This window comes from Electrona antarctica (assembly GCF_951216825.1).
Source record: "Electrona antarctica genome assembly, chromosome: 8".
In the NCBI taxonomy this organism is placed as follows: domain Eukaryota; kingdom Metazoa; phylum Chordata; class Actinopteri; order Myctophiformes; family Myctophidae; genus Electrona; species Electrona antarctica.
Genome location: NC_136789.1, coordinates 41,856,237 through 41,909,654, shown reverse-complemented (window position 1 = coordinate 41,909,654; position 53,418 = coordinate 41,856,237). Strand labels below are relative to the sequence as shown.

The 53,418-nt window shown below is 40.8% G+C and overlaps 3 protein-coding genes and 1 long non-coding RNA gene across 6 annotated transcripts; 3 read left to right on the top strand and 1 right to left on the bottom strand.

Moving 5' to 3' along the window:
• Nucleotides 1–10,582: 10,582 nt before the first annotated feature.
• LOC306927622 lies at nt 10,583–12,044 on the top strand. The gene is made up of 3 exons (XR_013790550.1): nt 10,583–11,485; nt 11,602–11,690; nt 11,796–12,044. It is a non-coding gene; the product is annotated as an uncharacterized lncRNA (long non-coding RNA).
• Nucleotides 12,045–16,097: 4,053 nt separating this feature from the next.
• Nucleotides 16,098–26,793, bottom strand: mks1 (MKS transition zone complex subunit 1). Of its 2 annotated transcripts, XM_079507827.1 has the most exons (19): nt 26,727–26,776; nt 26,473–26,578; nt 25,906–26,027; nt 25,401–25,453; nt 24,742–24,909; nt 24,378–24,478; nt 23,810–23,938; nt 23,550–23,654; nt 22,220–22,328; nt 21,583–21,639; nt 21,109–21,151; nt 20,870–20,932; nt 20,687–20,757; nt 20,359–20,428; nt 18,503–18,610; nt 17,875–18,005; nt 17,399–17,481; nt 16,924–17,021; nt 16,098–16,439 (listed from the first exon to the last, which is right to left on the bottom strand). In XM_079507827.1, exons 2-19 carry the CDS (start codon nt 26,547–26,549, stop codon nt 16,336–16,338), a joined length of 1,692 nt encoding a protein of 563 aa, XP_079363953.1. In that variant the 5' UTR covers nt 26,550–26,578; nt 26,727–26,776; the 3' UTR covers nt 16,098–16,335. The 2 variants fall into 2 exon arrangements, with proteins under 2 accessions (XP_079363953.1, XP_079363952.1); XM_079507826.1 differs by having other exon boundaries at nt 26,473–26,793.
• A 497-nt stretch (nt 26,794–27,290) lies between these two features.
• styxl1 (serine/threonine/tyrosine interacting-like 1) lies at nt 27,291–30,491 on the top strand (the record flags this gene model as incomplete). The annotated part of the gene is made up of 8 exons (XM_079509053.1): nt 27,291–27,393; nt 27,512–27,573; nt 27,698–27,797; nt 28,017–28,150; nt 29,085–29,230; nt 29,363–29,460; nt 29,611–29,723; nt 30,360–30,491. The coding sequence occupies 8 exons, from the start codon at nt 27,291–27,293 to the stop codon at nt 30,489–30,491; spliced, it is 888 nt and encodes a 295-aa protein (XP_079365179.1).
• A 498-nt stretch (nt 30,492–30,989) lies between these two features.
• On the top strand, nt 30,990–45,025 carry LOC306927982 (transmembrane protein 120A-A-like). Of its 2 annotated transcripts, none has more exons than XM_079507894.1 (12): nt 30,990–31,165; nt 35,323–35,441; nt 35,938–36,069; nt 36,367–36,426; nt 36,525–36,620; nt 37,226–37,315; nt 38,104–38,169; nt 39,126–39,187; nt 39,815–39,907; nt 40,956–41,020; nt 41,465–41,533; nt 43,045–45,025. In XM_079507894.1, the coding sequence occupies exons 1-12, from the start codon at nt 31,088–31,090 to the stop codon at nt 43,156–43,158; spliced, it is 1,044 nt and encodes a 347-aa protein (XP_079364020.1). In that variant the 5' UTR covers nt 30,990–31,087; the 3' UTR covers nt 43,159–45,025. The 2 variants fall into 2 exon arrangements, with proteins under 2 accessions (XP_079364020.1, XP_079364019.1); XM_079507893.1 differs by having other exon boundaries at nt 39,812–39,907.
• The last annotated feature ends 8,393 nt before the right edge of the window (nt 45,026–53,418 follow it).

Below are 53,418 nucleotides of genomic sequence, written 5' to 3'. Positions count from 1 at the left end.
TTCTAAACAGAATCCTCTGTCTCTCCCATCAGTTTGTTTGTAAGAACTACAAGTGCATTCTATTGTCATGGCAATGTGACACAGTAGATGACTGTGGGGACCGGTCAGACGAACCTGCAGATTGTTGTGAGTAAAGACTGAACAATGACCATGTGTCTACACACACACGCACAGTCGCACGTGCACACGCACACACTGACTAACTAACTAACTAACTGCATTTATATTATAAATGCAGTTACATTATATATATACATATATATATATATATATATATATACATTTTTTGTTAGTGCCCTCAGTGCCCTGAATGTCCAATAAGACGAAAGGACTTCACCAAAGTCAGCTCAGTGGCCTTGTGTTTAGAGTGTCCACCCTGAGACTAGGAGGTCGGGGCTCAATCCCACTGGGTCCCAGACTCTAAAAATGGGACCCAGTGCTTCCCTGCTTGACACTCTGCATCAAGGGTTAGATTGGGGGTAAGTCCCTGCGAACATACTAAGGTCATGTCCAGGGGGTGTACTTGTACATCAAGCTGCCTCACGCTACAGAAACAGGAGATAGGCTCCTGCCCTATGGGCCTCATGGCTCGGCAAGGCTACTTACTACTACTTACTTACTTCACCGAACCAGCTGTTACACTGAAGTTCATTTAGTTTTTTATGTTTCTCCTCAGCTCCCCAGGCTAAACCAACAGACAACACAACAGGTAAGACTGACCGTCCGTCCGTCTGTACGACTGACCGGCCGGCCGGTCGGCCAGTTGGCTAGCCGACCGACTGATTGACAGTCTGTCTGTCTGTCTGTCTGTCTGTCTGTCTGTCTGTCTGTCTGTCTGTCTGTCTGTCTGTCTGTCTGTCTGTCTGTCTGTCTGTCTGTCTGTCTGTCTGCCTGCCTGCCTGCCTGCCTGCCTGCCTGCCTGCCTGCCTGCCTGCCTGCCTGACAGCATTAAATCACTTTAGTTACTAGTTACTTAGACTTTGATTATTATTACAAAACATGCAGTAAACACTTCAACCCTATATACATTTTGGCCGATTGCAAGCTCACAATGCATAGTGGTGCGACGCATTGTGAGCTTGAAGATCTGCTATTTTCAATATTTTTTATACATTTGAAATCTTGAAATGGGACATTCTGCATAATGAGTAATTTCTACTTTTGGTACTTTTAAGTACATTTTGATGCCAATACTTTTGTACTTTCACTCAAATACATTTTGAATTCCGGACTTTTAGGCTACTTAACAGTAGTTCTACATTGCAGTATTGATACTTTTATTTAAGTAAAACAGTCAAGTAATGTTTCCACCACTGCCCACGTCAACACTGGTCATATCTGAACCAGCTAAATATGTACATATTTTGTAATTAAAGTGAATGAAAAAGGTGAGTCAGTAAATCCAGCAGCTTCACTGTGTCACTGGTGTGTTTGACAAAGGGAGGCAACAATCACAACATGTTAAAATTTTTGATTAAAATGTCCATGTTTGTATGGTTATCTATGTATATAAATGTTACACTTGTGAAAGAGAGAGAGTGCATGTGTATGTGTGTGTGTGTGTGTGTGTGTGTGTGTGTGTGTGTGTGTGTGTGTGCGTGCGTGCGTGCGTGCACGCGTGCCTGCGGTCACTCACTTTAGTGGGTCACTTTAGTGAGTGACCGCCTGCCTGCCTGCCTGCCTGCCTGTGTGCCTTCCTACCTGCGTGCCTGTCTGTCATTTGGAATGAGATAGTCTTGCTTTGGGGTTCAAGTATTTTTTTTAAACAAACTATAATGTAATATCTTACTTTATCCAGAGGCCTTCCTCATCTCAGCCAACGGCAACAAACTGATGAGGATCAGCTGGAACGGCTCCAGCTCCACAGTGCTCAAACAGGTGTAAACCATTGGACATAACAACACATCCTATGTAATATAATACTATACAATATTCTACACACACTGCTTTGCTGGAATGTATTCCAGTCTGAGACTAACACAACTGCTGTGGTGTGACAGGACTTGAAGGATGCATGGTCTCTGGACTTTGACTATCAGCAGCAGAAGATCTACTGGATAGAGTTGAAACAACTGAAACCCCAGCACACCATGATCAGTGTCATGCACATCAATGGCAGTGACTTCCAGGTCAGTGTGACAATGACAACTATGAGGATGAATGACGGATACTTGTTGTATTTATACTAGTAGTACTCAGAGTACTTATAATAGCCAGTTGGGCCGTAGCGAGTTTCTCGTAATATATTACTTTAATATTAGTATTTAACCTAGTAACGAGTAGGCCTACTGTAAGGTATTACTTAACCAAACGGGTTAGGGCGCGCAAGTAATTCCCTGTATCAACTTAAGTGACTTCTCCCCAAAACTTTATTTCTCCATCTTGAATGACCAGTCTAATATTATTATTTCATTTTGGCTATGTGCAATAACTGCAAGCCAATAAACCAATCAATAGCAATGTCAGTATTTGTCTTAATTTCTAATTCATTCATTTAGTTGCCAATAAGTTAACTGTGAGCCACTTTTTTAAGACCTATTGTCTTATTGCTATAAAAATGAATGCTTAAAACAAATGCTAACATGCTTCTGACGAACACACACACACCCTCCCCATGCAGCACAAACTTTGACAAGTAACTATCATAATGTAAGAATGAAGTCATGGTGAATGCATGCATGGTTCATTGACAGGTCATTCACAACACGTCGACCATCACAGCAGGGGGTCTGGCTGTTGATTGGGTGGGAGGAAACCTCTACTGGTGTGACCCTGAGCATGACACCATAGAGGTGTCCAGACTAAACGGGTTGTACCCAACAGTCCTGGTCAACACTGACCTGGACGAGCCAGGCTCCATAGCTGTGGATGTACGCTACGGGTAAGAACACTGTGGGTGACATCATGAACCACACGCTGAATTTATCAACCTGTGAATAGGGCTGTCACGTTTACACTTTTAAGTGGACGATGTCATACAAATAATTGCTATTAACAATTTAATTGTGTTTTTGGCGTTGAACATTAAAACATATGAATCAAAATGACATTCCAGATTGCCTTTTAGGCTTCATAATCAAAACTTGCACAGGGCAGATTATGACAATAAATATACAAAGAAATTACTGACATATTTAATGTATACTTTACCAGTAAGACGCCTCAGGGCGAGAAGCAACCTCGCCCTAAAGGGCGAGGTCGCATGTACGCATCCACCTGGGTGACAGCAGACGGCGATTTGGCATGGGGGCTAAGATCTTAATTTTCGGGCCTTTTCGCCAGCTGCCGGGTGCGGCTGCACTAATAACTTTTGGGCAGGCCCGTCTAGAGTTTAAATGGACACGTATCAGTCAAAAGGGAGACATCGAAGAGGATGGATGGGGAAGGATTAACATATGCACGCACGCAACCACGCACGCACGCACACTATCTATCTATCTATCTATCTATCTATCTATCTATCTATCTATCTATCTATCTATCTATCTATCTATCTATCTATCTATCTCTATCTATCTATCTATCTATCTATCTATCTATCTCTTATTGTATGCCCACTATAATATACACAATTACACATATTATATATTTACACATATTATGTGTAAAGTTGTGAATAGTGACCCTGACACTGCAGTGTCTCCATGACAGATACTTGTACTGGTCAGACAGTGGTGACAACAACCCCCACATAGGGAGGATGGAGATGGACGGCACCAACAGGACAGTCATCTTGAAGGAGATGATCTCCAAACCCAACAGCCTGACGTTAGACTACATCAATGATCACATATACTGGACCAACGATGAGACATACATTGAGTTTGCCAACCTTGATGGAACCAACAGACAGACAGGTGCTCAACACACACACACACACACGCACGCACGCACGCACGCACACACACACACTCTCGCACGCACGTACACACACACTCGTACACACACACACACACGCACACATGCGCACACATGCGCACACACACGCACACACACACACACACACACACACACACACACACACACACACACACACACACACACACACACACACACACACACACACACATTAAAGCAGTATTTGTAATACTTTATTCATGCATTTTATAACAGTCTAACCCTTTTTATTTGGGGTTCTGTGTGTCTGTAGTTGTGATGAGTCAGGACAACCTCATCATGGCTATTACTGTGTTTGAGGATCACATCTACTGGACAGACCTGATGACCAGATCCATCTACAGAGCCAACAAGACTCATGGTATCGACAACACCACAATCATCAGCAACCAGAACCTTCCATTAGGCATCCACATCTACCACCCCTCTAGACAACCTGAGGGTCTGTACCACCTGCTGTACTCTCATTATTACTCTTCATAATGTTTTAGGACTTTTATTGGTTCTGTATAATACCTGTTGTATTATTTGATATGTTTTGAAAAGAGTCCTATTCTGATAATGCCAAAAATAGGCAAGCATAATTGTCGCATTATATGTGGACATATTTTTATGTACCCCCCACAACATAAAAAATAGATACAATAATACATACCGTAAGTACATGAATAAAAAAGTTAAATAAATAAATAAATGATTGAATAATTAAATAAATGTGACAAGAGCAGATGTACAATTTCACAATGCATTGCAGCGGGATGTGTTGTGAACTTGTAGAACAGCTGATTTCATTATGAATACAGGTGTTCCTTATTTTTTTTTTCATACACAAATCTGTGTGTCTCTTTAGATTTATCAAGCACTGTTGTAACATATAGGTGTGTGTTCTCATATTCCTTACATGTGTTGCATGTTTTCTCCACCCTGCAGTGTCTGGTCATCCGTGTCAGACCAACAATGGAGGCTGCAGTCACCTGTGTCTGCTCTCACCTGGAGGAGGCTACAAGTGTTCCTGTCCCACCGACTCCTACTTGTCAGCTGACAACAAGCAGTGCATGTCCAACTGCACTGCCAGCCAGGTGATTCATCTCAGCTTCACTTCTGTTACGATGTCTGACTTTATATGTCTTCGATACATTACTGATTATTATGGACCTAAACCTCTGTCTCCCCCTTCAGTTTGTTTGTCAGAAAGACACGTGCATTCCATTGTCGTGGAGATGTGACTGTGAGGACGAACACGCTGACTGCCGTGAGTAGAGACTGAACCATTACCTCAGTAGTCATGCTTTATTATCACTGTTTACACTGAATACAATTAATCATTCTATGTATTCTAAAAACACTGATAAATGCTTTATCACAATAATAACACAGTATGAATGCATTATAATCTGCTTATAATGCAGTATTATTAAAGCTATAATTACAAATAACAATAATCACAGACAGACAGACAGACAGACAGACAGACAGACAGACAACATCCATCGACCTTCAATAACACTTAGTTCCAACAGAGATTTCCAAACTTCATTTCCAGAGTAACATTAGAGTGAAACTAATTAATTCCTTATTTTTCTCCTCAGCTCTCCAAATTAAACCAACTCACAACTCAACAGGTGAACAAAATTGAAACAGATTTTTATATTGGATTATTATTATTATTATTATTATTATTATTAAGTTATTGTAATGGATGTAATACGTTTTTACTGCTTATTACTCTCTGTACAGAGTCCGAAGCTGTCAGGTTGGTGGGAGGAACCAGTAACTGTACTGGTATACTGGAGATGAAACACCAGGGAGAGTGGAGACCAGTGTTGGCTTGGTTTGACTGGAACAGGATGTCATCATCTGTAGTGTGTAGACAGTTGGATTGTGGATCTGCTGTTTCAACAGAATTTACTTCTAGTTCTACACGTCAACCTGGATGGGTGATTCCATCTTCCTGTGTTGGCTCTGAGTCTTCACTGATGGAGTGTGGACCAGTAAAGTCCTATAATTCCACTCTTACACTGAAGCTCAACTGTTCAGGTAAAAGGAATAAACTGTATATGCATCAACAATGTAAAGTTGTGTTATCATCAACATGCTATTTAAAATATGCTATTCCTCTTCATGTGAAGTCTACAATGAAATAATACAGAGCAATTTACATGTGTGATCGGAATACGCAAAGTAAGCATGAACTGTAGTCAACAAACAAGTTAAATAATCACACAAATGCAGAAACAAGTGTATCTTTTAGTGCCTAAAAGATAATAGGAAACATTTCACTGCTTGTAAGTTAGTTCCAGAGCAACCTTCAAAAGGTTTTCAAAAAAGGGTTTCACTGAAAAACGCTGGCAGTTAGGGAAGAATTAATTAATACCTGACAAGGGAGTGTTAAAGCAGGTGGAAAGAGACTGTTTCGCTTCAGGTTCACTGCCTTTGCATCGGTTGCCTAGCAACAGAGACCTATAAGTGGCCGTCGGCCGTACAGCACAGAGACTAAGTTGAATGCAATATAAAACTTAAAAACTTGCCTAACTCGTTCTATGCAGGCAATGACTTTTAATGACGTAAACACAAAAATAAAACAGCACCACTCGTGACGTCTTGTGGCAGCCAAATGGACTGTTTGTTTAAGGATGTACAATGTTTGTTTAAGGATGTGAAGCGCCCCTCTAGTCGCAAGCCCACAATTATTTAAAGTATAATGATTCCGTGCTCAATAATGCAGAGATGGGACACGATTAATAAAACTTTCTTCTAAATACTCCCCCCCCCCCCCCCCCTCTGACTATCTCTCTCTCCAGAGTCTGTGAGGTTGGTGAATGGTCCTAGTGTGTGTTCAGGCAGAGTGGAGGTGAAGTCTAATGAGTCTTGGGTCTCAGTGTGTGAAGGTGACTTTGACCAGCAGGATGCAAAGGTGGTCTGTAGGGAGCTTGGTTGTGGAGCTCCTTCAGTCGTCCAGGGGGCGCTCTATGGAGAAGTGAACACTCCAATGTGGGCCAAGGAGTTCCAGTGTGAAGGCACTGAGTCTGTTCTTCTGGACTGTGGAACCTCAAACTCCACTAATAACACCTGTTCGCCTGACAAGACGGTTGGACTCATCTGCTCAGGTAAAAACAAGCTACACCCTGCAATCATTTTTGAGGGGCGCTAGCCCCTCCTATAGCTAGCTTTCTGTGTCTGTGCATGTGTGCCATGGAATTGAGGCTAAATGTGAGGACAGAAAAGTGAGGACGTCAATTGTGATTGGCATGTGATGATGTATGATGATAAGAGCACCCCTCACTTCACGCCACGGTGTGTGATCTTTCATGTTTATTATAAAGTAATATTACTGTTTAAATGTTTACTCACTTGTCTCTTTACAGTGGTTGATGATGTCAGGTTGGTGGGAGGAAGCAGTGACTGTTCTGGTATACTGGAAATAAAACACCAGGGAGAGTGGAGATCAGTGGACGGTGGGTTTCACTGGAACCTGAAGTCCTCATCTGTAGTATGTAGACACCTTGGCTGTGGCTCTGCCGTTTCAACAGAAAGGAGTTCTGGTTTCACACAACAACCTGTATGGAGGATTACACCTTACTGTGTTGGGTCTGAGTCTTCACTGAGCGACTGTGTCATAATGGAGAATCATGTCACACGGAAAGGTTTGATTACAGGCAAACCCACTGTGAACTGTTCAGGTAACACAATGACAGCAGTCCTGCAGTCTCTCATTTCATCTGTGTGCGTGTATGTATGTGTGCGTGTGTGTTTATGCGCGTGTGCATGCTTATGTGTGTAGGGACTAGTAAAGGCCTTTAGACTCATGAGCTACTGGGGATGATCTCGTGATGATGATGATGATGATGATGATGATGATGATTAGTTATTTGTGTTTTGATTTATTGATTATATATGACCATATTAATTACTTATTTTAGACTGTGTAGGGTTTCAGTAAAACAACGTTAGCTTTCCTCTGATGTGATTAGATTCAATTTGCATCCATAATGCATTCATACATTCTCTTGTAGATCACTAACATCATTTTATAATCTCTCTCTCTCTCTCTCGCTCTCTCTCTCCAGAGTCTGTGAGGTTGGTGAATGGTCCTACTTTGTGTTCAGGCAGAGTGGAGGTGAAGTCTAATGAGTCGTGGGCCTCAGTGTGTGAAGGTGACTTTGACCAGCAGGATGCAGAGGTGGTCTGTAGGGAGATTGGCTGCGGAGCTTCTTCGGCCCTCAAGGGGGCGCTCTATGGAGAAGTCAAGGCTCCAATGTGGGCCAAAGAGTTCCATTGTGAAGGCAAGGAGTCTGTTCTCCTGGACTGTAGAGCCTCAAACTCATCCAGAAACACCTGCTCATCGGACAAGTCTGTTGAACTAACCTGCTCAGGTAAAAGACAAACTATAGGTCTAGCTTTTAATTTGGATAATCATTTCATAATGAGAGTAATAACTTTCCTTTTTTTCATTGAGCGTTGCTGACCACTCCAACAAGTGACTTTTTGTGCATATTAATTCCACCCCCAATTTCCATTCTAGTCAGTGAAAAATAAATGACTATGTCATGTACTTGATAGTGGGTGCAGCAGATCAACTCATCAACTGCACAGCTCACTTCACACTTTTGAGGGGCGCTAGCCCATGCTATGCCCAGCTTTGTGGGTCTGTGTGAACACTAACATTGGCTGAGTATTGGCTGATCACCCCATAGCGATGATTTGATTGGCTGAGCAAAGTACATATTGAAGATAAAAGTGAGGGCAGAAAAGTGAAGACGCCAAAAGTGATTGGCCGGAATTACATTTGTGATGATTTGGTTGGTTGAGCACGGAATGTGATGTGAGATGATGTATGAAGATATAAGAGCGCCTTTTCGTGTGAAGTGAGGACAGCACAAGTGACTAGCCTTGAGGACTTGAGATTTTTTTTAAAGGCCCACATGGGTGTGATTTTTATTTATTTATTTATTGCATTTACTCTCTGGCTCTACAGAGTCTGATGATGTAAGGTTGGTGAGAGGAACCAGTAACTGTGCTGGTATACTGGAGATGAAACATCAGAGAGAGTGGAGACCAGTGGACGGTTGGTCTGACTGGAACCTGCAGTCCTCATCTGTAGTGTGTCGACACCTTGGCTGTGGCTCTGCCGTTTCAACAGAGAGGAGTTCTGGTGTTACACATCAACCTGCATGGAGGATTACACCTTACTGTGTTGGGTCTGAGTCTTCTCTGAGTGACTGTGGAAAAAAGATGTCTTCCACTTCCTTGTACGTACTGGAGGTGAACTGTTCAGGTAACAAACTACTTCAACTACAGTAATGTCTGACAAAACCATAGGAAACACTGGCCCTGATCAATTCAACCATTCAGAGCCATTACTTGCAGTTTGTGAAAATAACACGTGTGGAATGTTCTGATGGGGCATTATGCACATAATGTCTCTGGGCTTGTTATTACTTTCATATTTCTTGTTTTATTATGCCTTTATCGCCAGTGACTTGAAATGTCTCTCTCTCTCTCTCTCTCTCTCTCTCTCTCTCTCTCTCTCTCTCTCTCTCTCTCCCCAGAGTCTGTGAGGTTGGTGAATGGGACTACTTTGTGTTCAGGCAGAGTGGAGGTGAAGTCTAATGAGTCCTGGGTCTCAGTGTGTGAAGGTAACTTTGACCAGCAGGATGCAGAGGTGGTCTGTAGGGATCTTGGCTGTGGGGCTCCTTCAGTCCTCCAGGGGGGGCTCTATGGAGAAGCCAATGTTTCAATGTGGAACAAAGACTTCCAGTGTAAAGGCAACGAGTCTGTTCTCCTGGACTGTGGAACTTCAAACTCAACTAGAAACACAAGCTCACCTTACAAGTCTGTTGGACTCACCTGCTCAGGTAAAAGACAAGCTAAGCTTTTGGTTTGGAACTTTGGGTTATTATTTCATGAATAAATAAATATGAATCTTTACTGTTTACTCTCTGGTCTCTGTACAGAGTCTGACGATGTCAGGTTGGTGAGGGGAACCAGTAAGTGTATTGGAATACTGGAGATGAAACACCAGGGAGAGTGGAGACCAGTGGATGGTCGGTCTGACTGGAACCTGAAGTCATCATCTGTAGTGTGTCGACAGCTGGAGTGTGGCTCTGCTGTATCAAGAGAAAGGACTTCAGCTTCTACACATGAACCTGTATGGTGGATTTCAGCTTCCTGTGTTGGGTCTGAGTCTTCACTGAGGGAGTGTGGAACAAAGATGTCTGGCAATTCCACTGCCAGACTGGAGATTATCTGTTCAGGTAAAACAATGACCCTAACAATGACACATTTGCATCTATCTGTCAGTACAATATATTATAATGAAACAGGTCATACAGTCAAATCTACTGTATTACCAATTTCAGCAAATCACCTCTGTCTTGTTCCAGATCTGCTGTTTAAGCCAATCATCACCTTTGTACGCTCCCTTTCTGAAAGCCAGCAGCAGGGGCTGCATGTGATCAGCTGCTCCACCCAGCCAGCTCTCAATCACTCTGCATCCAACACAACACACAACATCACTGCATCCAACACAACATCACTGGATACAACACAGAACACAACACCACTGGATACAACACAACACACAACACCACTGTATTCAACACAACACACACCACTGGATACAACACACACCACTGGATACAATACAACACAACACACACCACTGGATACAACACAAGACACATCACTGGATACAACACAACACACGTCTTTGGATCCAACACAACACACAACACCACTGGATACAACACAACACACATCACTGGATACAACACAACACACGTCTTTGGATCCAACACAACACACAAGATCTCTGGATACAGCACAACACACAACATCAGTGCGTACCTTAGTACACTCCATTTCTGAAAGCCATCAGCAGGGGCTGCAGGTGACGGAGGGTTCCAGCTTCAGCATCAGATGCTCCATCCGGCCACAATACCCAGGAGGCTTCTTCCACCTCACCTTCACTGGATCCAACACAACACACAACTACACCCAGCCAGCTGACAACCACTCTGTATCCAACACCACACACAACGTCACTGCATCCAACACAACATCACTAGATACAACACAACACACAGAATCACTGGATACAACACAACACACAACATCTCTGGATACAACACAACACACAGTATCACTGGATACAACACAACACACAACATCTCTGGATACAACACAACACACAACATCTCTGGATACAACACAACACACAACACCACTAGACACAACACAAAACACAGCATCGCTGGATACAACACAACACACAACATCTGTGGATACAACACAACAAACAACATCTCTGGATACAACACAGCACATAACATCTCTGGATACAACACAACACAACACACAACATCTCTGGATACAACACAACACACAACATCACTGAATGCAACACACAACATCGCCGGATGCAGCGAAACTCAGAACAATACCCAGACAGCTGTCAATCAATCTGCCACATTCCTGTTTCCTGCAGCAAACCACACCCACCAGGGAAGTTATAGCTGCGTTTATCACATCCACGTTTTCTCTCACAACTTCTCCTCTAAGAGCGAGGTCCTCTCTATCACTGTCAGAGGTAACATAAAATGTCGTCTTTTCAAGTCACAATTTGAAACTCAATCAAGCAAACTTTGAGCTGTTCTTTTGCATGATGTTTGATGCTCTAACATATTTTATATATTTCCCTCACAGCTTCTCATCTGACATCTAACATTCTCAAATGTACAGTCATGGTGCTGCTCTTGATAGTGATAATTGCTGTGCTCTATCGTCTCTGGAAGGTAATTTTACTTCTTTATTCAACATAACACTGCAATGTAAATGTCAGACATTTTTAATTTAAGAGAGCCGGTTAATTAAAGCCAGGCACTGCTGTGTTTCTCCAGGTCATCAGAAGGTGTCGTGCGGGAGCGCAGGACATTGGCGTGGTTTATTATAATGTAAGACGGGAGAGCGTTGAGATAGTTTATTATAACGAATTTGCTCGTTCCGATGTTGAAGCCGGACTGAGTGAGGAGCCAGAATACCACCAGTATGATGATGTGGGTGTACGAGGAGGTGCTGAAGCTGCACCCATTGAGGAGACAGAATACCACCAGTATGATGATGTGGGTGTACGAGGAGGTGCTGAAGCTGCACCCAGTGAGGAGCCAGAATACCACCAGTATGATGATGTGGGTGTACGAGGAGGTGCTGAAGCTGCACCCAGTGAAGAGACAGAATACCACCAGTATGATGATGTGGGTGTACGAGGAGGTGCTGAAGCTGCACCCAGTGAAGAGACAGAATACAACCAGTATGATGATGTGGGTGTACGAGGAGGTGCTGAAGCTGCACCCAGTGAGGAGCCAGAATACCACCAGTATGATGATGTGGGTGTACGAGGAGGTGCTGAAGCTGCACCCAGTGAGGAGCCAGAATACCACCAGTATGATGATGTGGGTGTACGAGGAGGTGCTGAAGCTGCACCCATTGAGGAGCCAGAATACCACCAGTATGATGATGTGGGTGTACGAGGAGGTGCTGAAGCTGCACCCAGTGAGGAGCCAGAATACCACCAGTATGATGATGTGGGTGTACGAGGAGGTGCTGAAGCTGCACCCAGTGAGGAGCCAGAATACCACCAGTATGATGATGTGGGTGTACGAGGAGGTGCTGAAGCTGCACCCAGTGAGGAGCCAGAATACCACCAGTATGATGATGTGGGTGTACGAGGAGGTGCTGAAGCTGCACCCAGTGAGGAGCCAGAATACCACCAGTATGATGATGTGGGTGAACGAGGAGGTGCTGAAGCTGCACCCAGTGAGGAGACAGAATACCACCAGTATGATGATGTGGGTGAACGAGGAGGTGCTGAAGGGGCAGGAAGAGGCAGGACACCTCCTGTTTATGAGGTGGATTTCTAATGGCTAATTCATGCTCAGTTAGAATTTTGAAAGCAGAACGTGAACAAGGACGTGGATGGTATAGTCTCGTGCGTCCTCCCAACCAATCAGAGAACGGAACATTTTATGAAGTGCTACCTTTCTTTCTTTCTTTCTTTCTTTCTACACCGCCGGTGGAGGTCATCCACGACACATTCTTTGTCGTTTAGACGTTACATTCGTAGCACGACATGCCGACAAGTGCATGAATTGGCCTTAATGAGTTCATGTCACATCCATATACCTGTCCATCACCTCAGTCATGGTCTCTTCTGTCTGTGCCATTATAACGATCAATAATTTGTTATCGCCCTCATTATGTTTAATCAAGTCATTATAGCCATCATTAGTTATCACCCTCATTAAAACATGTAACCCGGTTTCCTGGGCAAGTGTTGATTTTTTTTAGCATTGAGCTAATAGCCACCTGCTTGCTGGGTGTAAATTCAATCTTGACCGTCGGGTCAAAATTCGTGTCAGATCCTGTGTCTAGGTACCGTGAGACGTGACCTTAGGTGTGATGTGTGATCTAAATCTCGATTTCAACAGAAAAGCAGGGGGACGAAATACGACCACCACACTTGTATAAGTTATATTGTATTAACATACTACCATACAGATTGTGTAAGTCAGACTCATATTGTACTGACATACTCTATCATACAGATTGGACAAAATTACACTTTATTTGTTAAAAAAGTGACATAGTGCCGCTTTAAGGTTATATTATCAATTACAATCTCAGTGTTTTGCCAATCATTTGGGGGCCCACTTGTTATATCCTCCTTACTGCATTAAAGAGAGATATTGATAATAGTGTGTCCACCCTCATTATGTTCATCAATTAATTATAGCTATCAGTAATTAGTCATCAATAAATGGATGTATGGATCCTACTGTAAACAATGTGTCATATCTTAACTAGTCATTGAGGTCATAGATTGTCACAGTGAATCATTAGTCTATTGATCTCTGTATGGATCTGGTTGGGTTGTAACGATTGTTTCTCTTGGAACAATAGCATTTGGAGTTTTCTTAAAATATGATGAATATACGTAGAGTTTTTACTTTACACGTCTTACTTGTATAATTATGCTTTATGCTATTTTCTTTTGAGCATCTGAGGATCTGTTAATAATAAGGTTGCATTATCATTTTATCCTTAATTACAATCGTAATCAGTGGTGCGATCTTTTCTGTTTTTGTTCATATTATTTTTAAGCTTGTTATGAGCAGTAACCCCTTAGTGTATATAGCAACATAGATTAGTTTTTTTATGATTTATGATCTCTTAGCCTTAGCGCATATAACCTTTTTCTTATTTCCATGTCATTCCTTATCTCTCTTGTGTTCTGTACTATGTAACGTAATGCGTTTATTGTTCTTGTATTGATGTTGAAGTGAAAGTCGGTATTGGTCCATAATATAATGGATATCCATCAAACCATTCAAATCATTATGGATGAACCTATAGGTTCCATCCAGCCATTCAACCATTCGACCTGAATTTTTCTTAACACGTTCACGTTCCATACTTTGTTATGTTTGATTATTAATATTTGTTATCTTATGAAGAAAAAAAATCAACAAAGATTAAACTATTGAGTACAATGAAGTGTTTCCCTCTCCTACATGTCTGTGTGTGTGTGTGTAGTGCAAGAAGTTGGTTACCATGAACACAAACAAATCAGGTTGTTTTTTTAAAGGGTCATAGTGTTAACGCTACCTAAGGCCTGATGTACGTACTGCTAAATCACTTTGTTATTCTGACTGTTGCAGACGTCCAACTGACTGGTTGTTGAAGACCTGCACGACCTCTTTGCACTGTAGATGAAAAGCTCCTTTAGCCCTGTGACTCTCAACTGGGACCCCCAGTTTGATATGCATTACACCACAGATCCACATTTGACATTATCTTTTTTAATATCTAGGATACTCAGTGATTAACTCAGTTACAGATTAATAAGGGTCCATGTGGACCGCTGGTGGTCCCCAGACCTGACATTGAGAACCAGTTATTTAGTCTCTGTCAGCATTATTACATTTGGCTTTTTTAACGTGTCCCTCACCAGTGCCGGCATGATATGCCTTGGCTGATTCACCCTAAAGTACTGTATCTCATTAATGTAAATGTAAAGCTGGGTGCACTTCCTTTAGTAAAATGTGGGTTTAATCTCTGCTGATTAGAAAAGAAAGCTAGGATAACATAACATACACAAACACAATAAACCTATATTCATACAATAAATGGTGTAGCCCAGTGATACTCAAACTCAGGCCCGCGGGCCACTTCTGGCACGCCAATCGATCAATAAAAAAAATAATATCCTACTATTACATGAATAATCATCCAGGAGGGCAAAACTACGTGCAGTCTTTCAATGCTGCGGAACCATCAGACTCAAGCTGATGCCGAGAACCGGCACATTAACCCAAAATAGATGGATGCTTTTGCTTTCATATACATTTGACCCTCTCATGCAAATTCAATACCACCATGTTTAACTTTCCAGAAAACAGTGTCAGTGTCGACAATATAAGGCGCCAATGAAAGACAGAAGTTATCATTAATGTTGTCATTTTATCAACCGGGCCCCGGGCTGGCCACGTAGCCTATACTGTACTGTACTGTACTGTACTGTACTCCCACTGCGCATGGCTGTGTTTTGTGTTGTATTGTTGTGTTGGATGAATGTTGTATGTGAAAGTATGTAATAATATGGAAGTGTTTTTGATGATGATATGTTTAAGACCCCAGGAAGAGTAGCTGCTGTGGCTCAAGAGGTAGAGCAGGTCGTCCAATGATCCATGGGTCGGCGGTTCGAATCCCGGCTCCTCCTGTCTACATGTCGAAGTGTCCTTGGGCAAGACACTGAACCCCAAATTGCTCCCGATGTGCTGGTTGGTACCTTGCATGGCTTCCGCAGCAATCGGTGTATGAATGTGTGTGTGAATGGGTGAATGTAATGCACAATCTATGTAAAGCGCCTTGGATAAAGGCGCTATATAAATGCACCATTTACTCACAGTAAAGGTGGCCTTACACTAGCCGATAATCGGGAATTTTTGACGCTCGGGGGGTGCCCGACCGCTCAAAGCGCGATCGGGATCGGCCCGATCAACATCAAGAATGTTTGATATTTGCTCTGCTCCGCTCCGATTATCCTGTAGCGTGTGGTGCTATCAGATTTCAGATTGAAAAAAATCGGCTTGTGTAAGGCCACCTTTAGCTAATGGGGATCTAATAAATAAATCAAATCAAAATTAAAAAATATATATACTTTACTATTTAATCAGTAGAAAATACCACATTGAGACTAAAGTCTATTTTAAGTGTGAACTGTAAACACACAATTATACATTGAAACAATGCTATTATTAAAGGGCCATTTCAACACTTTTCAACCTTCCTCTGTATGCCTAATATATGTCTTGTTAACAAATAATCAAATATTACTCCATTTATGCTCAACATGTTCAACAAGGAGCATGCCAAAGTAGTCTAGGCAGTGGAAGTGTTGTGAAGTTGGGAGGTGGTGTTGATGAGGTCACTGGGCAGACGATCTCTGGCCTCCAGCATCCGACCCCTGGCTCTGTTAAAGGCCTCTGAGAGAAGAACATACTGTTATCACCTTTAAGTTCAGAAAGACAAACAAACAGTACTGTGACGGCCTGGAATCAACTGGCCAGATTGGCTGACAGGCTGTATTACCCGGCTTGAATCAATGCTCTATTCATCACAGCTTTCAGTGGTCTGTTATTTAATAACGTACCAAAATTGGCTTTTTGTGAGATTGTACTGAAGGCTGTGATTATACTCAACCACGTAGACCCTATATGGTTGACTGGGGTCCCTCAGGGCTTTATACTAGTGTATCTTCTGTTTGTTTCTCTACATAAAATATTTTTGCTGAAAATAGCCCAGATCTACAAGCTCTCGACTCATCACAATGCGACGCGCTGAGACGAGCTTGTAGATCTTCTATGTTCTGCAAAGGTTTTCCCCTAAATACGGACGCTGGGGTTTAAGTGGTTAGAGTACAGTACTCGAGTAAATATACTTAGTTACTTTCCACCACTGGTTCCTTACCCATGATGTTATAGACAGCTCCTTGTTGGCTGAAGCCTCCTAGCTGGTCCAGAACGGTCTGTCTCCTTCTCTTCAGTGTACTGGCATCAACAAACGCCCTACAGCACGCGCACACGCACACGCACACGCACACGCACACGCACACACACAATTTTTGTTTTACTTAAGTAACCGTAACAATATCACAATGTAGAAATACTCTCTTGCAAGTAAAATGAACGTTACTTGAGCAAAGGTATTGGATCAAAATATACTCAAAACTACTCATTATGCAGATGTCCCATTTCACTTGCTTCTTTTTTGTATTCTTCAAAATGTGTCAATATGTACACATTCCATTTGTATACTCCCAGAGTTATAGACCCATAAGGGTCCATTTGGTTCCTAACATAAATGAGGAAGCCCTGGATACCAGGTTGAGAACTCTGGGCCACATTAATGTCGATAATATGGTTGTGTGTTGGCTACCACTCACCTGGCATGCTGGATACAGTACAGAGTAAATGTCACACTGCCTGTGCTTTGAGTACGAAAACCAAAACGACTCAGCCTGTCTCCCTGGAAGAACACAAACACACTTGTGTTTAAAAAACAACAACCCCAATTCCACTGCAGCACTCCAGTAACTGTGTATACTGATAAGACAGGGATATGTACAAAACACAAGTATTTTTATCTGAATAGGAACAGGTGCAATGTGGCCCAAGCAGGGGAAAAAACATATTGCTTATGTTAAAAAATGTCAAAATGTTGGATATACAATAATGGCTATATATAATAATATGCAATAATGGCTATATAATAATAGATATACAAATATTGTGTACATTAAAGTAATGGCATATTGCTGTGTCAGGCTAGTACACAATATGTAGTTATTACTAATGTAGCACAATATCTATGTTTTTATGTAACAGAGTCACAAAAAGGTTAGTGGAAATGTGAGCTTACCTTGAAGGTACCAGGTACTCGGACGTAGCTGTGGTCCTCCAGCTCAGGAGAACCTCCAATGAAGAAGCGTCTCAGCTCTGATACCGTCCCTCCAATAGGTCTCCATGTCTGGCACGTCACTGTGTGGTTGCCTGAGGAGCAGCCAAGTACGCACGCCACAAACACACGTACGCCAAACACACAAGTGTGTGAAATACACACCAAGAGAGAGCATGTCTTGACTTTAAAATAAATCATTAAAAAAAACCATATATATTCTCACTAATATGTATAAATGTCCAGTGAAGAAAAGTAACCGCTCAGTAACTTTAACCACTTAAGCCCTATTTTATACTGTCTTATGGCTCATAGTTGTGTGGTGAAAATAGCCGATCAATATGCTTGCTGTGATTGATTGAAAATTGTATTCACAGTTTGTAGAACGGGTACAGTTCAAGAGAAAGTACAGGTCAATACAAAAACAGCTACTGCGAGGATATAACCAGGAAAAGCACTAAGACTTGTTTACATCAGGGTCCTCTTGAGCGTGTAGGTTGGCTATTTTCGACACACGACACCATCGTACAACAAAGTATAAAATAGGGTTTAAGTGATTAATCAGACTGATTGTTTGATGTGTGTTATGTACCGGGTGTTTCAGGGAAGACCAGGTATCCGTAGCCCTCCAAGCGGCAGCGCTGCCAGGAGTCCACAGAAAGAACCTTGAAATACAACACGGGCCACTGAGGAAGACACTCTGTGGCCACCAGGACATTGTGTCAGTGCAAATATATGCTACACAAATGATACTATACAGAGTAGACTACGGCATTGGGTCTAAAACGTTTTAATTTCAAGGGTCCCATAACTCGGAGAGTTTTAGTTAAATATGAAATTAATATTGTCATTATAATATTGTATATTATTCACCATGATGCACTGACCTAACCGAGACCAATTCTGGTACTTGCTAATGCATCCCATGTTTATAATGTTTTATAAACAAAACATACTTATAATGCAATTACAAAATGATATGATATGATACCTTATGTCAATATCATGTTAAAAACAAGTCCTCCTTCGAGCCGGAATTGAACCAGCGACCTAAGGATGTCCATTATTCAGCTACAGTCCTCCGCTCTACCAGCTGAGCTATCGAAGGGGTGAAACAAAAACGAGCTGCTCTACATTGTTTACTGAGCCCCACGTGATGGAAGACGTGGACAATGCAAGGCCTTGCCGTTGGTTAGCTATGTGCCAGTAGTGAGAATAACTGATAGTGATGTCACAATGGTTTGTAACATTCTTTGTTCCTGTGAAATAACAATTTCATAGGTCATTGGTCTTTTACAATATCATGCTTAAGTCCTCCGTTGTGCCGGAAGTGATCCAGTAACGGAAGGATGTATGTTTTTTGTTTTTTACTACAGTCCTCCGCTCTGCCAGATGAGCTATCGAAGTGTTGATAAAACTACCTTGTGTGGCCGTGAGCAATTTGGAATACCGGAAAGCCAAAACAGCTCACCATTTGCTATATATTACAGAGGTAACTGTTCTTTTACAATGTTAGACTTAAAATCTGTCTTCCTTCGAGACGGAATTGAACCAGGGACCTAAGGATGTCTGTTATTCATCTACAGTCCTCCGCTCTACCAGCTGAGCCTGAGGTATCGAAGGCTTGAAAGATGGTTATTACTGAGCTCCACATGATGGCAGAATTGGACAATTGAAGGACTGCAGAAATGATGTGTCATGTCTGTCTTGCCATTAGCAATGTGCCAGTAGTGAGATTAACTGACAGGAAAAGTTAGTATGTCAGAAAGGTCACAATTTGTGACATTCTTTGTTCTTTCACAATAACATGCTTAAAACATGTCCTCCTTCGAGACGGAATTGAACCAGATGTCTATTACTCTACAGTCCTCCGCTCTAGCACTCTAGCAGCTGAGCTATCGAAGGGTTGATATAAGATTTTGACTGATACATTCTTGACTGAGCACTACATGATGGCAGACTCATTAAAGATGCAAGGCCTGCAGCAATGAACTATCGTGTGTGTGGATGTGTGAGCTATGTGCCACTACCTGCTGTATTTGGAATAAATTAAAGCCAATTGATCTCACCATTTGCTTTATCTTCCATGGGTCATTGTTCTTTCACAATATTGTGTTTAAAATTAAATCAAGCCCTCCTTGAGTCCTTTGAGCCGGAATTGAACCAGCAAACTAAGGATGTTTGTTATTTAACTACAGTCCTCCGCTCTACTGTCTGAGATATCAAAGGGTTGACGTATAGCTTGTTGCTCTATATTGTTTTAATGAGCACCACATGATAGCATTCAAGGCCTGTAGCAATGGACTATCTTGTGTGGCCGTGAGCTCTGTGACACTACCTGCCTTTGGAATCACTGAAAAACAATTGAGCTGAGCAGTTGCTTCAGACCCTACATTGAGAGGCAGTGTTAATAAACCACTTATAGCTCCAGAAACATTATGAACTGACCTTCACTTTCATTTTCTTTTCTGTGGAACGCCTCAAAACTGAAGGGGAAACTGAAGTGGGCTATGTCATCCTGTAGGAACACACAGCAAATGGGCATTAACCACGTAACGCCTTGTTTCCACTGAACTCTGTGTGATGTCCGGAATTCCATTTGATATACAAAATATATGTGTTTACGGATAGACCAGAATGATATTTTTTAAATTAATGTTAAGTGCATTTGAGTACCTTGAAAAGCTCTCTGTAAATACAAATGTTATAATTAACACAGTTGAACTGCATTGAAAAAAATAGCTTGTATCAGATTATCTTTGTATCTTCTACTTACTTTGCCAGAGCACTTGGTGCGACATGTCTGTGTGACGCCCGAGAGCGACTGGAACGGCAAGCTGGACCAATCTGAAGCAGTGCAGAGGTTCATCATATACATGTCAGTGAACTGCAGACAACATGACATTGTCAACATGCAGCTATTAACAAACATTCCACAACGACATGTACTGTAGCTTACTGTTGGGTAACTCCATAAAGAAATGGATATATAAGTTGTCATATTCGAAGCCCTTGGCTGAGACTGGGAAGAGAGAAAGAGATGCATAGAGTAAATGTAAACAGCATAAATGTTATAACGTATATGTCCACCAATCATGTCACCAGGAATTAATCAATGTATGTGGTCCATCGGTTGGTCCAAAAAAACAAACAAAACATCAACAAAATAATTCCTTGAGGTTTTATTCCACAACTCACCTATCTCTCCATTCACCAGCAGACGTAGAACACCAGGGGGAGGCTACAAGGAGGACAAAATACTTCATAACAAAGCAAAAGAGGTAACATAAATACTAGGTTTAACCTTTGTCCACATAATACAGCTGAATACTACGATGCTGTAATTAAAACCACTTAAACACACATTTCCAAAAATGAACCGAAACCTTTCAAACTTTTTTGTATTGTTTTTTCAGTCTACAAGCTCACAAAATTGAGAACTTCAAAAATCTGCTAAGATTGAAAAAGATCTGAATGTTTCTGAATGTTTTCACCTATGATGACATTCCAACAATGGATGCCAGGGTTAAAGTGGTAAGGGAATGATAGTGTAAAATACCACTGATCATTCTGATGATGTGTAAAAATGTAATTTGTTTGTGTATGATATACTGTATGTGTGTTGGACATTACATACAAGTTACAACACAAAGGTTTATGAAACCACTTTACCATTTCAAACTCCTGTCCAACGAGGCTGTTAAGATATTCTTTGTGCCGCACATACAGCTGTGAACAGGAAAAAACGTGTTAAAACTCCGGGGATACCTACAATAATGGTAAAGCACACCATCTCGTGTAATACTGCTTAAATAGCCGTCCACCAGTGACATCATCGATGGGGAATCCAAGCTAATAGAAACTGCAGGCTTTCTAGTCCTGTAAAATTGCAATGCGAAAATGGAAGCCATCGTTCTCACGATAATAAAAATCTAAACATTTTTGTAAATAATTATTGTTTAAAAAAAAATCTGCCTAACGATGATGTCACTGGTGGACGGGTTTCTGAACTGCCCACAGCCCTCCCATGAGACACAGACTGAGTAGAAAAAGATGGTGCCATTTTATCATGATTATTAGCGAGGACCTATTATATGAAGATAGGTTGAAAAGTGGTGAAGTGGTCCTTCAAGAATTAGAACTCAAGTCAGTGTGCTCACCGCACAGGCAAAAGTCAAATTCATGTATGAACAACCAAATAACCATGTGTTATTTGGGACAATTTCTGAAAGGAGGGGGTCTTCTTTTCTTTGTATAATGACGATACCTTTCAGAAAAAGGGATTGAAAATGGAAGCCAGAGCACTCACGTCTTTGTAAATGTGATGTTCCCTCTGCTTCTCCTCTACGTTCATGGCTGTTGACACATTCTCCACAGTGAGGCGCCATACCTCTTTCTTCTCCCCCTCTGTCTCAATCCTACACCAGAGACAAGCTAATGGTCAGGCAATACAATGTAGTGATGCCTAGATTACGTATAAATATGTCATTATGAAACTATATATTATGAATGAATATAGGAGCAAATATAAATGAGCCAATACATGGTGAAATAATAAATTTTCCAAAAGACTAATTCATTTACTGGTATTTTTCACAAAAGGCTGTTTCCTATGACTTTTCGCTTTTTCCATTTCATGGCAACAATTAATTTCTTAAAATCATGTTCCATTTCATAATGATGCTTTTCATGGAGGTGCAGTGGTCTGATAATCAAAATGATAAGGGCTGGGCCTATTCACTGACTATCTAGTCTCTCAAGACCAACAGTTGATTCACACCATTTTCAAATGATTCTGCCCATTAAATAATTTACAATATCTGACTGACAGTCCCATATATTGACTATAATGTCCAAATCGATAGTCTACCCATACTGAAAGAATGCTTATTAGTTTCCGTGATAATTCCGCCACTATAGAGGGTATGCGCGTGACATCATCATCAAACCAGGAAGTTATGCAGGAATGCCTACTGAGTGGCAAAAACTACTTTCTGGCCTTGACAGCCCTACATCCAAACAGAAAAGTCCTATCTGATTGCATTAAACGACATTAAACAATGTTAAACTCACTTTGCATGTTGCTTTGCCACTCGATGTGCCATTCACTTTAAGCATGCGCATACCCTCTATAGCAGTTTTGGCAGTTCTGACTTCTGAGCTATCGTTCTTCACGAAATTTGGCAATATGGTAGAGGCAACTGAAGCTCACATTCATTCGTCAAAAGACCTCTGATGGGGAAATTGTTATGATTTGCGGGATACTTATAGCTGCTTGCAGCTACATTTATACTTGTATCCATGCTGAGAGTAAATGACAGGCACATGAATTGGGCAATGGTGTGGATAGGCATGCTGAACCCCTCATAGTGCCTCATATTAGTGCAATCATCAGACCAGGTAGGACGAATGCAGAAGTCTCTTTGCACTCTTCTTTTAATTCTCTGTTTTCACAGTCAACTTTCCTATTTAGACTTTTACCTTTTATCTAGTGTTAAAAACACGAACAATACACTTCTCTCTGAAGACACCTTGAACAATATCACAATATTGGTATAATAGCGATACCGTATGTTGCTCTGCCCTATGTCACAGCATTTGTAACTTTGATGATGAAGTGGCAAGAGTTGTTGACTTGCCGGTAGGGATCTTTGTCTTTATTGAAGTCCGGTTTGATGATGACCACTCCGTTTCCATCCGCTCTTATGGTTACCAGCAAACACTCACTCTCCTTCTGGCCCAGTCTGACAAAACACATGCACATCATCAGAACCAGCAATGGACCTCATATCATCTATCACAACTTTTGAATTCTGCTAATGAATATAATCCTAGAAATCTACTACTGTACAACATCTCAGTAGATGTTGTTTGGTCATGTTAACATAGTCTTACTGACTTTGTAGGGGGATTCAGGTCTGCCATGATGTGCATGGTTTGCATGGCACTGTTGACAACATGGCTCCGCTTCACAAACTCCTCTGTAGGTTCCCAGTTAATCATCTTAGATTTGGGGACGCTGGAATCTCTGGAACATGCAGCACATCACCGAGATGAACAAACTGAGACCTTACACTCATCCCATCTTTGGAAAACAGCTCCTCAATACATTAAGTCAGTGGTTCCCAACCTTTTCTGGGTTGGGGCCCACCCATCTGACCACTTAAGACTGCAGCCGCATGTATATTATATATAATAATAATATAATATATATATCTTTTTTTATATTCATGTTATATTAACATTATAATCTTAATGTTTTGCCAATGATTTGGAGGCTCACTTGCAATATCATCACGACCTACAGGTTGGGAATCACTGCATTAAGGATAACAGGGAGCATTCATAAAAGTTATTGTGCTGGTAGGCGCTGAGACGGCCAGAGTGTTGTCCTTTTTCATAAAGTATGGGTGCATTTGGTTCTATTTGGAATTACAGACACGTTGAGAACCAGGCAGAGAACCTACACAGTGCGTCTGTCCGCCTGCCTCCTGTGTCTGATGCTGGCCATCCTCTCAGCCAGGAACGTGGGCGTGAACTTGGCTGTGGTCACCAAATCCTGGGTGAGCTGCATTCAGGATGGGGAATAAAACAACAGCTTGTCAAACAAACAATGGATGAAGTTCTTGTTATGGCTGCATATCAGGGCTGTCGGGCATGAACCGCTTATCTCCATATTTTAACTGATTGAGTTTTTCCATAAAGTAACGCTCTACTTGACCTGATCTCGTAGAAATAAATATTTCGGACATTCCACCCAACAGACGATATGTACGGTTCTGTATATCGCCCAGCCCTGGTTGTTGCTACGATGAAACGCTGTTCTCCTACCAGCTGGTTGAATGGGAGACAGTTGGTGTACGGGTCATGGTCAGTGTAGGTGAAGATCCTGTGGTTCCTTCTGCCCCTGTTCCTGTTCAGGGCCTTGATGTCTGTGTGGTACTGTTTCTCCAGAGGAGTCTGACACACTGCCTCGCTCTGATACACATCCATCTCATACTACATACACACAGAGAGAGAGAATGAGAGATCTTAAATTATAGCATCATCAAGATTTGCCAGTCTCTTTCAATGAACATAGAACAGTGCTCCTCAACTTTCATATAGAAAAGCGTGATCGAATCGTTACCTGGTGAAACGTAATCGAATTGAATAGTGAGGGCAGTGCCAATGCACACCTCTACTATCTACTCTAGAAAGCATACGTTGTGGTCAAGTAAAAAACAAGCCTAAGTAACAAAAGCATGAAAACAAATGCTAACAGTAATGTAAAGGTCCCCACACACCGAGCGCGTTTTTTTGATTTTTAGCTGCGTTTCTCCATCGGTTTTCCGAAAAACTCGGCCGGTGTGCAACCATGCATGGTTGTCATAACCGCATGGTTGTCATAATTCGGTCAGGTGCAACGGGCTACGGTGGAGTCTGAAGGGGTGATTGAGGTGGGGACCCTCCCTGGAACCCCCTCAAGGACCCTTGTAGTTAACTTGTACCTGACTGAAGAGTTTCTCCTGCCAGCTCACCACCAGCTCCTCTTCATTGTCACCTGGTGGAAAAACAGACAAGCATCAGCGTCACTGTAGTAAAGTAACCCACACAAACTGCTGCAACTATCGATTTCTTCCGAGCAATTATTCTATCGATTATTTGTTTGATGAATCGAATAGCCAGGAATCGTACCGGGTAGTTTAATTCATGTTTTTTTTTATATATAAACAAAATGCATTAACCACTTAAGTGTTATTTTATACTACTAAAATGGTGAAAATAACCGATAAACTATCTCACAATGTGTTGCATGGCGTCACGTTGTGAGCTTGTCTATTTGAATATTATTGTATAATAATATATAATAATAATGAGCAATGACACCCAAAATATGGATTGATCATTAAATATTAAATATCAATACTTTATTCTAACTATTGCAGCCCTAATCTGAAATAAAGCATTAAAGATAACAGAATAACAGAAATTCTGTCAATTTGCGTACGTTACCTGCTGGGGCTTGTTGGTTGAGCGTGTCCAGTTCAATGGCTGGTCTGTCCTGCTGGGACAGGACCTGCTGTTGAAGGTGTTGGGACAGAGCTGCTGTCGAGGTAATTCTCTCTATACGCACTCTGAGAGAGCAACACACAAACACACATTTTCTATCATGTTGTGCTTTATAAATACATAAGAGAAGCAGCTGTATGTGTGTTTCCATACACTCACTCACAGCAACAGACTGTGCACTTACTATATCTATTATCTATTTAGTGGTGATTCTGCAAAATATGCATTAAACATTCACTATCCAGAATACCATATATACTGTATTTATTTATTTAATTGAATATCTGTCTCGAGATATTATCCATAGACATGTTAACAGTGTAAACTGCCCATTGGTATTTTACTATTTCCCCCATAAAATGATGAGAATCAATCTAGGCTGAGACTGAGTGTGATCGAGTGTTGTTGATATCGTTTCTATAGCAACCCCGCAGCCACAGTAAGTTACCCTATTAGAGCTATGGACCAGAGCTACCCTAAACCCCAACCAACTGTTTTAACATGACTTACTTGATCCTCATGTTTTTGACATGGTCCCTGGAGCGGTACACAGCCTCTCCTGTGTCCGTGTTCCATCCATCTGTCATGTCTGTCTGGATAAATCTGACGATTATGTCTTACACACAGGAGATAAGAACCAGTTTAATTAAAGTTGTTACCTAACGTCCAGTCTGCTTAATCATGTCAACAGAAGACAGAACATATCTAGGTATCGATGCAGGAACAACAAAAAGTAAAAAACAGACAAAGTTTTAAGAAGGTACCCAATAGATTAGATCACAATCCATAAAGGTTTAAATCGTTTATACCGCTTCTGTGATTAGCCAGCTAGCTGCTAATAACAAATAACAATAGCACTTCCGCTTCCGGATTTCAAAATAAAACGCCTGCCAAAAACTGCACAAGCAGGTAATTTCGTAATTTTACTTTTTAAAAGCACCAAAGCGCCAACTCGCTGCTCGGACCCATATTATTCACACACATTCATTCCGTTTTAAGATGGGAGGACTATTATTACCATATTATTACGCAATACGCACACGCAGCTTTCTTCCTCCCTGCGATATCGTGTGCCTTTAATAATTAGAGGCAAAACATTACCACATGCCACGTTGCTAAGCAACAGTCCAAAACAAAAGTAGTTCTATGGCTCTATGCTGACCTGGCTCTGACTGAATTTGTTTACCATACTTTTGGTAAACACACATTGGTAGATTAACAGGTATTATACTAAGAAGCAGCTGTATTCATTCATAATGTTCACACTTTGAAACTTAACTTATATATATCAACCACATACTTTACATTAGCTTTTTTCAGGTGTCAACATGGCTGGGACAGTTCTATGTGAACCGTATGAGCTGTACAACATTCTTAACCAGTACACCCACTTCCCCAAACGGGCACAGCTCAACTACATCTGTTTAATTGGTGAGTGGATGAGATTCTGTCAATTCAATATGCATACATAAATATTTAACCACCCCATCTCTCATGTGATGATGGCACAGTTTTGATGGCATGTTTAAGTGTAATAACTGTTCCTCAGATGCCCGTCAAAAGCAACATTACAATGACAGTCATATCATCACAGCTAAAAATGCTAAAAGGGTATGATAACTCTTGATCTTCCCATCCAGCCAATGGCATGCACAGGCCTACAGGCATAGGCCTACAGGTATTTAGCACAGTGACACAACTGATCAACGTCTCTGTTTAAATCACCATTTTCCAGGATTCTGAAGGTGCTTTCATGATACCACAGACAGTGGAGGTTGATTGCATGCAGTACATAGTGGTCTATGACAGTGACACAACATGTCTCCAAGGGTTAGGTAAGGCTTTTGGTTTTATGCCTGGGATTAACCACTGCACTACCAACTAAATTCTGCTTATATTGTGATGTATTATTGAAGACCAAATTTGTTGAAAAATAAGATTGAGGCAATGACAAATGAATGAGGCAATGATAATGTTTCGTAAATGTTTTGAATGAATTGCGGACGACCTATTGAAAGGCATAACTCAAGTGTCTTACTAATCTTATACTGTAGGTGAAGCCATTGAATGTGCTGATGTCCTGGCAAAATCCAGCTTCTGTCCTGTCTATATAATGAAAGGAGGTTATCGGAAGTTCTCAGCACTGTATCCTTTCTTCAGAACAACAAAAACCATGTACACCATCAGGGTAATGTACTTGTTCCTGATGCCACCTGTTCTGTGTTCAATTTGGGGGGGATCCATGCCTGTGCTTTTGATACCCCCCATCCCCTTGCTAAAGGAAAGTACGTTCTGTAAAGTACGTTCATTTACTCAAGTACTATCATTTTCTACAATTTTGAGGTCCATTTACTTTACTGGAGTTCCGGTATTTCCAATTTTCTGTACTTTTATGACTCCACTACATCTCAGAGGCAAATATTATATATTTCACTCCACACAATTATTTGAAAACTTTAGTTACTTTGTAGATTTTGATTATTACAAAAAATTCATTAACCAATTCAGCCCGTACATTTTGGCCATTTGAAAATAGTCGATCTAGTAAACTCACAATGCGCCATGATGCGGCGCATTGTGGTTTCATAGATGATTTTTTTCAAAAGATTTTTAGAGACATTTGAAAAATTGTGAAATGGGACATTCTGCATAATGAGTACTTTCAACTTTTGGTACTTTAAATGCATTTTGACACCAATACGTTTGTACTTTTACTCAAGTACATTTTTAATCCCGGACTTTTAGAACAGAGTACCGGTACTTCTACATTGCAGTATTTTATACTTTTACTTAAATAAGAAATGTGAATACTTTTTCCACCACCGTGCCTGCCTCTGATGGGGATATGTTTAATCTCTGCTTTGGTCAATTAAAAACATATTTCCTTTTTGGAAATGTAGACTGTCTGATATGTTTGATATTTATGTTTTTAAAATCTGAAAGTTTTCAACATTTCTAAAAACACATTTTTGCTATTTGTTGTACGAAGAAGTATTTAGTATAGGGCAAGTGGTTAACAAATGGAACCCTGGTAGGATTCACCATTTACATTTCAGTGGGCCATCAGTGAGTTATTTTGATTGGACACTGCTTGTAAGCTGTGGTTGTTGAACATTCATTAGGAGCTGGAAGATCTCAAGCCGTATCCAGTGGAGATCTTAGCAGGCCTGCTGTTTATGGGGGACTCCAAACAAGCAACCGATCACCACATCCTTGAACACCTGAAAATTACCACAATGGTTAATATCTCCCAGAGCAACATTCTTGAGTAAGGCATGCCTTGATATTTGAAATGCATAAAGAATATGATGCATTTTGTGGCAATATTATTTGATTATTTCATCTTCCGTATATGGCTACAGTAAAACATATTAATAATTATTCATTCACTCATTTTTAGGTTTGAACAGGGGAATCATGCCATTCTTAACATACACATCACAGATTCAGTGATGGCTGATATATACACAAGTTTGGAGAGGATATGCACTTTTATTGGTAATTAGTCCCCAACATGCTAACATATATTATTACTTAGGCTAATAGTTAATACTGTGTGTTTTACTGTTTATATAATGGTGTACACCATTCTGTTTCTACAAACGCATTCATTGCTAACCCTCTCTTCTGCCTCTTACCCATCTTTAGGTTCCCGTTTAAATGTTGGGTATCCTGTCTTGATATGTTCCACTCACGGCATAAGTCGCTGTAGTACTGTAACCATCGCCTTCCTCATGCATCACCTGAAATACACACTGGAGGCAAGGGCTGTTCATTTGTCTTCCCAGTCCAGTGGCCTTGTGATTAGTGGTTCACAAACCGTTTAGCTCGGGGACCCAAACTATAGTTAATCTATACAAGCTCACAACACAACACATTGCGAGCTTGTAGATCTGCTATTTTCACGACTTCTTAAACATTTTTGAGGGGCGCTCCAATGCATGGCTTTTGAAGATTATGTCATATGGCAGCCAAGTCTATAGCACTTATGACGTAAATCGTTTGCCAGCCAAGTCTATGGACTTTGAGGATATTACAATGTTTTGTAGAGCAGTTTAGAGAGCACTTCATGCCAGAGCACTTATATCGTTGCCAGCCAAGTCTATGGACTTTATTTTTTGGCACTAAATGACGACGTAAGACGTAATGTGGCCGATATAAATACAGTGGGTGTCCCGTCACTCACTTCACAAGTGTGATTTTTGAGAGGCGATAGCCCCTCCAGCTTTTGGTATGTAACACAAATTTTGTCCTAACACAAACATTGAATGCCATTGACAATGAATGGCCAATTTTGAGTGTTTGTGTAAACACAAACATTGCTTAACACAAAACACAAACAAAATCTGCTATGCTTACCAATAGCTTTCATCACAAAAGTGTCTACTATTTTTCAGGAGGCTTGGGAGTATGTCGTTAAACGTAAAACCAACATGAGGCCCAATAGAGGATTTGTGCAACAGCTGTCAGACTGGGAGCTTCACACTACAGGAAAGCGACTGGCTGATATTTCAGAACCAAACTTTTGAGAAAGAAATGTACAGCATCGTACAAATAACAAATTGCATTTGTTTCTAAGTGAAGGACCACAATTGATTGTTTTGTGATAATAATAATAATAATAATAATAATAATAATAATAATAATAATAATAATAATAAATCATATATTTGTTGTTTCTGCTAATATATAAGCCCATTCCAGTAAATTTGCATATCAGAGATAACGTTTTGTCATAAGGTTTTCTTTTTTATATTTTGAGAGTGTTTCATCAACCCTAGTCTCCATCATTTCTTTTAAATATTATATTTACATAACCTCAAGTATTTTTGTAACATTCTTTCCTGTTGTCTTGTAAGTTGTAATATTATGTCCATATTTATTTTCTGTTGATAAAAATAAATATTATCTATGGGTTATTTATGGAATAACCTTTGATGCCTGCCGCTGATTGGCTGAGACCATCAATACCGACGAGGCGCATCATTGGTGTAAAGTAGTAGTGAGGTCATACGCAGCAGAGCAGAGCACAGTACGTGAAGAGCAGAGCCAGGACTCAGCTGTTGCTTGTGAGTCGCTGGCTGTTCAGAGTTCAGAGACTTTAAACACATTAAAACATATAAGAATGTTGTTCAGCCCTAGCGGTTTAACAGAATGTCTCGCCGACTGGGAGGACATAGAGAAGGACTACCAACAGGTCCAGGTAAAGAACAGCTTTATAGTTGAGCGTGTTGAAAGGGGTGTGTGGGGAGCGGCGATGATACACCGCACTTGGTGACCTATCGTATCCTGCCCAGGTCTGTTTTGCAATATTGTGGGCATGATTTCGACAGCGAGTCAGTCAGAGAGAGAGAGAGAGAGAGAGAGAAAGAACCATCTACGGTAACCCTTATTACGAGACAGGCAGACAGCAGTGTTTGGTTAGTATGTCTGTGGACTCTGTGCTGCTGTTGAAAATAAACTCATTCGTCACACAATTCGATGGGTAACCAATTTGCTTGCACTTAGCAGCTGTAAGAAGCGTCGCTAGAACCCATGCCTTGCAGAGAGTACACTGTGGACTTTACAGACACCGAGCGATAGGAGTCATAGGACTACTTCAATAATGTTCATTTTGACATTCATTAAAACTGACCTGGATATTAAACTGCTGAATGCTGGTGTGGTTATCTTTCTCTGCATAAAACATAATTATTTTAAGCTGGATTCATACTCGGTCTTCTCAGATCTGTTTCATTCACTCAAACTGCATAATATGTCGCCTTGCCGGGATCATTATGTAATGTTGCATGAGTTTTGTACTGTATGTCCATTTGCAACTGTTGCAAGTTTAACTTCTATGTCATGTTTGTCTATGTACCAAGTTGGTACATATGGTGTGTTGGTACTACCAACACACCATATTTGGCAGTAAATACAGTCTATAGACATATTCGTTAATTTCGTTTATAGTACTAAGCAAAACACGAATTTAGCTGATGTCCCTTAATAACAGAAATGGCTGCAGTGACAACGTGGTGTTGTCAATCTTCTGGTGGTGTCATGGGTTGTCAGTCATGTCAGGAATTTCTTGACAACAACAATACATTGTGATTGCAATTTGCAGGCCACTTCTGCTTTCTGTGGTAAACCCAATATGTAGTGCTGCATTGGAAGAGTTGCCAAACTTGCCAACCGTTCCTAGAAATAAGGAATCATCCCTTATTGAGAGATGTGTCACTTATTGAACTGATAAGGGACACAATTGTTAATGTTTTGGTAATCAATCAATGACACACATCTTACAAGTTCAAATGGGTCATATACAGTAGCCTATATAATACACAGGTAGTAACCACTTCAACATTCTGGACAAAACTTGACCTAAGTTGTCTCTGTACTTATTGGACCACCTTTTTCTGTCTACCAAATCTCTTTGTGAACAATAGACAAACTACAAGCTCACAATGTGTAGCAAATTCGCAATGTAGATCGGCTATTTTTGGCTAACGTTCCCCATACAAAAACTGTACAGTGACTCAGCGAGATTTCATCTTTTTCTGGGCTTCCCTTATTTTTCATAGAAATATGGCCGGGTGTCTCTTATTTGACTTTCATTTGACAACCCTAGATATGACAAAAAATCTCGCTGTATGTATGCATGCACTCCTAAATCCTTACAGTTACATCTTTAGGAGCCACCCCAATTGATGTGTAAGTTATATCGTATTAATATACTTTATACGGCATATGGCATAAACGTGTTCTATATAATATAAATATTGGATCGGGAAAAGTCGGTATCGGCAGATGCTCAAAATCAAATCGGACAAAAACGTGATCTGGACATCCCAATTTTCTTTATCATTTATTTGTTTATTAAAAACGACCCACTGTTTTGGTGGTATGAATGAGTAGTGTACAGGGTTTGATGAGGTCAGATCAACATATGGAATGAACAGGAAGGATGGGTGGGGAAGGATCCACATATGGAATGTCAGAGCAGGTCAGCTCCATATGAGATTTAAGGGTTTGAGGTCAGATGTAGAGCAGAGTGTGATGTAGAGTTGCTGTCCGGCTTCAAGTTGTTTATTAATGTCCCCCGGGGGCAATTGGGTTTACAGTAGAGATGTCCCGATACCGATACAGTATCGGGACATCTCTACTGTAAACGTAGAAAAAGTATCGGATCGGCCCTTATTTGTCATATCGGGTCATATTGGTATCGGTGAATATGCCATTCTATAAACCACCGATCAGACACAGGGGTAAGGGGTTGACACTATGGCAGGTAAATAAAATGTTGCGACATGTGGAGTTTGCTTTGGAGTTGCCCAAACTGCAAGTGCACATATGAGTGAGGAGTCTGCTATAAACACAACACAAGATGTGTATATATATATATATATATATATATATATATATATATATATATACACACAACATGAGATCACGACACTGGTATCGGTATCGGGATCGGATCAGAAGTGAAAAAAGTGTATCGGGACATCCCTTGTTTACAGCAGATCGTAGAGGTTTGAAACGTAAAAACAGTACAACACAGACATGTGACAACATAGCATGGGCACATCTGTGCAATTGATAAAAAGGATAAGAAAAAAAGAGTAGCTAACCAAGTACAGTACAAAGTGAAGCATCATAAAGTGACATCATCATAAAGTGACATCATCAAAGTGCCAAGAGCAAAGTTTAGCATAGTGCTAGGTACTAAAACATAATCATCATCACTTTTTTTTTACCGTCTTTCGGCAGCATTAACTGCTCGGATCGAGGCAGGGACAAAGGAGTATTTGTACCTGTTTTTTGTTGTCCTAGGCACTGGGCAGGGACACAAGTGAAGGCCAGATGGCAGCAGCATACTCCGAACTGAGTGTGTGCGCACTATTTGAGCGGATGGACAGGGCATTTTCGAGCAGCTGTCTATTATAGAAGAAATCAAGGCTCCAATTGGATGCCAGTAATTTTAGAAGCAGTTTTCACAATTCTCCCAAGGGAATTTCTATCTTTGATAACGAGGTTACCGTACCAACAGATACAGGAGAAAGAAATAACGGAATGTATGTATAGGCACTATATAACAGTTTCATAAGGCTTTTGTCCACTGTAACCTAGCCAATTTTCTTAGGCAGTAAAGGCGTTGCTGGTCCTTATTGCACAGCATGTCAGTGTTTGCGTCAAATTTCAATTTATTATCAATTTAGTATCGTGCCAGGATACTATAATTGGGTACGATTTCCACTGGCTGTCTGGCCTGGGGGGGGGGGGCAGACAGAAGTCTGTTTCTGATCTCAGAGTGGTTTTCACTAAAGTCGTGGGCATCAAATCTGACAAAAATCATTGAGGCTCTGAGCTAGTTGCTGATCACAGTTATAATTGGATAACATAACCTTCTTCCTACCATTCTCTTTCATACCAGTGATGGTTTTCATACCATCCCAGGCAGAGCCCAGGTTGTTTGCTCTAAGTTGAGCCTCTATTTTTTTTCCCTTGTACTTTTTTTCCAGCCCTTACCTCTCTCTTAATTTCTTTTTTGCAAACTTCTCAATTCTAAAGTGTTTCCCTCTCGAAACGCTTTGTTCTTCTTCTTAAGTGTTTTGAGGAATTTAGAGTTCGGATACACTTTGACAATTCTCTCGGGAATCGCAGTATTTTTGCAATACAGGGACCAACTAGTTACAACGTCTGTCAATTCATTGATTTCGGCAGAGGACTCGGTGAACATGTCCCAGTCTGTGGACTCAAAGAGGCCCCGAAGAGTCTCACAGGCGTTGTCGTTCCAGTTCTTAATCCGAATGTTTTGCACTTTGCCTTGTTTTAGTGCAGTGCAGTAGACTGGGAAAAGATGCACACAGTTATGGTCGGAAGCACCCAGGGGCGGGAGGGGTACAGATTTATATGCGTCTTTGACATTACTGTAACACATGTCTAGGATTTTGTTGGACCTAGTCGGGCATGTTGGAAGTACTGTTGGAAGTCTCTGAGTGTCTTTTTCAAAGAGCAGTGGTCCATCATGTCCCCGAAGAGTATTTGGTCACAGGCGCTCGCTTCATTAGCCTTTGGATGGATATAAACGACTGTAATACATATCTGTGGAAACACCCTCGGCAGGTAGGCTGCAGGCCACAGAGAGCAACATTTGTAGAGCAACAGATGTATAACTGGCCACTTAATTGTGTAGTTGTAACTGAAAATAAATCTTTGTTTAAAAAATAAACAACATTTTAGTCATTAAAATAAGTGAAGAACTGCAGCTTTAAAACACAACCTCCTTATATATTACTTGCCAAGTGGGCTGGACATACTGTAGTGTGTCACATAATGTTTCATACAGTATAATATGATTGTGCTTTTTCTCGGTAGGAGACTCATCGTCTATACAGACAGAAACTTGAAGAGGTCACCAAACTGCAAAATAGCTGCTCCAATGCCATCACTCGTCAGAGGAAGAAATTAAAAGAGCTTTCAATGTCATTAGAAGAGTGAGTATATATTTATTGAGCAAACGCATACTGTGTTCAAATCCAACGCACGTCTATAAATGTACAGGTATCAGGGAAGTGGTGGGCCCATAATTCAGCCCGGGAAGTGGAGTTGTGGAGGCCCTTGGCCGCGCGCCTATTTTATTAATACAAAAAAAGAAAAAACGGCTGGCCCAGACCGGCCTGGACTGGACCGGCCGTTCGGAAGTTGTCCCGAATTTCCCAATGGCCAGCACGTCCCTGGCGGGTATTTAGGTTTTTTCAGTGTTTACGATAGAGGGCACTCTTCCACAACCTGTGAGTTAATCTACGGCTTCAGGATCAGAGGACAACCGGGAAAAAAACATGATCAAAACAAAACCAAGCCGTTTTTTCTACTAAAGTTCAACAGTATTTTAAATGCTATGTTCATGTACTGGACATGTACTGTATTCAGGGATATTGCAATGTAATATTCATGAAGACATATCATTTTTTCATACTTTTCTGTGTTTAGATGTAAAGAAGACCATGAGAAAGAAGAATTAAGTCTAGAGGAACTCAATTCCATAGATGGAATCCTGGAGACGATCGGTCACAGACCAGATGTCTTCTTCGAAATGGAAGCTTTCCTGCCAAAGAAGAATGGGTTTGGCTGTTTAAATAGACTTTCAGTTGAAATGACATTTGCATCGAGCCACAGTTTAGTTGTTGATGTACCATTTGCATTGCGAAATGCAGATCAATATCTAAAGGGCCCGCAGGTTTAAATTATGCTGTGCGTAAAATTCAAAAGTAGCAGATCTAAAAGCTCAAAACGCGTCGCTTCATGCCACATTTCAAGCCTGTGGATTTGCTACTTAATTGCTAATTTAATCAAAACAGTGAAGACATTAATGACGAATGAAGTGATGGAATGATTCGTTCTTTTTATTTCCCCGTTCAGATTATACCTCAGTCTGGTTCTGGGAAACGTCAACGTTACCCTCCTCAACAAACAGTCCAAGTAAGCTGCTAAACTAGCTAACTCAAATAACACAACATATTACATGGCCAACGCCACCATAACGGCCTGCCTTCTGTGTTCTGTCTTCTCTTCTACAGATTTGCCTACAAAGATGAATATGAGAAATTCAAGTTAATCCTCACCGTTATCCTGTTCCTGTTTAGCTTCACATGTCGTTTCTTGTTCTGCAACAGGTACTTGTTCCTGCCATGCAATAAAAGACCTAGCACAGTCACACTATTACAGTTTGTAAACAAACCGGTTTCTATTACAGCCCCAAAATACAGCAGACACAGTTAAAGATAAATCATACATTATGGTGTCTATAATCTTAGTCCTTCTATCAAGGGATGAATCAATTACCTTCAGCCCGCAATTCACCCACAAGAATTGCAGTTATATCATGTTTTATACACTTAAGTCCAAAAGAATAAAACATGTTATGTAACAATAAAGAAAAGAAAAATGTGGGTGGTGGGGCTACCCTTTTTGTTAACATTTTAATCACTCATTGGGCATTTCTGGTGATAGGCTTGGACTTTTTACAGGGGCCAGTTCCGAATTGCAGCCACCTGTAAGTGCTCTTTTAGAGCGGTTTTGAAGGAGAATATAGAGGATTCACACGTTTTAATGACGAATTTGGTGGCATAGAGGTGGAAGAAATTTAAATCCTTGTTTGAGCCAAATCTGGGATGAAAGTGATTTGTGGAGCTCCCTCTGGTGTCTGTGGATGTCTTTAACATTTTTGAAGTGTCTGAACTGTCTGAACTAGTGAACTATGCTTCTCGTTTGTCTTCAGAGCACTGGATGCTCTTTTCAACTTCCTGTTGGTGTGGTACTACTGCACCCTGACCATCAGAGAGAGTATCCTCATCTGTAATGGATCAAGGTCTGTTTCTGACATCTTGTTAACTACTATACTGTGTATCCGGCATCCCTATTATTCAGACTATGTCCAATAAATGTAAAAAATGTTAATTTCATTAACATTCATGTTTTCATTCATTCAAACACACACAAGCATCTTGTTGTATTCCAGGTATTATAACTTAAGTACTGTAAGTATGATAATGTGCATGACCACCAACTCTATTCAAAATGCATGTCCCTGATAAAACATAACAATAATGATGTAATGCTTGCACACAGGAAACACTCAATAAAACACATGCAGAGTTAATGTTACTACCTGAAGTAAATGTTCTACGAGCCGAGTGTTGTCATCATGTTTCAGTATAATGATTGACTTGACAGAAGTTATTGTATGACAGTATGAGCACATACCACATCAACCTAATATGTCTAACATATCTCTGTTGGGTGTCCAAAACATTTCAGAATTCAAAAGTAGCAGATCTACAAGCTCAAAACGCCTGAAACACGGCACGTTTCAGCTTATGGATCTGCTGCTTTTGATGCTTTCGTGTGACGCTGTGGTATGATCAAGTAAGCAGTAGGGCATTCATTTATGGAAAAAAAACATGTTATGGAGATGGGAGGTTTCTGCCCGACAACAACAATATAGAACAGAACACCATGAGACCCAGTCATGCAGACGTAGTTTTTGCAAACCAACTGGCATTCTCAAGTGAAAATTCTTTCCCTTTATCGTCTCAGCGGGTAGCAGAATGCATAGTGTCCATATTGATTGTCTGTGTGTCTTCTATGTCATTTCAGGATTAAGGGTTGGTGGGTTTTCCATCACTACTTGTCAACGTTCCTATCTGGGGTCATGCTCACTTGGTGAGTGATTTCACCCATGCTTGCTTCTCCACCCTCGACCACCTATAAGCATGATTTATACTTTGTCGCATGATGGTACTGTGTGGCAAATTAAGCGTAGATTTGCAATTTCATAAATCTTTTGGCCTATAAATGACATGCCCGAAATATAGATGCCAGGTTGAAAGTGGTTAATTCAGTGCAAGTTGTGATGTAAGCTTTAGATTTCTTATTTCAACATCACACACAACAAGTAGCTTCAGACAAAGCAGAAGTGGAAGTGCTGGTGTAAAAGTAGCGAAGGCCAAGGTGTTTCAACAAATCTAGGAGCAGATCGGGGAGGGGAGCACGGAATCTAAAATCATTAACCACATGAACCCCAGCGTTGCTATTGTGGGCATGTCAGTTATAATAGGCAAACATTTGTTGGAAAACAAGTTGGAAATTCTGTGAAAATAGCCGATCTACAAGCTCACAATCCGGTGCGATGAATTGTGAGCTTGTAGATTGTTTGAATTTTTGGCAAATAGATTTGGTAAGGCGACAGAAAAGGAGCCGGCCAAGTACAGACCCCTGGTGGTGGACCCCAGTTAACGAAGGGTTATATTCTTTGAGAGACATACGGGTATTTTTGGGCGTGCCGTGGCCAAATCTGCCATTATTGTTTAGGGCCCAAATGGACTTTTTCCTTGTTCCCCAGCCACGAAAAGGAACCGGTGACAAGAGCACTATTGTTTGAGACACACATATGGGTATTTCAGGGTGTGGCCCGAGGCATCTGACACTTTGTCAGGCCACAAAGTGTCAACCTTTATTTATACTGAGCTAATGCGCTTGACGAGAGCCCTTTAATGTATTCAGCTGACATTTAAATACTGAAAACAACGTGTTTAGCCTTATTTCAAAATGGCGCCACGCATGTGTAGGCAGAAGAATACTTAAGCCAAGTCATAGATGTCTTTCCTCTGTCTTCACAGGCCTGAAGGGGATCTTTATCAGATGTTCAGGAACCAGTTCCTTTCATACAATCTATATCAAAGTAAGACGCTCCATATTGCTTCATGTGACCTACAGTACTACTATTATTTTTGGTGAAAGAAATCAAAAAGATGAATGAAGCGAGATTAGTCTGGATTCCAGCCTAATATGTAAAGCCATTTGGCTGCCTGGCCATGTTCATCTCTACATGGTGGTGGACACAGAGTGCTCCACTTTTTGATTATCTGTGCACTGACTTAACGCTAGATGATTATCAGTTTCCATAAGAATATGAGAAGAGTAAGTGTTTTGTATATTTGTGTTCAGATAAAGGTTTTGGCCAGGAAATGGTCAGTGAAGAGAAGGATATGGTTTTGGTTTTAAGCTTATTATACAGAAAATGTATAATAAATGTAAAATGTATGGTAACTTAAACGTAGCTTGGATTGCGGTCAACAAAACGTTGTCAACATCACTATGAATTATAGTCTACTTGTATAAAACCTAATGCCTCAGCCTGGGTGGAATGAAAAATAATGCAAGGAGAAAGTTTGTGGTGAAAAAATTGTTCAAAACAAAGAATCGGTTCATAAAAACATGTTGGACACTATATTATATATTATACTATATTATATGACTTGGATCATCCTTAAATAATATACCTATTTTGTCTTTTATCTCCAAGCAGGCTTTGTCCAGTTTCTCCAGTACTACTACCAGAGTGGTTGCCTGTACAGACTCAGAGCCCTGGGAGAAGGACACACAATGGACTTAACAGTTGGTGAGTTGATAATGTTTTTATATTCATCATTATAAATAAAAATAAAATACATTTTATATTTTCTCTCTTTGTCATTCGTACCACATAGTGTCAATTATTGCCCCAAAATACATAGTATATTAAGACATTCACTTCATTATCCCATCCCTTCACTGAAAGAATACAGACATATTCAGCATCCTTTCCAATTAACAATGCTGGAACGTTTCCACCAGAACCTACATGCACCATTAATATATATATATATATATATATATATATATATATATAGTTTGAGTTGGTGGTTTTTGTCTGACCAATGTAGCAAATTACAGGTTCAAATTAACTTTATAATATTGATTCAAAACATAATGAAAGCTTAACATAATTTCACTACAGCTGATAAAAGCCACAATCCGTGGTCATTTGAAATACAAGAGGTTTGGGCCGTGGTGCAGATCCGGCCGATTTGCACATGTGGCGCCCCTGGTGGCCTTGATGTGCACATTATTGGCCACCCAGCAAATCTGTGCTTTAGGCAATATAAACCAATTGTAACTTCCAACTCCATGATTTAATAAGCAAGCTCCATTTTTAACTATGTCCCTGGTTCTGGAGACTAATTGTCCATCTAATGTGTATCCTCTCCTGTCCTCTCCTCTGGCTGTCGTAAGGAAGCTGTCTAAATTTCAGATTGATGATATTGTTTTATAGAGTCTAATTTCCTTTGCCGTTATCTGTCGGTATGTTAATCTTGGCATTGGAGAGAAGAATGCCTTAGTAGGGTTGTGAAGGGGGCAAGCAAGATTGAGGGAGACAGTACACTTTAGTAGTTTGAACCACAGATTTAACAAACGGGTGCTTAATAAAGCTGCGGCTATTCTTTCAGAAGGCTCTCATCCTCTGAACCCTGAATTTAAGCTCCTACCATCTGGCCAATGGTTAAGTGCCCCCTGCTACTAGTACATTGTTTGGTTCATGTTATGTTCTGAACTTGCTGTAACACAAATATCCCAGTCAAATAATGACATTCTCCGAGTCCTCACCTCTCTCCTATTTTCTCGTTCAGAGGGTTTCCAGTCATGGATGTGGAGAGGTTTGTCGTTTCTCCTGCCTTTCCTGTTCTTTGGTCATGTGAGTGTCTTCTCTTGCAATAGCGTCTACTTATTATAACCCCCCCCCAGTGGCCCCCACCCTCCAGCTGCTCATTAACAGTTGACACTTACAGTTGGAGGCCATCGATATTGTCCTTTTCTTTTTGCTGAGGTTTGCGTGATCTGCGCAAAAGGACAGTTAACCCATTTTGGGCGGGAACCCCTTTTGGTGTTTTAAACATTATGTTATAATTTAGCTATTGAAAAATAGCAGATCTATAAGCTCATAGCGCGCCACCGAGTGGCGCGCGATTTTGAAAAATCGTGAAAATATTTATTTCAGAAAACTGGAGGATTTAGAAGGATTTTTTTTAAATGTTGAGGTCAGGCCTAAATGGGTCAAATAATAAGGGACAATATCAGTGGCACCCAACTGTATCTAAGATTGGAAGGGATTGTATTAAGAATGGACTTGTGCTTTCAGTTCTGGCAGCTTTACAGTGGCATTACACTGTTCAGAATGGCTCGGCTTCCAGAATGTAAGGAGTGGCAGGTATGTGCACCACGACACACTGGAAACTTGGAACAGCAAGAATAACATAACTACCGTGGGTCTGCCAACAGTAACATGTTGGGGCATGCAATTCATTCAAAATGTATAATGCTTTAATGATTTTGATGATTATTCTCATTTGGGCTAATTTAAATCCTCTTTTGGCAAAACTGTTCGGTGCAATCTTTCTTACTTACTTACTGCCCTTAGGGCAGCAACAAAGGATCTCCACTTCAGTCTGTCCTGGGCCAGCGTCTTTATAGATCCCCAGGTGTGATGCAGGGTCTTCAGTCTGTTCTGGGCCAGCGTCTTTATAGATCCCCAGGTGTGATGCAGGGTCTTCAACTCTCCCTCCACTGTCCTACGCCATGTGTTCTTGGGTCGGCCTCCTTTGCGTTTGCCCTCTGGTGTGCCCTCGGTGCAATCTCTGTAAAAGCTATTTTAAATATCGCCAAATCAAATGTAGATTTACAGTTTTTACATGAAAGAAATGGTCATTATCTACTTGGCATCAGTTGAAACACTGATTTCCTTCAAAACAAATAGTGACACAAATCTACACTACAGTTTGTTGCTGCCTAATTCTTCTTTCCTGGGTATAGCTGAAATGACTCCCTTGAGCAGTAGGGGGCAGTACACTGCTATCCACTGGGTCATTTGCTGAACAGATAAACTATTATCTCCACATGAACTATCTAAAATATAGATCTTTGCTGACACATTTTTGTTATCTAATTTTGCATACAGTATAGTATTTACCGGTATGCATTTAAGCTTCAGAATACTTAATTGAATACCATATATAACGGCACAAATACCAGAAAATCAGCATACCAAGATATGCATTACTCTCAAAATGTCTTTTGTCTAATAGTTTCAGTTTGTTGGTTTATTTTGATCATCTTCAACAGTATCCATAACATTACATACAGTAACCACTTGCCGTAGCACTTGCCCAAGCCGCTTATGCAAATTTATTTGATATATAATATGGATCCTTCTTTTTTTCATTTTCTAAAAATAAAGATAAACTTACCTTTGCAATCGACGCCATGCCCGAGATCCTGAGATTGTTTTTGTTTTTTTAATAATCCGGAAAAGAAAAAGAGTGCATTTTTAGCTAACGGCCGGTCGCGTCCACCTAAAAACGGCCCACACGCACACCGTCTTTATTTGCATTATGGCTCATAATCTGCTCAAAATGCGATATTCGGGGCTTGATTAGACCTTAATTTGACTTAGATAGGCCAAAAACTATGATCGTTCACTTCCATCGCTGTGCTGTAAAATGGCCGATCTGTCCAAATAGTATCTGGTGGCATAATTCCATAATATTCCACTAATGTGCCTGCCCTAATGCGTCACGATGCAACACAGTGTGAACTTGTAGAATTGCTATTTTCAATGTATTCAACGTTTTTGAATACCAATAATGGACATTAAAACGATTAGTTTGATGGACTGTTGTACCCAGTCCCCTAATATGTGCATGTGTTCACCCTGCACTGTAGGTGCTGATGTGTGGCTGCTCCTACCTGGTGCTGTTCATGGGGAACTTCGTCACTACACTGGGAGTGGTTTACCAGAAGTACATGAACAACCAGGACAAGCCAAAAAGCCTATAAGGTTGCAATAGATGACAAGACTGTGTTACCAAAAGGAAAACCTCCAGCTATTTATGGAATATGTGCAGAGTTCTTTTTGGTTGCACTTTCTTTTTGGACGTGTTGCATATGTCTGATTTTACGAAACATGTTACATGTGTCTGATTTTACGAACGTTTGTCCTTGTGGACTGTTTACATTTCTGTGAGCCCATGTATTTCCGCGGCTTTCATATGGTACCTGCTAATCAAAGGAGGTTGGTATTGTCAGGTTCCTATGTAAAGATTGAATGCTTTATTATGCCGCGCCCAGTGCCTGGATGGGATACTGGTGGGTGTGCTCGCCTCCAGGACCATGCTTATTATCCCTGCTGGTCTGGGATTGATATCTTGCTGGAGTCCTCCACATGTGCCTGTCCTATGCTCCCTCTCTGCTGTAGTGAAGAGGGAATCTAAATTGTACAGCTGAGATTCACAGGGATGTAAGGGAGTAACCCCTGATATATAGTCTTTGGTTGTGAGTCGGTGTGGCTCTCAACTGAGTATAGATCGCCCTTAATACAGTTGTTGCAATATACTGTATCTACACCTCACTGTTTTTTTAGCCCTGCTAGCACTGGGGCTATACTGTATGGCAATTTAGATCCATCTGTCCTGCATTAGTCCCAAGCAAGATGTCAACAAATCTAATCAACCTATTAATTAGGTAATTTACGGTTCTGTAAAATGTGTACATTCAGGTACACCTAGAGTTTCCGTCTTTTCTTTTGACTAAATCATATTGTACTGCTCAGTCACATTATTTCAATGGGATCCAGCCATTATCAGCTACCACTCTTACATTGAAATATCCTAACTTTTACTGATCTGCAATGCAGTTCTTGACGCAAAGTGCCAGTCAGTGACCTTGTGTGACGGTTTGTTACAATGATGTTGTTACAGTTGGCTCAATACATTGAGCCTGGCTATGTTGCTGTGATCTGTGGAGTGAGTTTGTTGTATTGACTATTATGATGTGGTTGAAAACTCAATCCTTTGATATACTCCTGCTCGATATCTACCGTCTTATCATTACACCACCCAAACTGGTACCTTTTCAGGGATGAACTGTAATGGATAAGACACTTTGTTGTATTGTTCTCATACCCCTCATGTCTTGTCATATTATGTGGCCACTGATATACTGTACCTGCTTACAGTAGGCACACTATTTCATATTCACCCTGTTCTGCTTTATGTAATTTATGTACTGCAGATTTGTGGAGGGCTTTTACATATTTCTTCTATGGTAATGGTTGCTGTTTTCATGTCAGTATTTACTTTACGTTGACACAAGGTGAACTGTGTTGCATTATTATTTATGAATGAAACGGTTACTTCATTCTAGGGGTTTTAGCAGCACCAATCATAGAACTATATAACCAACGATATAACCTGTTAGATAAACCTCTAAATCGTGCCACTTATTATACAGTATCATGACCAGATAAATGCAATATTGTCTTTCTCTGTACAATTTTTGCACTGGGTAGTAAAATTCCCAGCAGAGTGCCTGCCACAATGGTTCGTCTTACATAATTATGCTGCATTTAACTTTATACGTATGCAAAAAAAAAAAGAAAGCTGCAAAACAAATTGATAATCTACAAGCAGTCACATTGTGATACACTGTGACCTTGTAGATCTGCTATTGTTGAATATTTGAATATTTTCATCTTTTTGAAAATGTTTGATATGGTCAAAATAGGGACACCAGGTTTAAAGTGGTTAAGAGTTTCTGTATATTGTACGGTATGTCTTACCAAGGGAAAATATTATGAGCCATCCGCAATAGACGATCACAAGCTACCCCATATGGGCCTTCTCAAAGTGTTATTAAAATGATTGCTGACTTTTTCTGTCATTGCCATTGCTTTCATTCTATAAAAGCACACATCCGCCACATAAAACAAAACAAAACAAAACCATGCTATCAAGAAGGTGCGAGTACCACAGACGAAAAACAGTCCAAGTCCAAATTTCATTCTGACCCCTCCACGAAAAGGCCTCATTGTCCTGACCCCTTATCTATCATTTATACATTATGGATAAATAGTCTGTGGCATTCATTATCCTGCATCTTCCGCCACATGCTTGAATGGTCCTGTCTTTATTATGTAGACTTGTGTTGAACAAGTTGATTTAATATGTCCACACAGAGAGCTGATGTGTGTCTGATGCTGGCCTTCCTCTGGAAATGGAAAATCTATCTGTTCCAACAGATAGAATTTCTATATTCCTCCATACCCTCCTTTTACCGTTTTATTACTGCAGTAAAAGAGCAAGCTTTGACACAAATAATGTCACCAAGTCAGTATTTTTGAAGAATCACACAAAGGAACTTTTATGTGTGGGGGTGTCGTAGAGAAATTACCAAAGTGGTTTTACAGAAAGAGGACATGTTTAAGAACAAGCTACAGCACATAACTCCGATCAGGTGATCAGGACTCCGAGTCGTTTAGAATAGAAACCTGTTTATGCTGCTCGGCTGACTATATGAACCATATTCCTCCTGGCAAGTCGATTCCTGTGATCAAAGAGGATCACTTGAGGAGGACATAAGACCCGAGCTGAAAGGACGTGTAACAGGATGTTTAATATATCAGTGAAACGGTACATTATATGAAGGTCAGTCCTCCATTTGGTTCTCAGGAGGAAACTATTGAATTCAGTTGTTTTTTAGTGCATAGGCACTCGGGAGCAGTTACTGTTGCTGGTTGTTGTCTGATGTCTCCTACATTTAAATCACAATGACATGCACTTTTAAAACTAAGGTGATGCATGAACAACTTCAGGGGAACAGGGGTTTAAATCTTGTTAAACTATTCTGATCTTGCGTTTCTTTGATTTAACATCTTATCATTATTTGTAGGCCTACTCACTGGCTTTGGATGAACTTCCCCATACCCTCCACAAGATGGCAGGAGTGTGTAGTTGTCAAGGTGTATTTGTCATTACAGGTACAAGCAGCGAAATGCACTTGCATTTCTGTGGTAACACAAACATAACAAGAACAATACTAAATATATAAACATAATAGAATAATGTACTACACTATAATATAATATGTAATATACTATAAGAAAAGATAGAGATAACAAACGAAGACAAGCATAGTCCTACAGTAGCAGCAGTGGGGGTGATAGCTTTGTGTCTGGGTGCACCAATAACCCTAAGCATGGTGGATGGATGGCAAAAATGTATAAATAATTTATCCCAGTCTTTCGAAGCGCATTTTTAAGATTTTAATTTACTTGGATCTTTCGTAACACATTTGACAAACATGATCAAATGTCGGCTAATTCAAATAAATCAATCAAATTTTTTACTCCCCACTTTGTAGGCTATTCATTTGTAAATTCATTCTGAGCTATAATTAATCCCAAATGGAATTTGTATCATTTGATTTCTATGATTGAAATCTCTTCAGTATAAGCTGTGTGTGCTGTGGTCCAATGATAAGGAGGTTCTGTAGTTTAGACCAATGGTTCAAGGGGTCCTTGGGAGGCTTCCAGCAGGTCTGTAAATCTGAGAGTGTACAAATGGAACCACTATGGTTCCATTTGTTCACTCTCAGAGCTAAAGTAACACAGGGTTACTAGGTTGGGGCTCTAGAAAACAATAATATTAATTATAACAATAATATAAATGGGGGTCCCTGGCTTAATGTAGGTCAAACTGCAGGTCCTTGAAATTAAAAAGGGTTGAATCACTGGTTTAGATCACCACAGTCATGGCTTCATGAATTTAAGGGTGGGGGTTGTGAATATGTGATGGACATTTGTGAAGGTTATTTTTCTGTGATTTATTTGATAACACAGGAGAGAGAGTGTCGTCTTATGAATGCACATGGGGTTATTGTAACTCTTGAGAGTCACAGTACAGTGTCCATTTTTACACTCTCATATCGTGTACAAATATGTTGTGATCTTTGATGGTACAGTAATACTCCAGTTGATTATGAAAATATTTAAATTCAGTAATAATTCCAGTATAGCAATATATTTGAAGGTGTTCTTCGTATACCCATAATGAAATTTAGCTTTTGTTTGTGCGTTTGGTGAAGCATTGGGTGAAGCATTCTTTTCTCTCTTGTGTCGTGTCTAAGATGTGTATCATTGAAACAGTCTGGGTTTTTGAATTTGATTTGCCGTACAGTAGCTGCACCCCAACAGCAGCGCACAAGATAATAAACTGGCGCAAGAAATTGAGAGAAAATGGCATGGAAGATCACAGGGAAGAATAACTAAAAAAGAAGAAAGAAATTAACATTAAAACCAGGCTGAGTTGTTCTACTGGAGCAAACCTCCCCCCACTCCACCACCAAAAAGGAAAAAACATTTGGGATTTCTTTTTTTCTTTTTTGAATAGTGGTATTGAGCTGGAGGGCTGAAGCAGAGAGAGAGTCTGGGCTGAATAAAAACGGGATAGAGAGAAAAGTGAGCGAGGGGCCGGGCGGGGAGGTGGGGGTCGGGTGGGGGTGGGGGTGGGGGTAGTGTACTGTTCTGCTTGTGAACCTTTCATCTTTCTCATTAGAGCCAGAGCAGCGGGGGCCGTCAAGAAGGGAGCCCAAGGAATTGGGGATGGAAGTGACGGAGCCACAGCCCTCTGCACATCAGGAGACTGTGGGGGGGGGGGGGGCTTAAGAAAAACATCCTACTCAAGTACAAGTACTGTTACTTTACTCAAGTAGAATGAAGATTACTTGCATTGAAAATGACTCTTTTGAAGGCTATTCTTAACCACACAATCCCTATGTCCCTATTCTGGTGGAGAACATTCGGTACAAATAGCTGATCTGCAAGTTCACACCATGTCACATTGGGTGAGCGTCTACCTTTTATAAAGAAAGGCTCAGATCCAATTTCAATAGAATCCCCTCCCGAATGGCTCCTTCCTACTGTAGGCTACTCTCACGTTGGGGGAAACGGTGGCCTAAACCTCCCTCTCCTCCGCAGTCTCCCTCCAGGCTCCCAGTCCCAATCTACCTCACCTCCAGAACTCCTCAATCTCCAGAACTCCTCCTCCTCCTCCCCGTTCATTCTCGTCGCCCCCTCACATCAGTGCACGCCTCCATCCGTTCCCCCCTCTGGGATTCAGAAGAATAAACTCTTATCTCGGCCCACCTTATCCTCCCAGCCTCCTAACGTTGAGTGGTGGAGGGGGAGTGAGGGAGTGGGCCTGCTGTCTTTAGTGAGCAGGATGGCAGCAGGGCCAACGCTGATGAGCTTCCATCTGGGGGAGGCTGATTAAAAGTAATGCATGAGAAACAGACTGCACTGCTCCATGATAAAAGCATTTCAGAGCCGCGGCTGAATAGAATTGGGTGGCCCGGGAATGTGTGTGCGTGAGTGTGTGCGTGTGTTAGTTATACTTTACAGTGTGAGAAAGTCATCATTTGTGAGGACAAATATCCCGGTCATCATAAAAATGTGTTGTCCATACTGTACATATGATTGTAGTTAATATAACGTATGTGTTCGTGCATGTGTCCCTGGCATAGAGTATATATATAATATATGCTGGAGCGCAGAATGACACTTTAGTTAGCTAGTATTTTAGCCTAATCAATGACAGACATATGCCTTGACTATGAAATTGAATCAATACAGGAAGGATCACTGTCCAACAGCTTCTGTCAGAAATATGACTGAAGCCTCCCTTACTGGGCGGGGCTTTTCTTACGCATCCTCTACTGGGCGGGGCTTTTCTTACCCATCCCCTACTGGGTGGGGTTTTTCTTTATTATTACATGAGTTGGGCATTGTCATAATCTACTAGAGCCTGGAAAACCATTCTGGCAGCCAGCTCGTAGCATTGCTCGTTAGTCAATAGACTTCCTGGGTTCTAACCTCCTGGGTTCGTAAACTTCGAATCCTGCTTACGCCACTATTTTTGTGGCAACCGCAAATGTAAAGTAATAAGTAAAGTTTTAGACCATGGCTGGTTAAAAATGACGCGACGGAGTCCGACATACATGACCGGTTAAGATTGAGGTTAGGATTTGGCGTAGGGTTAGGAATGTCCGACATACAGTACGTTAACCCAGTAGGGTTGGGCTTGCTGGATGCATGGGCCAACCCCTAGTAGTATATGTCATGTCAGAAGCAGTTGAGGGCTGATTTCACCCCTGTGAAATGCACGTGGCAAAGTTCCTGTGCACCACCGCAGTTTGAATCCTCCACGGGCCTCTGGGTGGTCGAGCATTCATAATGCCACATTTGGCCTTGTTCACGGGAGAGAAGCCAGGCAGGTAAGGCAATCTATGTCGCTGCACTAGAGATTCTTATGGGCTGGTCGGCAGGGGGTGGTGAACGGGAGGATTAGGGTGTTTCTCCACACATGCTATACATGCTCTTCACTGGCAGGTGAGCCCGTAAAGGTAGCAGTGACAAGACTATACAGACGTGGGGAATTTGTGAATACGCATGACTGATTATTAAGGTTAAAGGTTATAGGGTCATAATCACGGTCAAGGTCAAAATCGAGGACGGACGGGAAGATTGATTCATATTAGGGTTATTAAGTTCAGACTTCAGAGTCAAAATCGAGTGACAAAACTGTTGCAGGCAGGGGCTTGTACCCCCAGGTGTTTAATTTTCAGCATGGCTTAATTTCACATTTATAATTCTTATTCCTTAACTGGTTGAGTGCACCATAATGCACAAATCCCATAATTCCACTACACCTTTTAAGCTTCAAACACAAAATGCACGAGAAGGACCCATTCTCCGATGCTGCTGCCTTAGAAAAGCAGAAGTTAACTCCACAGTCCACACAGTGGCCTGGCACAATTTGGCGTTGGAAGTCTGACGCACAGCAGTGGAATCAGTACAACTGGTGCGTATAGGACAAAAGAAAGTGCCTAATTAAAAGTAATTTGCTTTGAGCAGTTGGTGTTAGGATCCACTAATAAGAAAATAACCACAAATGTACGGTAACCATGGCAATTAGACATAATGTTGCAGGAGAGACAGATGTTTGATTGTGTTGTTCGGCAAGTGTGCTTCTCAAAGATCAAGATCGACTGACATCCTGGTAGGAGGAGCCTAGATGCTGTGGAGAGTCTGGGGACATCCTGGTAGGAGGAGCCTAGATGCTGTGGAGAGTCTGGGGACATCCTGGTAGGAGGAGCCTAGATGCTGTGGGGAGTCTGGGGACTTTTGCCAGATTTGGTGGAGGAAGAAGTACTCACACTTTTACATAAAAGTATCAATACACTGCAATTGTAGACGTACTCTATTACAAGTAAAAGTCGACTCAGCAGTCCAGTAGACGGTCCAGGCACCCTGGCTGGTAGTCCAGTCTGGCAGTGTGCCACGGGTTCGACTCCCGATCCTGACGGCCTTTACTGCATGTCACCCCCCCCCCCCCCCGCCATCTCTCTCCCCGTTTCCTGTGAAAGTTAATATAACGTGTATGTGTTCGTCCATGTGTGTGGTATCAGTGTTGGTATCAAAATGTACTTAAAGGGGCATTCCACTCATTTTCAACATTTTACTATGTCATTAATATACCTTAGAGTTGTTGTGTGGAAATAATAAAAAAGTCCCCCCATTCTGTGTTTCCTAGAACTAGAGGTCTGAAAAACACATCTTGATGATGTCATCAAGATGTGTTTCACCATGTTAATGCTTTTTTTTCATAATTACAGTTCTAGGAAATACAAAATGGGGGGACTTTTTTATTATGTCCACACAACAGCTCTAAGGTATATTAATGACATAGTAAAATGTTGAAAATGGGTGGTTTTCCCCTTTAAGAGTACCAAAAGTAGAAAGTACTCACTATGCAAAATGTCCCGTTTCACAAGTTTTCAAATGTATGTTTACAAATCTTTTGAAAATATTATTTTCAAATGGCCGAAATACATAGGGCTGAAGTGGTTGTTAACCCATTGAGGCCTGAGGCCCATTCTAAAAACGCCTCTAAATCCTAGCTCTAAAACGTAGGTCCTATAAAGACCTACGTTTTCTGAAAAATATTTGTATCAACATTTTTGAATACTGTACATACTGTACAGAACCCCAAATGGGTTCCCGGCCTGAGGGGGTAAAACACCAAAAGGGGTTCCCGCCCAGAATGGGTATGTTTTGTAAAAAAAACTAAATCTAGAAAGTAACTATAAAGTTTTAAAATAATTGTAGTGGAGTAGAAGTACAATATTTGCCTCTGAGATGTAGTGGAATAGAAGTAAAAGTACTGACAATTGGAAATAAAGTAAAACAAAATTTGTCAAAATTGTGCTAAAGTACAGTACTTGAGTAAATGTACTTTACTTTACACCACTGCTTGGATGAACATCGTGTTGCACACCTAACAAGCCTAATCAATGGCAGTTTCTACGTAGCCCTTGACAGTGAAGTTAAATCAATACAGGATTCCTGTCGTGCGCATAACATTGTCAAGTGCTCAGGGTGGCACACACATAAGATGTGCTATTTTACCTGTGTGACACAAGTCACAATTGTACCAAAATAACAAAAAACCTATACTGCTGTTGTTTTGATCTATCTATGATGTTTTGTCTAGGATACATTTATAGTGTATTTATTGGTGATGTTTTTTATTTGATTTAATTTAAAAAAATACAGATACAAAATATTGACGTATACCCAACACGTAAGTTAGGTCTTAATAATAATAATATCAGTGAGCAAAACATTGCTCTTATTGCTCTTATAACGAAAGGTTAAACTACAAATAAAAAGTAACAATTCCGTCAAAAAAGACAAAAAATTATTATTGGTGGAAGATGGACTGAATTTGTCTTTGGTACCATTTATTAAAAGGTGTACATGTAAACTCAACTTAAATGACAAACGGCAGGTGAGTCAGTGAGAACAGACGTGTGTAGGGAGGAATCAATTGACACAACTAAATTGGGGAAAAAGCTAAAAAAGAAGACAAATGCATTATTTAACTTGAATTCATTCATATAAAAGGGGTTATTTTTTTATCTGATTTTTGCTTTATTAAACTCTTGTCTGAGGTTAAAGAGTATTTTAAACCATACCTGTTCCATTACAGTATGCAAAAGAAAGGTAAGACAAGGTAGCGGGGTTGAACTCAAATCAATGACATCATGAGCATGTCATGTGCTGTACATCAATGACATCATGAGCAGGTGTGTGTCTATGTGCTGTACATCAAGGACATCATGAGCAGGTGTGTGTATGTGCTGTACATCAATGACATCATGAGCAGGTGTGTGTCTATGTGCTGTACATCAATGACATCATGAGCAGGTGTGTGTCTATGTGCTGTACATCAAGGACATCCAGGACACACCGTTCAGTTCCACATAGCTGTTAATGAGCCCTGGTGCCATGAAGCACAGTGGGATGTACAGTACAGTACTACTTTGTTTTACATTAAACAACTCTGGGATATAGGCTTTCATATTTTCAACCTCTCCCTGTTAAATTAGGGGAGAAGAAACAACTTTGAACATTGCTGAAGTGGGAGCAAAGCCCCAGATGGAACTGTGATCACAATGAAGACAGCAGTTAGGCTTTTCCTTTTCACTCTGGGACCCCAGTTTTTATGTTGGCTGTCGAATTAGTATTTTATTTGGTTATAGTTGCTTAATAGGCTTGTCTAGGTTCTAGGACATTCTTACCCTAACAATTAGAGGCTGATGCCTAATACATTCTCCATCATACGATGTAAAATAGCTGATCCATGAGCTCACGACGCATTGCAGATGTGACGCATTGTGAGCTTACAGATTGGCTATTTTCAGTACGTGACACCGTTGTACGATGAAGTATAAATCATGCTTTAGGATGCAGAGTCAGTCAGAGCTAACAATGGACATATTTGGAAAATCAATGACGCTGTTCTGGATACTCTTTCTTTGGTTAAACCTACATTGACTGCATTATACAGACAATTAGAGGAGGGCAACTGATCAATAATGGGGTCCTCTTCTGTGAATGTCGCTGGTTAGGCAGAAGAAAATGTTCTCCGATATCCATCACCATCATCATCCGTTGAAAAATGAACCCCTCTACAGCAGCAACTTAACTTCTTGAATTATGAACTATGAAGAGAATTAAACATGCATATTTAATCGGATAGGAACATGATCACATCCACCTCTTTAATGAATGCACGCAGGAGATCTGAGGGCATGTGCGGAGGGTTTCAGAACATAGCCGCCGCGGCCTACAGAAAGTGAGACAAAAAAAGGAGAACTCATCTTTATTCAACATGGCTCTTTGGGAATAACCCTCTAGCA

Excerpts from the sequence above, each read along its gene's own strand:
- mks1 (XM_079507826.1), bottom strand. The coding sequence starts at position 26,549 with ATGACAGATGGATGGAACACGGACACAGGAGAGGCTGTGTACCGCTCC. Across the intron at positions 26,028-26,472 it reads GTCAAAAACATGAGGATCAA|AGTGCGTATAGAGAGAATTA; the intron begins GTAAGTCATGTT and ends TTGCTCTCTCAG. Across the intron at positions 17,022-17,398 it reads TACTGTATCCAGCATGCCAG|GGCGTTTGTTGATGCCAGTA; the intron begins GTGAGTGGTAGC and ends CGCGTGCTGTAG.
- LOC306927982 (XM_079507893.1), top strand. The coding sequence starts at position 31,088 with ATGTTGTTCAGCCCTAGCGGTTTAACAGAATGTCTCGCCGACTGGGAG. Across the intron at positions 31,166-35,322 it reads AGGACTACCAACAGGTCCAG|GAGACTCATCGTCTATACAG; the intron begins GTAAAGAACAGC and ends TTTTCTCGGTAG. Across the intron at positions 39,188-39,811 it reads TTCATACAATCTATATCAAA|CAGGCTTTGTCCAGTTTCTC; the intron begins GTAAGACGCTCC and ends TTTATCTCCAAG.